Source organism: Bufo gargarizans, chromosome 2 (assembly GCF_014858855.1).
Source record: "Bufo gargarizans isolate SCDJY-AF-19 chromosome 2, ASM1485885v1, whole genome shotgun sequence".
In the NCBI taxonomy this organism is placed as follows: Eukaryota; Metazoa; Chordata; class Amphibia; order Anura; family Bufonidae; genus Bufo; species Bufo gargarizans.
In genome coordinates, this window is record NC_058081.1 from 702,157,451 (window position 1) to 702,229,539 (window position 72,089).

The 72,089-nt window shown below is 48.2% G+C and overlaps 1 protein-coding gene across 3 annotated transcripts; it reads right to left on the reverse strand.

Annotated features, from left to right (window-relative positions):
* Positions 1-7,704: 7,704 nt before the first annotated feature.
* ZBTB17 (zinc finger and BTB domain containing 17) lies at positions 7,705-24,682 on the reverse strand. 3 transcript variants are annotated; one of them, XM_044278592.1, is made up of 15 exons: positions 24,545-24,682; positions 22,914-23,120; positions 21,295-21,492; positions 21,098-21,211; positions 20,934-21,023; positions 20,277-20,674; positions 14,050-14,192; positions 13,675-13,975; positions 13,496-13,583; positions 13,293-13,409; positions 12,974-13,094; positions 12,765-12,895; positions 12,084-12,311; positions 11,303-11,392; positions 7,705-8,072 (listed from the first exon to the last, which is right to left on the reverse strand). In XM_044278592.1, the coding sequence occupies exons 1-15, from the start codon at positions 24,549-24,551 to the stop codon at positions 7,828-7,830; spliced, it is 2,478 nt and encodes an 825-aa protein (XP_044134527.1). In that variant the 5' UTR covers positions 24,552-24,682; the 3' UTR covers positions 7,705-7,827. The 3 variants fall into 3 exon arrangements, with proteins under 3 accessions (XP_044134527.1, XP_044134528.1, XP_044134526.1); XM_044278593.1 differs by having other exon boundaries at positions 21,301-21,492; positions 24,539-24,620; XM_044278591.1 differs by having other exon boundaries at positions 24,539-24,620.
* Positions 24,683-72,089: the final 47,407 nt, after the last annotated feature.

A 72,089-nucleotide genomic window follows, 5' to 3' on the forward strand; every position in this document is an offset into this window, starting at 1 on the left:
CCTAAAGAATTATTAGGAACACCTGTTCTATTTCTCATTAATGCGATTATCTAGTCAACCAATCACATGGCAGTTGCTTCAATGCATGTAGGGTTGTGGTCCTGGTCAAGACAATCTCCTGAACTCCAAACTGAATGTCAGAATGGGAAATAAAGGTGATTTAAGCAATTTTGAGCGTGGCATGGTTGTTGGTGCCAGACGGGCCGGTCTGAGTATTTCACAATCTGCTCAGTTACTGGGATTTTCACGCCCAACCATTTCTAGGGTTTACAAAGAATGGTGTGAAAAGGGAAAAACATCCAGTATGCGGCAGTCCTGTGGGCAAAAATGCCTTGTTGATGCTGGAGGTCAGAGGAGAATGGGCCGACTGATTCAAGCTGATAGAAGAGCAACGTTGACTGAAATAACCACTCGTTACAACCGAGGTATGCAGCAAAGCATTTGTGAAGCCACAACACGCACAACCTTGAGGTGGATGGGCTACAACAGCAGAAGACCCCACTGGGTACTACTCATGTCCACTACAAATAGGAAAAAGAGGCTACAATTTGCACAAGCTCACCAAAATTGGACTGTTGAAGACTGGAAAAATGTTGCCTGGTCTGATGAGTCTCGATTTCTGTTGAGACATTCAAATGGTAGAGTCCGAATTTGGCGTAAACAGAATGAGAACATTTATCCATCATGCCTTGTTACCACTGTGCAGGCTGGTGGTGGTGGTGTAATGGTGTGGGGGATGTTTTCTGGGCACACTTTAGGCCCCTTGGTGCCAATTGGCCATCGTTTAAATGCCACGGGCTACCTGAGCATTGTTTCTGACCATGTCCATCCCTTCATGACCACCATGTACCCATCCTCTGATGGCTACTTTCAGCAGGATAATGCACCATTTCACAAAGCTCGAATCATTTCAAATTGGTTTCTTGAACATGACAATGAGTTCACTGTACTAAAATGGCCCCCACAGTCACCAGATCTCAACCCAATAGAGCATCTTTGGGATGTGGTGGAACGGGAGCTTCGTGCCCTGGATGTGCATCCCTCAAATCTCCATCAACTGCAAGATGCTATCCTATCAATATGGGCCAACATTTCTAAAGAATGCTATCAACACCTTGTTGAATCAATGCCACGTAGAATTAAGGCAGTTCTGAAGGCAAAAGGGGGTCCAACACCGTATTAGTATGGTGTTCCTAATAATTCTTTAGGCAAGTGTATATTAAGAGGAAAAAAAATCTCTAAATTAAGATTTCTAACCACCATCTTTTCAGGTGTTTTCTTCAGAGTTTTAAAGAATCTCAGTCCAGCATTTCATAACCCGCAGCTTCTTGTGGTTGTCTATAGTGTTAGCTGCACTGATAAAACAACAGTAGAGGATTCTTCTCTCAGGTTCATCATTTTCAAGATCTTATTCATAGTTGTCATCACCTCCACGATGCATATTGCTGATCTAAAGGATTTGTCATACAGAGGACCTTATTTCAGAGATCTAAGATCCACAAAATCAGAAGGAATGTTTTAATATATCCAAAGGTCGGATATCTTAAAGTTTGAGGTCCTGTTTTTTCAACATCAAGGTCCCAATAAAGGTCAGAAAGCAATCAAATGTCACTAGCGCGGTGAATCAAGGGGTCTATTGAGAAATGCTACCAATTTCAGTCACTCTACCTGCTTCACTGCCATCTCCTGCACAGAATTGGAGCACATACCACTGGAACAAATCGGCAACGCTGCCGCATGGTCAACATTATCACTCTTGATGGGAAATTATAGGCTAGACATTCCTATTCCATAGGCCTCTATTTACCATAGAATATTGCTTGTAGTCTTTTGTCTCATGCTGACAGAGGTCCAACACATGCCATGGATCAGGTCCTTCATTGCAAGGATCCACAGGCCGCTCTAGCTGGGCTAAATGCGCCGGAAAGTCAAATCTCCAGCGCACTAGGAGACTAAGTATCGCAAGATCTCGTGATACTACCGATGGGAAGCGTTATGTCCGCAATCCCTGCGCTCCCATCCCTTGCCGATAGAGCCTGTACTACAGACGGGGAAGCGCTATGTCTAGGCAGAAGCAGAAAGGAGGGATCTCCGGAGTTTACAGGTACACCGCCCCCACAGTCTTCAGGGAGCGCGTAGCAGTGAACTCACCCGGCATGCTATTCTTTAGCAGACACTTGTAGGAATCCTCTCCTAGGACAGGAACACGACTGAGAAATGGAGAGTCCCCTCCTTCTTAAATATCTGTGGGTTTCCTGTCCTGGGAGGAGCATCTCCTGGTGTGGTCATGGGACGAAGGGGGGGGGGGGGAGAAAGGTCATCCTCTGCCAGAAGCAAGCATTGTGTGCATTGCGGCTCAGTGGAGACTGACTCGGGAACTGGACCACTGATGCATTTTTGGAGCCAAGCAGAGGGTGGAGGGGTTCGTATCAACCATGTTGGAATTTAGTGTTGCCCCTTTTGGGAACTGAACATAGGGCAAAATGTTTGCTTCAGGATTCTGGTATTTCAAGAAGCAGTCATTTACACAGTCTGGCAAAAAAAAGGGAACTCTGCGTAACCCATTACTCCAACTACAGGGAGTGCAGAATTATTAGGCAAATGAGTATTTTGACCACATCATCCTCTTTATGCATGTTGTCTTACTCCAAGCTGTATAGGCTCGAAAGCCTACTACCAATTAAGCATATTAGGTGATGTGCATCTCTGTAATGAGAAGGGGTGTGGTCCTTTCCTTTGGCAAAATGGGTCAAAAGAAGGACTTGACAGGCTCAGAAAAGTCAAACATAGTGAGATATCTTGCAGAGGGATGCAGCACTCTTAAAATTGCAAAGCTTCTGAAGCGTGATCATCGAACAATCAAGCGTTTCATTCAAAATAGTCAACAGGGTCGCAAGAAGCGTGTGGAAAAACCAAGGCGCAAAATAACTGCCCATGAACTGAGAAAAGTCAAGCGTGCAGCTGCCAAGATGCCACTTGCCACCAGTTTGGCCATATTTCAGAGCTGCAACATCACTGGAGTGCCCAAAAGCACAAGGTGTGCAATACTCAGAGACATGGCCAAGGTAAGAAAGGCTGAAAAGACGACCACCACTGAACAAGACACACAAGCTGAAACGTCAAGACTGGGCCAAGAAATATCTCAAGACTGATTTTTTTCTAAGGTTTTATGGACTGATGAAATGAGAGTGAGTCTTGATGGGCCAGATGGATGGGCCCGTGGCTGGATTGGTAAAGGGCAGAGAGCTCCAGTCCGACTCAGACGCCAGCAAGGTGGAGGTGGAGTACTGGTTTGGGCTGGTATCATCAAAGATGAGCTTGTGGGGCCTTTTCGGGTTGAGGATGGAGTCAAGCTCAACTCCCAGTCCTACTGCCAGTTTCTGGAAGACATCTTCTTCAAGCAGTGGTACAGGAAGAAGTCTGCATCCTTCAAGAAAAACATGATTTTCATGCAGGACAATGCTCCATCACACGCGTCCAAGTACTCCACAGCGTGGATGGCAAGAAAGGGTATAAAATAAGAAAATCTAATGACATGGCCTCCTTGTTCACCTGATCTGAACCCCATTGAGAACCTGTGGTCCATCATCAAATGTGAGATTTACAAGGAGGGAAAACAGTACACCTCTCTGAACAGTGTCTGGGAGGCTGTGGTTGCTGCTGCACGCAATGTTGATGGTGAACAGATCAAAACACTGACAGAATCCATGGATGGCAGGCTTTTGAGTGTCCTTGCAAAGAAAGGTGGCTATATTGGTCACTGATTTGTTTTTGAATGTCAGAAATGTATATTTGTGAATGTTGAGATGTTATATTGGTTTCACTGGTAAAAATAAATAATTGAAATGGGTATATATTTCTTTTTTTGTTAAGTTGCCTAATAATTATGCACAGTAATAGTCACCTGCACACACAGATATCCCCCTAAAATAGCTAAAACTAAAAACAAACTAAAAACTACTTCCAAAAATATTCAGCTTTGATATTAATGAGTTTTTTGGGTTCATTGAGAACATGGTTGTTGTTCAATAATAAAATTAATCCTCAAAAATACAACTTACCTAATAATTCTGCACTCCCTGTATGTATGGAGTTAATGTGGCTGTCTGTGTAGGGTACTCTGCAATAATACAATTATTATTTTATGCACTTATATAGCGTTACTATATTCTGCAGCACTATACCTACATTAGGATCACTCTGTCCCCAATGGGGCTCACAATCTAAGTTCCCTATCAGTATCTTTGGAGTGTGGGAGGAAACCTTCGCAAACTCTGACTTTTAGTGCTATACCACAAGGTGTTGGCCCATTCACACTCTTAGGCTTCTTTCACACAACCGTATGTCTCTTTCAGTATTTTGCGGGCAGTTTTTCTGGATCCGTTTTTTGTTTCTGTTGTGTTTCCGTATGGCATATACATATACAGTAATTACATAGAAAAAAGTGGGCTGGGCATACAATTTTATAGATGGTTCCGCAAATACGGAATGCATTCCGTATGTGTTCCGTTTTTTTTGCGGACCCATTGAATTGAATTGAATGGAGCCATGGAACATGATTTGCGAGCAATAATAGGACAGGTTCTATCCTTCAACAGAACGGAAATACAAAAACAGAATGCATACAAAGTACATTGTTGTTTTTTTTTTTGCGGAACCATTGAAATGAAATCGGCCTATAAACGGAAAAAAAAAAAAAAAAACGGTCATGAGAAAGAGGCCTTACACTAAGACCTTGCTGTACAGAGGAGGAGGTTGGTAAACCACTATTCGTGGAAAAAAAGCACCCTAGTAGGTCAACCTGAAGCCAAGACTACAAGTAGTGGCTGGGCCATGTGGTGCATGGGATGAAAAAGCTGCAGTGGGAGGCCCAGAAGGAGGAAGGAAGGAAAAAGGGGTCAGGTGCCACAGCAGAGAACCCATGAGGCCGTTGTACGGGGACCTTTGAGAGCAGAAAGAGAGGCCTGGTGAAGAACTAGCCAAGGTCGAGTGTAGGTAATGGTGACATACTACATTCACCCCATGTTTATCCTCTTCGCTTTGGTTCCCCTGAAGCTCCAGCAGCCTGCTGTGAGAGTATACTGGGAGGGAGAGCAGGTTCCAGAGTGGTTAGTCTGCTCCATTCCTCTTTGCCTTCTTGTAGGAATTGCGTCATTCTCGTTTTCCACTTAGAAAGGAAAAAGTTAAGAAGAAAAAAATACAAAATAATAAAAGTAAAGCCATGCAAAAACAGTAAAGTCTGCCTTCTAGAGAAAACAGCAGCACAGTGCATCTCCCTCCTTGGATGACTAATATAGTGGTGCAATAGGATGGTGCTCGCAGCATGAGATAATGGCCTCCAAGTCCCTACTCATAACAGCACAAAAACTGCAGTAGTTCAGCTCCTACAGCGAGGCTATTCTTTTTCAAGCAAATACAAACAGTGACTATATATACTGTACAGGTAGTGCCAACATGGTAAATACATATGCAATTTACCCAATGTCTTGTCCTCGTCAATTTTATACATAATACAATGCAGACTGTGGCCCATTTCCATAAATTCACATATATTTAGATTCAGGAGGAATGTTGGCAGGGCCATGTACTGCACCAGGGCAATGATTCCGGCATCCAAATCTGGTTAAAGTGCAAGCATCACCCAAAACGGCACCGATGGAGAGACCTTACCATGTCTTCATTACCAGTCAACTACTTCTTCACAAGCGCTGTGTGTCTAAGTGTCCTGGTCATTAGAAAACCAGTCTAGCACCTCCAACGCCAGAATACGGAATATACAGTACAGACCAAAAGTTTGGACAAACCTTCTCATTCAAAGAGTTTTCTTTATTTTCATGACTATGAAAATGGTAGATTCACACTGAAGGCATCAAAACTATGAATTAACACACGTGGAATTATATACATAACAAAAAAGTGTGAAACAACTGAAAATATGTCATATTCTAGGTTCTTCAAAGTAGCCACCTTTTGCTTTGATTACTGCTTTGCACACTCTTGGCATTCTCTTGATGAGCTTCAAGAGGTAGTCACCTGAAATGGTTTTCACTTCACAGGTGTGCCCTGTCAGGTTTAATAAGTGGGATTTCTTGCCTTATAAATGGGGTTGGGACCATCAGTTGCGTTGTGGAGAAGTCAGGTGGATACACAGCTGATAGTCCTACTGAATAGACTGTTAGAATTTGTATAATGGCAAGAAAAAAGCAGCTAAGTAAAGAAAAACAAGTGGCCATCATTACTTTATGAAATGAAGGTCAGTCAGTCCGAAAAATTGGGAAAACTTTGAAAGTGTCCCCAAGTGCAGTCACAAAAACCATCAAGCTACAAAGAAACTGGCTCACATGCGGACCGCCCCAGGAAAGGAAGACCAAGAGTCACCTCTGCTGCGGAGGATAAGTTCATCCGAGTCACCAGCCTCAGAAATCGCAGGTTAACAGCAGCTCAGATTAGAGACCAGGTCAATGCCACACAGAGTTCTAGCAGCAGACACATCTCTAGAACAACTATTAAGAGGAGACTGTGTGAATCAGGCCTTCATGGTAGAATATCTGCTAGGAAACCACTGCTAAGGACAGGCAACAAGCAGAAGAGACTTGTTTGGGCTAAAGAACACAAGGAATGGACATTAGACCAGTGGAAATCTGTGCTTTGGTCTGACGAGTCCAAATTTGAGATCTTTGGTTCCAACCACCGTGTCTTTGTACGACGCAGAAAAGGTGAACGGATGGACTCTACATGCCTGGTTCCCACCGTGAAGCATGGAGGAGATGGTGTGGGGGTGCTTTGCTGGTGACATTGTTGGGGATTTATTCAAAATTGAAGGCATACTGAACCAGCATGGCTACCACAGCATCTTGCAGCGGCATGCTATTCCATCCGGTTTGCGTTTAGTTGGACCATCATTTATTTTTCAACAGGACAATGACCCCAACCACACCTCCAGGCTGTGTAAGGGCTATTTGACCATGAAGGAGAGTGATGGGGTGCTGCGCCAGATGATCTGGCCTCCACAGTCACCGGACCTGAACCCAATCGAGATAATTTGGGGTGAGCTGGACCGCAGAGTGAAGGCAAAAGGGCCAACAAGTGCTAAGCATCTCTGGGAACTCCTTCAAGACTGTTGGAAGACCATTTCAGGTGACTACCTCTTGAAGCTCATCAAGAGAATGCCAAGAGTGTGCAAAGCAGTAATCAAAGCAAAAGATGGCTACTTTGAAGAACCTAGAATATGACATATTTTCAGTTGTTTCACGCTTTTGTGTTATGTATATAATTCCACATGTGTTAATTCATAGTTTTGATGCCTTCAGTGTGAATCTACAATTTTCATAGTCATGAAAATAAAGAAAGCTCTTTGAATGAGAAGGTGTGTCCAAACTTTTGGTCTGTACTGTACATGCACATTTATGTTTTTTTTTATTTTTAAATCTATATTAGGAAATAATGACCAGACCAATCGTCTGAAGCATAGTGCCCATATGTAATTAAAATGAGGATATCACTACCTATTTATACAGTCACTGTTTGCATTTGCTTGCTGTTTTGCTTCTCCTCCACCTTATAGCAGCAGCTTAAAACCACTTCTGTGTCCCCCAAACACATGTATCCATTCTGCGCAGTGAATGCGGCCGGACCTCCGTGAAATGGAGCTTCTCATCATTGAGATGGTTCTGCTGAATACATCGTTGCCGCTCTTCTAACACACACATTAAAAAATAATATTTATTGAATGCATATGACGGGCGCTGGTACAGGCCATAACTTAGAACAAAGAACAGCTTAAACGTCTGAATCCTGTGAAATGGAGTGTGAGCTCCCCAGTCGAGGTCAGTCTATAGGCTGAGGCTGCACATCTGTCCCATCGCGCTGGCGGAAGAGGAGCTCACTGGACTGGACCACCTGCTCCGCATGCCACGTGGTCTGTGCATTGTACTGCTGATAAATGTCAGTGTCTGATTGAAACATAACCAGTGCTTGGGCTGTGTGCATCCGGACGTGCTCCGCCAGGCTGTTGGCGTCAAGGAACTTGTCTCCGCAGGAATCGCAGGCGTACAGGATCTGGGTGTTTGGGTCTGTAAGAGGGGCACAAGTCTTAGGTAACAAAGCAACTCCCATGGGCAAAAAGCTTGACATTTGGATCACAAAGGCTATTGCTTCACTTGCTGGCACCTCTAAGGCCCATTTCAGACCTGCAAGTGTCACGCATCATAAAGCAACATAATGCTATGTGATACCGGCAGTGCTGAAAGTTCAGGACGGGTGATGTGCTGCGGACTCGCAACGTGACACTCGCTCATTTGAAAGGTGCCTAATGGAGCAAGCAATGGTAATTTTATTATGGACCCAAACACTTTATGCAAATTGAGGTTTTATAGTGTTTTTTTTGCTATTTGCAGCAAAAAACTGTGACAGAGCTGCTTTGTGCAACGTTCTGCAGCACCTACAGAAGGACCTTCGGATGGTCACACGATTACTAAGGCCATCTGCACACAAGTGCCGGTGAATGCACATATCACAGATCTCACCCTTCCATTGAAAAGGGTGAGATCGACAGCTAAGACCACAAACATAATTCACATGCTGCAGATTTGGAAATCCGCCACGCAGGTCAATTTCCACACGGAAAAAAATCTGCAAAGTAAATACATGAAATTTGTGTAATCTCATACACTTCGCTGGTACTGTAATACTATAATACAGGGATGCCCAGCCTGCGGCCCTCCAACTGTTGCAAAACTACAACTCCCATCATGCCCTTCTGTAGGCTGTCTGGGCATGCTGGGAGTTGTAGTTTTGCAACAGTTGGAGTTGTAGTTTTGAAACCGCTCGAGGGCCGCAGGTTGGGCATCCCTGCTATAATGCATGGGAATATGCATGGGAATATAATGCATGGGAATATGCGCTGAAAAAACAGCATGTTTTCAGCAAAAAGTGCAGGTTACCTTAAGGTTCTCAAGCTACAGGAGGCAGCAACAAGGTGGCAGAGCAGCAGCTGCTGAATTCGGCTACATTCACACGACCGTATGCGTTTTGCAGTCTGCAAAACACTGATCTGCCAAAAATACGGATGACGTCCTTTTGCCATCCGTATTGGATCCGTTTTTTTTTTTTTTTGCGGATCCATTGTAACAAGGTCTATCCTTGTCTGCAAAATGGACAAGAATAGGACATGCTCTATATTTTTGCGGGGCTACGGATCGGACATTTGGATGCGGACGATGTGCTGTCCGTATTTTTTGCAGACCCATTGAAATGAATGGGTCCTCATCCAATCCGCAAAAAAGACGGACGGACACGGAAAACAAAATACGTTTGTGTGAATGTAGCCTAACTGTATGGGGTCTGGTGTCTGTAATAAGAGGCTTTGCATTCTGAATGTATTTATGTAGTCTGTATTTAGAGAATTGGGGGGGGCTGTTTATTTAGGTATCTGGTTGGGGGTCTGTCCTTGGGAGTTAGGGCTCTGGTCTGAGTACTGTAGGAGTACATCCACACTGAGTATATGCTACAGAAGTGCGGGCAGAAAAGCTGCTGCATTTTACTGTAGATTCAAAGGGAATGTGTCTGTTCTATATAATCCTGCAATTTTCACAATGGCCACTAGGCCTAAAATATGTTTAGATTTCCTGTCTTTTGACAGCAGCTACATGGGCCACAGACACGATGGACAGGAGCTGACCCCACTGATTCAAATGGGAGAGTTTTCTAGGCATGCCCTGTGATCTGTGCAAAGGTCAGGAGGGAGCCGATAAGCTGCGATATCGCCTATTGCAGTGTTTCTTAACTCCAGCCCTCACGACCCCCCAGCGTGAAAGGTTTTCAGGATTTCCATAGAGTAGGTGATATAATTAGTGTCAATGCACTGGAATTCATTCTGTGGGATATTCTCAAATCTTGACCGGCAGGTGGGCTCTGAGGACTGGAGTTGAGAAGCACAGATTTGATTGTGAATGGAGGATTTTGTGTTATCTATATTGAAGTGTTACTTGTCAATGTAATTCTGCCTGTGGTGATAAAGATAATCGGTAATAAAAAGTTACCAAGAAGGTGGACCCATCAGTGATTAACAGCTCTCATTATACAGTCAGAGGGAAGGCTGTCAATCACTGATAGGACCGCCGCCTCGACTTCAAAGCCCAGAATGAGCAGTAATTTAAATGAATGAAATACTGAAAGTTAGGCTACATGCACACGACCGTATGTGTTTTGCGGTCCGCAAATTGCAGATCCGCAATAAAAAAAAAACACAGACGACATCCGTATGCCATCCATTTTTTTTTTTTTGCGGATCCATTGTAACAATGCCTAAAACGGACAAGAATAGGACATGTTCTATTTTTTTGCGGGGCTATGGAACGGACATACTGATGCGGACAGCACATTTTTTGCGGACCCATTGAAATGAATGGGTCTGCATCCTATCCGCAAATAAAAAAAAACGGAACGGACATAGAAACAAACAACGTTCGTGTGCATGTAGCCTTATACTGGATCTTTTCCCATAAAACTATTTATTAATCTGCTCAGCTCCTCCTGCATTTTCAAGGTGACTAGGCTTCAGCGAATCGACCTTCAGATCATAAATGTTCAAATACTTCCATTTTAATGCGGTTTCCGTACAGCATTAAAATGTATTGGCTCTTTGGAGCCAAACTTCGTCTTGCCTGTAGTCGCACAAGACTTTGGTGAATTACTACTGTGTTCATATCTGTGTATTTAAAAACAATTTAAAATATGAATCTGAAATGGGCTTTGGTACCGAGGTAACAGCCAGTAGCAAAGCCCACTTCGAATTCCTATTTTAAATACGCAGATATGAACACAGTAGTAATTCACCAGTCTTGTGCGACTACGGGCAAGATGAAGTTTGGCTCAACGGAGCCAAAACATTTTAATGCTGTACAGCATTAAAATCTAAGTATTTGCACATCTGTATCAAAATCCAAATGAAGCTCATGTGGATTCTGCACAGAAAGGCGATTATAGTCAGTATGGGACTGGGGAAGCGGGGACTACGTTTTGGGAACAGCCCAGGGCCTATGGTTCACTAAATCCGCCACAGGCAGCAGGTTACATCACATACATGGCATGCAATTGCGTTCCCTACAGAGAATGACCTGTCTGAACGTCTCAGCTGCAGTCGAATGGGACTGGACAACTGATAGACATGGACAAAATGTCCAATATCTACACTTTGGGGACGGTCAGCTGCAATTTACTGACTTCCTGATTTGTGGAGATTTTCGCCAGCACTGACTCCTGCCCCCACAGTACAGGCGGATCCCCTACTGGAGGTCATTACCTGCTTCCTGCACCTGTTTCACTGCCTTGGTGATCTCCGCTTTTAACGCTTCTGTCTCATCAGCCGTGACTGAAGCCGAAATGGGAACCACTGCAAGAAAACGAGTACAGCTCAGAATCAAATCCTGCCCCATTACAACTGAACCAAACTTAAGGACTGGGAAGTGGGCTGGTGGAGACAGAGGGGGCTGGCAGTGACGATGGGGGGGGGGGGGGGGGGGTTTGAAGTTGAGAGTAACCTTTGTATGGGTGGTTTTGGCATGATGTACTAGGCCGTATTACAGCCCTGGGCATGAACCATAAACTTACAGCCAAGGCTGTGGTCGCATCTTATCGTGTGTGGTCCGGAAAAACCTTTATAAAGGGCTCATTCACACAAACGTGTGCCGGACTCTCCCGTATTGCGGATCACAAACAGCGGGTCCACAATATATTGTCCCCGGCCGTTTGTGCACCAAATAACGGATGTGATCCGGAAGGTGCGGTTCGGAACAGAGCACTATGGAGTGCTTCTGTCGGATTCTCTCCGTGCCTCCACACCGCAAAAAAATAGAACATGTTCTATTTTTTTTGCGGTGCGGATCGATCACGGACCCATTCAAGCTGAATTGGTCTGCAACCATCTGCGGAAACCGCACAGATGTTAACCCATGCATGGAACGGCCGTGTGCATGAGCCCTAATGAATCAGGAAAGACTGATCACAATATGGTCGTCAAGAACACGCCCTGTTGCCCCCCCCTCTGCAGAGTCACTAATAATGAGTGATGGTGGATCACTCACCTGTCAGCTCTGTAACACCCGTACTGGCGATGTCCTCTGTGGCCAGTGTCACCATCTCCTCTGGCGCCACGGTCACAATGTTGACCTCTTCTTCGTCCACTTCCCCTTCTTCTCTGTCCACCAGTTTCATACCCGCTCGGCCTTTGTGAACAGTTTTCACATGGGATCGCAGGTTGTCGACGCGGTTGAACCCTCGGCCACACTTGTCGCACAGGTACGGCTTTTCGCCTGTACAATTAGACAAGACAATGGGGGCAGATGTTACTTTACACTGTCTAAGAATACGAATCCCAATCTTAATGTTAGATAAATTTGGAGTGTCGTAAATCCTGCGCCAGATTTACGCTAGAATTGTGTGTGCGCGCGCCAAAAAAACTGTTTAGTCTAAGTTTGCACCACCTGTAAGTTGGCATAGTTTTTCTCCAAAAATGCACCAAAATATTGGTGCATGGGGCCACATTTAGGACCCCCCCTTTTTAAAAAAAAAATGCAAAGCCATACCCTTTTTCTAGTGAAGCCATGCCCCCTTGTTGGGCAAGTCGTGAAAAGCTTAGAAACGTGTGTAAAACAGTTAGTAAATGTAAAGCAAAGAATGCGTGCCAGTTTTTCATGAGTAAATCTCCGCCAGCATTACCGCACATAGAGACAAGTCGTAACATGGCGTGCAGACAGAGCGCTCACCTGTGTGAATGATGATGTGCTTCGTCAGGTCTCCCACATTGACAAAAGCCTTATTGCAGACATTACACTTGTGCGGCCGGATGTTATCGTGGTGACGCATGTGATTGGCCAGCTGACTGGACTGAACAAACCTAACGGACAGAGGAGACCCGTCAGATCAGCAGATGATGTAGCTGGAATGGCAGCACCACATCCTCCCAGAGACTCACCTCTTTCCACAGCGCTCACATACATATGGCTTCTCCCCCGTGTGCTGGCGGACATGAGCGATCAGAGAGCTGGCCTGTGTGAACGCTTTCCCGCAGATCATACACAGACACGGCTTCTCCCCTGAACAAGAATCATCAGAAAGTCATGTTTGAGAGGCTCAGGACCCCTAGAAGAAAAGACGTAGACCCCTCGCCCCAATGGTATATACTGACAGCGGTGCAAGAAACCCCAATATATTGTTATTGTCATCATTGGGTGGATTATGTGCAGAGGGTGAGTACAGCATAGAGTATGATGACGGCTGTAGCGCAGTGTTACCGGTGTGGGTCCGAACATGTCGCTGCAACGCCCCGGGGTCAGCGAATTTCCTCTTGCAGTGGATGCAGATATAGGGTTTCTCCCCACTGTGGATGCGCAGGTGTCTCTTCAGGTTTCCTGCAGGACATACGCACAAGGAGAGGATCAGACCGCCATGGTGGACAGATGCGGGTAACCTATCCCTCTCCCACCCGCTTCCTCACCTGAGGTGGTAAACTGTTTCCCGCACTCTCTGCACTTCAGGGGTCCGTCAGCAATGTGGATCTTCAGGTGAGCTTTCAGATTTCCCAGCTGCAGGGAAAGCCACAGGGTCAACTCAACACAGTCCTTGCTCCCCACAACCCATACATAAGAATCATCTCCATGGCAGTGCTGCCCCCACCTGGTTGAATTTCTTGTCGCAGTGTGGACACTTGTGCTCCTTGTTGGTGTCGTGCGTCTCCAGGTGCCTCATCTTGGAGGTGGGGTCGGAGAACGGCCGGTTGCAGTACTCGCACTGATAGGGCTTCTCTCCGCTGTGCACCAGCTGGTGCCTCTTGAGGTTGCCAGATGTGGTGAAGAGCTTGCCGCACACCTTGCAGTAGTAGTTGGGCTCCCCGGTGTGACGCTTCTTGTGCAGGTTGAGCAGACTGACCAGTCGGTAACTCTTTCCACAGTCATTACAGCCGTGGGGCTTCAATGGGCTGAAGGGAATAAAAAGGGTTAGAGCTGGTCCTCCACTCCCCCGTCCACAGTAGGACATCCAGTGTCCCCTCACCTGTGAGTTTTCTCATGTGCCTTGCAGGCGGCGGGGTCAGAGAACGCTTTGTCGCACTCATGGCAGCGGTACGGTTTCTCGCCAGTGTGGATGCGGATGTGTCGAGTGTAGTTCCCTGTGTGGGTGAATTCCTTGCTGCAATACTGGAACAGAAGAAGCCGCCATGAGCGACAGGTAACGATAAAATCAGCAGGTTGTGATGTCACAGCATGCTCATTCTATAGGCCCTAGAGCAGGGATCAGCAACCTTCGGCACTCCAGCTGCTGTGAAACTACAACTCCTAGCATGCACACTTAAAGTGGCCGTTCTTGTAACCCACAGAAGTGAAATTCTGAATTAATCTTACCGGTAATTCGGTTTCCATGAGATCACCATGACGGCCACACAAGGAGATTGACCCCCTGACCTCTGAAAAAGGTTAAAACACCGCCACCCTCCACCATTGCTTCCAAAATTATGGTGGAGATCAAATCATAGCAACATTGAACCGGAAGGTATTAATTCATACCATCCTGAATCTAAGTAAACGAAAGACTGGAGGGGGGATTAATGGGCCGTCATGGTGATCTCATGGAAACCGAATTACCGGTAAGACTAATTCCGGATTTCCATATCATCACCATGACGGCCACACAAGGAGATATGAAGGACCTTACGTCCAAAAGACAATTCAGCCGTATTGGAAAAATCTAAACGGTAGTGCTTTATGAAAGTATTCATGCTGGATCTGAATCGAAAAAACAGCTGAGTGCCGATACTTAGACTCTCAGTGTAGAAGGTCCGAGGCCTAGATCAAGACCTTGTTGCAGAAATTCTAAAACCTTCTGTATTTTTTGCCCCTCCAGGTTTGGAGTAGGTTCCCCTAACCAGGAACAGAACCTCTTCCAAAGTTTTAGGCGGATGACATCACTCTTTTCCTACTGGACCTGAGGGTAGATATAACTCTGTCGTAAAGGCCCTGTCGCTTCAGAATTTCGACCTCAGGATCCAAGCTGTTAGTCTTAAAAATTCTGGGTGAGGATGTAGAATGGGACCTTGATGTAGAAGGTCCCTCCTGAGCGGAAGGGTCCAAGGGCTGGAGATTGAAAGTCTTTTGAGGGAGGAGAACCAACTTCTTTTCGGCTAGAAGGGGGTTATCAGGATGACTGTTGAGCTCTCTTGTTGGATTTTTTTAATCACCCTCGGAATTATCGGTATTGGAGGAAATGCATAACACAGATTCCAGTCCCAAGTTACGGCAAATGCGTCTATCACCAAAGGATTGCCCCTGGGATCCAGGGAACGGAACTGCATCACCTGCCTGTTGTTTTTGATGCAAACAAGTTTATGTCTGGAGTTCCCCATCTGTCGACTATCATTTTGAAGACTTTTAGATTCAGGGACCACTCTGTTTGGTCTATTCTGCGTCAGCTTAGGTAGTCCGCTTCCCGATTCCTTAGGGTGGGTCGCCGAAATAGATCTTAGGTTTTTTTCTGCCCAGTAAAAAATTTTGTTTGATAGGTTCAGAAGATTCTTTGATTTCGTTCCTCCCGGATGCGAGAGGTAAGCCACTGTCGTTGTATTGTCCAAAATAATTCTTCGGTGGTGATCCTGAAGAATCTTTCTCGCCATGTTTAGAGATTCTCACACCGCCCTCAGTTCCCTGACGTTTGAGGACTGGTTGCTCACCAATCTGGGCCAGGAGCCTTGGTAATAAAAGTCTCCAAGTTTTGCACCCCAGCCCGACAGGCTTGGGTCCGTCTTGATCTGGATAGGCTATAAGGTGCTTTTCTCCAGGCTACCCCTTTGTGAGAGGTTCCTGTCTATTTTACACCAGCAAAGGGAAGTCTTCACAGAACCTGGAATGGGAATCTTCAGATTCAGGAATCTTTGCTGCTTGTCCCAGATCTCCAGAATCCAGGATTGACGCAGGTTACTGAGGGAATGCATGCGGTTAACGTCCCCAACATACTTATGGCTTCTCTTATAGAGCATAACTTCCTTTTCTGAAAGAGTTTGACCTTCTCCTTTAGGGACTGGATTTTGTCTGGGGGTAGAAAGGTGGTCTGAGATCGAGAGTTCAGGATGACTCCCAGAAAACGTACCCTGGTCAATGGTTGTAAAAAAGACTTTTCCGGATTGATAATCCAGCCTAGTTCCTTCAGATTGGAAAGAAAAATGTCTAGATCTGTTAGAAACCGATCTACCAAGTCTCCCACTAATAAAAAAACGTCCAGGTATAGGACCATGACTAGCTCTTTTTGTCTCAGATACGCTACCGTATCGGCCACCAGCTTGATGAATACTGTGGGAGCTGAGGAAATCCCAAACGGAAGTGCTGAATGAACGACTCCTAGCTGGTCTTTTATGGCAAATCTTAGGAATTTTTGAGAATTGTGGTGAATCGGGATGTGGTAGTACGCACTTAAAGAGGACCTTTCACTTGTATACAAACTAAAAACTAACTCTATCTGTGGGCAGAGCGGCGCCCAGGGGTCCCCCTGCACTTACTAGTATGCCTGGGCGCCGCTCCGTTCGCCCGGTATAGGCTCCGGTGTCTCAGCTCCGTCTGTTGTACTGGACTGATTTTTTGTAGGAGGCGTGTCCCTTGCTGCAGTGCTGGCCAATCACAGCACACAGCTCATAGACTGGCTATGAGCTGTGCGCTGCGATTGGCCAGTGCTGCAGCAAGGGACACGCCTCCTACAAAAAATCAGTCCAGTACAACAGACGGAGCTGAGACACCGGAGCCTATACCGGGCGAACGGAGCGGCGCCCAGGCATACTAGTAAGTGCAGAGGGACCCCTGGGCGCCGCTCTGCCCACAGATAGAGTTAGTTTTTAGTTTGTATACAAGTGAAAGGTCCTCAAGTCCACTGTGCACATTAAGGCACTCTTCTTTATTAGGGGGATTAAGGACCCCAGGGATTCCATCTGGAACTTCCTTTAAGTTATATACTTGTTGAGAAATTTTAGATTTATAATTGTACGAAAGGAACCTTCTTTCTTTTGACTAAGAAAAGACTGGAATAAAATCCCTGGCCCTGGTCTGGAACTAGGACCTGAACTACCACTCCTAGACTTAAAAGGTCCTGGACCCCTTGCCAAATACTGTTTTGGGATCTTACAGACTTCATATCTGTCACTAGAAATATCCTCGGAGGGACTGAAGAAAATTCTATTTTGTAGCCCACTCTAACTACCTCCTGGGCCCAGGGATTTGAAGTTATCTTTTCCTAGGAGGAAAGAAAATTCTTCAGTCTCCCCCCTACTCTGCTTATCTCCAGGTTTGTTCTGGGGGTTAAGGAGAAACCCTTTACCCCTACCTCCCGTACGGTAACTCTAGCATCCTGATTTCCCCTTCCCCCTGTAAGACCAGGCCTGGCCTGAAAAGGAACGAAAGGGAATCTTCCTCCTGTATGGTCTATCCTCAGGAAAGCCCTTTTTCTTATTTGATGCCTTTTCCAGAATCCTGTCTAAATACTGGGCCAAAGACGTATTCGCCTGAAAAGGGGATGAAACTGTTTCATCTTTGATGTTTGGTCCCCGGACCACGATTTCATCTAAAGTGCTCGACGGGCCGCATTAGAAAGCCCCGCATCTTTGGGCGAAAATCTGACGGATTCAGACGAGGCTTCCGCCAAAAAAGCTGTTGCAGTGTTTAGGGAAAAATCAGAATCCTGCTTCGGCGCTTCAAAACCCAGTGTAGACAGTCTTCATCAGGTTGGCATTCATATGGTTTTGAATGCCAACCTGTTGAAGGGGACCATAGCTTCCCTGAAACGCCTTGTTTCAACTTTGTATGCATTTTAATGAAATAAAGATTTTATACTCAAGACTGTCTACACTGGGTTTTGAAGCGCCGAAGCAGGATTCAGATTTTTCCCTTAAAGCACCTTTCTGGAAGGACTGGACATCCCTCTGCAAAAGATCTTCGACCTGCGGCAGCACACCCGAAGACGAGCTCTTGTCTAATAAGTCTACAATAGGGTTGTGCCTATATTTAGCACAACCCTAAAAGGTGAGCCTCCATTGTACGTGGTCAATTTTGCATATACAATTTAGAACGTACTACCCTATTGTGTGACTTTTTCATCGAGCCCTAGGCACGTCCATACTCTAAAGGGTTGCAGACTTTAGAAGAGGGATGTAATTTAATATCTCCTCCCTAGAGGTCTTATTTCTAAGATGAGTGTCCAATTCAGTCAGCCAAAAAGGTACATGGATCTAGCAACCGAGGTAGCTGTGATGTTGGATTTAAGGCTACTTTCACACTGGCGTTTCTGGGTCCGTTTCAGGGCTCTCACAAGCGTCCCAAAATGGATCAGTTCAGCCCCAATGCATTCTGAATGGATAAGGATCCGTTCAGAATGCATTAATTTGGCTGCGTTTGGTCTCCGTTGCGTTTTTTAGACGACGGTCACTAAAACGCAGCTTGCAGCATTTTGGGGACCGTCTGACGATGCGGAGCCCAACAGATCTGTCCTGACTTACAATGCAAGTCAATGGGGATGGATCTGACACAATATGGTGCAATTAAAAACAGATCCGTTCCCCTTTGACTTTCAATGTAAGTCAAGACGGATCCGTTTTGACTTAGACTTTTTTAAAATGAATAATGCAAACGGATCCGTTATGAACGGATACAAGCGTTTGCATTATCGGTGCAGATACAAGACGGATCCGTGTGTGAAAGTAGCCTTAGGGTAAGCATAGCCGCCTCCCAGGATTTACTTAATAAGCCATCTGCTTTTCTTTCCATGGAGTCTTTTAGCTGGGATGCATCCTCAAAGGGCAATGTTTTTTTTGTTCGCCTTGGCTACCTGGGCGTCTATTTTGGGAACTCCAAAGATTTTTGACTCTTCCGGATCAAATAACAACCGGATTTTGAAATCTCTAGACACTCCTAGCCTCTTCTCCGGCTCTGACCATTCTTCAGGGACCATATCACGGGGATGTTTTCATTAATGTGAAATACTCGGGCTCTTTTAACCCTCAATCCCCCAAACATTTCCTCCTGAACGGAATGCGGTTTTTGAACCTCTTCAACCCCCATGGTGGCTCTTACTGCTTTTAACAGTTCAGACATTTTCATCTGCCGCTAGACAGAACTTTTTGCTTCCTTCTGAAATCTCTCCTTCTGAGAGGGGGGTCCTCCTCCTGCCATTGTCTAGAGGAAGAGGCATCGTCACCCCAGCATTCTGAATCAGATGAAGATGGTGGTATCATTTTTTGCCGTTTGGGGAGTAACGGTTCCGGCTCAGACCCCGACATCTTGTCTCCAGACCTCAGATCAGATCCGACACGTGGCTACTCCGTTCTGCCAGCCGGCATTTTCAAACTAGGACGCCACTGCCACGCACCACCCGCCTCTCGCGTCACTTCCTGGACGCACCGGAAGTGACGTGAATCCCAAGCGCATCACGCGTCGGACGCTCACTCCAGCTTCGACCCACCAGGGGCAAGGAGGAGGATGCAACCCTGGGAGCAGGCTCCCGATAAACCAGAGCGAGCCCTCCCGTCTCTCCCCTGCTCAGCATTGGTACTGGGCCGCCAGCGAGCAGGGGACCACACTCAGTTAGATAAGTGCCATGAAACATTTCCCCGCAGCGAGTTCCACACTCCATGTAAACGTAAAATAAAATAAAAATCTTCTTCCTTCATTTCCCTGACGAAAACAGGGAGATCTTTCTCTGCCCTGGCCTCTGTAGGGACAGGAAACACTGGTGTATGGCGGAGGCGTTTTAACCTTTCTCTGTTCCTGCCCCCCTACAGAGGTCAGGGGTCAATCTCCTTGTGTGGCAGTCATGGTGATGATATGGAGAAGAGGATTCTGGGAGTTGTAGTTTCATAACAGCAGGAGTACTGGAGGTTGCCGATCCCTGCCCTAGGGCATCACACAAACCCGCTGCAGAACCTCTTCAAGAGAAAGGAGATGCCTCATCGGTCACTTCAACATGTAGTAAATAGTTCTGTGCCCTGACATAAAGCTTATGCTTTATCTATAACAAGAGGTTCTGCAGCAGCTGAGATGGGTTTTATAAAGAACAACCCAAACCGTAAATCATAAGCATTATGGGAAGATTATGCAGCAATATATTCAGAATTAGTATAATAAACTGACATAGCAAAGCTGGATTTGTCATATAAATGCTGATTACTTACTACGATTTACTTGTCGTCCTAGTCAGTGACTTATCAGCTCTGCTATATCTGTACCCGCACTGCGCAGCGCTCACTCACTCACCTCACAAACATGAGTTGTTGAGCTGTACGGCCGGGACTCTGTGCGATCAGCATAATTTGTAGTTCCTGAGCGCAGTTGCCTCTGGGGTCCTGCGATATCTAGTGCAGGTTTCTCTGTATTCTCGTCAGTGCTGCCTCCGCTTTCCTCTTTGCCGTCGTCTTCGGTCTCATGCACGGGCCCCTGGATCTCCTCATCTAGGCTTTCGTTGACATCTTCTGGGAGCGGAGAGGTTGGATGCTCCTGTGAAGTGTCACTACCCGAGGCTGGGTTACTGTGCACCTCCTCATCTGTGGCCTGTGATTCGTCTACCGAGACGTCTTCTGCCTTCTCCTGAGCATTCGGGGACCAGTCCGATGTAGACAACAGATCCCTCAACTTCACCGCTCGGATGTCCGCACCTGTGGTCAGAAAAGAAAAAAAAAGAAGAATAGATCACAGCGGGTGTAGGGGTCACCCCAATCTACTGCTGGATGTGGTGGGTCATCCAGATCTACAGTGGAATAGAAAGTAGATCTGGATGGATGGGATTCTCACCAAACAGCTCCCTTTATCTCAGTTTCCTGGGGAGGAAGGGGGCCCTTTCAGGACTGTAGTAGGCTGTGCCCCAGGGTTTACACCTGTATAGTTCCGGAGGGGTTAACCTGGACAGCCACTCACCTCCCTGTGAACTCGTCAGCGCCTGCTCTTCCTCAGGCTGCGGCTCTGCTCCACTCCCCTCCTGCACTCCCAGTTTACCGACGTCACCACCTGCGGGAAAAGTAGAGATGAAAACTCTGCAGCATGGTGAGTGAGAGGAGTCATCGGGACGCCACTTATCTCACCCTCTTGACAGGCTCCATCCGCGGCTCCGACCAGCGGGTAGACAGCAGTTGCGGTATCGGACGTCTCCAGCTCATTCTCCCTAGCGACGGCCGGAGGGGAGTAATCGGTGGTATCTGCAGGATAGGAGGACAAAAATGATGTAGCCACAGGCCGGCCGGCAACGGCCCACCCACTCTAGCGGCTGCCATCTGCTGACCTCTACCTTGTCCGGATGTGACGGCCCCGAGGCTGTGTGGCACCTGCACGGAGGGTATACTGAGTGACTTCAGGGCTGTGCACGCGTTCACAATCTCTTGCATCTGCAGAAACCCGGCCACGGCCAAGACGTCCTCCACATTCTCCCGGGTCAGGTTCAGCCGCGCCGTGTACATGAACTCCAGCACCTGACCCAGACCTGAGAGAGGGGACAAGAACCTGAAATGGGGCAGATGGGCGGCTGACCCTACAACAGCCTACTCTGAAGGTAGGGGCTTAAAGGGGTTATCCAATCCTATAAACTGCCCCCCATATGCCGGGCAGACATGGACGAGCCTCCCTATCGTCTCCATCCCTGCCTGCCATTGGCTGCTCCTCCGGATGTTTTCATCCATGTACAAGAAGCAGCAGCGGTGGTGCGGGGGACCAGGAGCAGCGCGGGGACCTAGGTAAGTATATTCAGTGTTGGGGGCCCAGCATGTGGGGGGGCTTTTGAAAGGATTGGATAACCCCCTTTAAAGAGCCGGAATCCAGAAAACCAAGCTGCACTAGTTCTGCAACTTTCTAAAGACATTGTGTTCAAAGTGTGCTTCAGATCTCTGCTTGCTGTCAATCTGCAAATACTGAAAACCCATCCTGACGTAATCCTTCTCACAGCTGAGGGTTTGTTGCAGTGAGTCAAACAATCCTCTGTGAGATAAACATAAAGCAGCAGCACAAATTTCTCTCCTGTCCTGAATCCCCAACCCCATCTTTTATCTAAACTGGTACACTGTAACCCTTCGCTGTGTGCAGGTCAGGATTGCTTATCAGCAGAATTGACAATAAGCACAGATCTTAAAAATGGAAGAACTGAAAAACAGAAGGTTGAAATTAGATTTAACCGCCTCTAAGGTTGTGCGAACGCAGCCTGCCGCGCCGCTGTGATGTGCGCGCGCAGCCTGCCGCTGTGATGTGCGCGCGCAGCCTGCCGCTGTGATGTGCGCGCGCAGCCTGCCGCTGTGATGTGCGCGCGCAGCCTGCCGCGCCGCTGTGATGTGCGCGCGCTGCCTGCCGCGCCGCTGGGATGTGCGCGCGCTGCCTGCCGCGTCGCTGTGAGCGTGTTAGGCCTGTTTCGCACTGGCGTTAATGGTTCTAGCAAGCTGTGCCAACGTTAATAATTTGGGCAGCCAATAGCAGGTCGCGGGGGGGACGAGCGCCCTAGCAAGGCGGGTGACGCTACGGAAGCTCGCCCCCGTCACAGCCTGCTATTGGCTGCCCCCCCAAATGTTTTGATCCGAGCAATGGGGACATGCAGCGGCGGCAGTACAGGCATCAGAAGCAACACGGGTGACGGGGAGTGGGGTAAATATGACCAGTATAAGGGGCCTGGGCATTCTGGCGATCACTATAGGCGGTTGGATAACCCCTTTAACGCCAGTGTGAAACAGACTTATCTGCCGTGTAGCTGTGTTGTGTGCGTGTTACCTGCCGTGTAGCTGTGTTGTGTGCGTGTTACCTGCCGTGTAGCTGTGTTGTGTGCGTGTTACCTGCCGTGTAGCTGTGTTGTGTGCGTGTTACCTGCCGTGTAGCTGTGTTGTGTACGTGTTACCTGCCGTGTAGACGTTGTGTGCGTGTTACCTGCCGCATTGCTGATGTCCAGGTGAACCACGTCTTTCTGCTCCACGAAGAGCATGCGGAAGTACTGGCTGCACGCTGCTAGCACCGCCTTGTGGGCTTTGAAATCGATTCCGTCCACCACGAAGGTGCAGTCACACAGGAGGCCGAGCTGCCGCTGCTGGTTGAGCTGCTCCAGGACGAGCTGACTGTGCTGAGGGAAATCCATGGCTGAACGGAGCAGAGAGAAACATCATGTTGGGGAGGGGCACACAACGGAGTGTAAGCTCATATGTGCAAGACCCCCAGTTATCTGCCACAGGAGACACTCAAGACCCTGAAGTCACATGACATGAGGGGGAAGCGGGACACATTATATACACCTGTAGTCACATGACACAGGGGGAGGAGACATTATATACACACCTGAAGTCACATGACACAGGGGGGAGGAGACATTATACACACACCTGAAGTCACATGACACGGGGGGAGGAGACATTATACACACACCTGAAGTCACATGACACGGGGGGAGGAGACATTATACACACACCTGAAGTCACATGACACAGGGGGAGGAGACATTATACACACACCTGAAGTCACATGACACGGGGGGAGGAGACATTATACACACACCTGAAGTCACATGACACGGGGGGAGGAGACATTATACACACACCTGAAGTCACATGACACGGGGGGAGGAGACATTATACACACACCTGAAGTCACATGACACGGGGGGAGGAGACATTATACACACACCTGAAGTCACATGACACGGGGGGGAGGAGACATTATACACACACCTGAAGTCACATGACACGGGGGGGAGGAGACATTATACACACACCTGAAGTCACATGACACGGGGGGGAGGAGACATTATACACACACCTGAAGTCACATGACACGGGGGGAGGAGACATTATACACACACCTGAAGTCACATGACACGGGGGGAGGAGACATTATACACACACCTGAAGTCACATGACACGGGGGGAGGAGACATTATACACCCACCTGAAGTCACATGACACGGGGGGAGGAGACATTATACACCCACCTGAAGTCACATGACACGGGGGGAGGAGACATTATACACCCACCTGAAGTCACATGACACAGGGGGAGGAGACATTATACACCCACCTGAAGTCACATGACACAGGGGGAGGAGACATTATACACACACCTGAAGTCACATGACACGGGGGGAGGAGACATTATACACCCACCTGAAGTCACATGACACAGGGGGAGGAGACATTATACACACACCTGAAGTCACATGACACAGGGGGAGGAGACATTATATACACCTGAAGTCACATGACACAGGTGGGAACACGTCATATATGCCTGAAGTCATATGACACAGGGGGGAGGGGACGTCAGACATTTCAAAAGTCCCTGGTACAGGAGGAGGGTAACATTCTACAGATCTGACATAACGGAATGGGGGAGAGGACATTACATTATGTAGGCGCATGAGGCCCACTGTACACATGACGTCACAGGCCGAGGCTTTGCTCTCATACATGTCTTCCCCGCACACATGGCGCTTCACACTGACACGTCCCCTACAGTCAGACCTGAGGGCAGGACACAGCACAGAGAGCCACACACAGCAACCCTACCGGTACCTGCCATCCCGGAGCCGCGGGGAAATCACATCATACAGCGGGGACTACAGCCGGACAAAGGGCGCCGCCATCTTGGAGAAGGTCGGAAGTCACAAGCTTAAAGCGCGGCGCACTTCCGTATACGTCCTCATGCGTCATAACCGTGACGTTCATACAGACCGCCGCCATGTTTGTTCCTGGCAACTGTCCTTATCCCTGTAAGTAATGGATCAATCACCATGATTATTTATCTTGTCACTAGCTGAGCTACATTATAATATGTGATACTGTCTGCTAAACCTCTGTATCTAAGCCTGTCGTGTGCGATACTGTCTGCTGAACCTCTGTATCTAAGCCTGTCGCGTGCGATACTGTCTGGTGAACCTCTGTATCTAAGTCTGTCGCGTGCGATACTGTCTGGTGAACCTCTGTATCTAAGCCTGTCGCGTGCGATACTGTCTGGTGAACCTCTGTATCTAAGCCTGTCGTGTGCGATACTGTCTGGTGAACCTCTGTATCTAAGCCTGTCGTGTGCGATACTGTCTGCTGAACCTCTGTATCTAAGCCTGTCGTGTGTGATACTGTCTGCTGAACCTCTGTATCTAAGCCTGTCGTGTGATACTGTCTGCTGAACCTCTGTATCTAAGCCTGTCGTGTGTGATACTGTCTGCTGAACCTCTGTATCTAAGCCTGTCGTGTGCGATCCTTAGGGTTGCCACCGTTCCCAACAAAAAATACTGGCCAAGTTAAGCCACACCCTAAAGGGGGTGTGGTTGTGAGGGCGAGGGTGTTCAAAGCTATGTGCACCTTTTTGAAGTTGTTTATTATTATTATTTTTTATGATTGCATTTAACTTATTTTTGGCTCAAAATCATATTCTCAATTTGGCCTTTATTAAAACTATTGAGCTGTTTAGTCACAAAGGGTTAACTGTTTTTCTAACTGTGTGACTGGTACTTTCACTTTCACTTTGTTCCGGTGTTCTGTCAGAAAACCTTTAAATCGTCAGATTCCCAACCCCGGGGTTGTGCGCAGTACCAGGCCATAGGTAAGTTAAAATTACAGTGAGCGTTTACTCATGAACAGGCACACGGACACCGCGTGTGCTATCAGGGGTAAGGAGATCTGATGGTCTTTTGTCTTGTTAAATCTCCTTACCCTCACACCTCTCACGCGCGGATTGAAGCCAGCCAGCAATGAATCTGAAGCGCACTGTGTAGTGAGGGTAAGGAGGTTTAACAAGACAAAAGACGGTCAGATCTCCTTACCCCTGAGAGCGCGCGCGCGGTGTTCGTGCGGGCGTACATGAGTCAACGCTCACTGTAATTTTAACTTACCCATGCCGTGGTACTGCGCTTGCGTGGAGGCGCACACCCCCGAAAGTCACGTGGGGTAAGGGAATCTGATGAGTTAAGGTTTTCTGACAGAACACCAGTCATCTAATTACCCTTATTTTTAAACTACTGAGAGATCATAAACTTTTATTTAAGCCACATTCTTATCAGTAAGATGAGGATTGAGCTTTAATGAGTGTTTATAATGTCAGAGAGCAGAGAAAAGGAGTCCGTCTGCTCCTCAGATGACGGAAAGGACAAAAAATCCACAGGCAGCTGAGCATGTCAGATCTGTACAGAAAAGAGGATTCCATATCGTTAAGGGTACTTTCACACTAGCGTTTTTCTTTTCCGGCGCTGAGTTCCGTCCTAGGGGCTCAAATCCGGAAAAGAACTGATCAGTTTTATCCTAATGCATTCTGAATGGAGAGTCAGTCCTTCAGGATGCATCAGGATGTCTTCTGTTCAGTCTTTTTGACTGATCAGGCTTTTCAGAAAAACGTAGCATGCAGTATTTTTACCTCCGGCCAAAAAGCCTGAACACTTTGACTGAACGCCTGATCAGGCTTTTTTCCCATTGACTTGCATTAACGCCGGATCCGGCCCCGTGTGTTCAGTCAAAACGGATCCGGCTTTTGCATGTTAAACCCGAAAAATGTGAAAAAAAAGTTAAAGTCCATAAATGGCGGATCCGTTTTTTCCAATGCATTTTTCCATTGTGATCGAAAGCCTGATCAGGATTCAAATGTAATCAGTTTTCACACGTTTTTCCGGATCCGGCGGGCAGTTCCAGTGTCGGAATTGAACGCCGGATTAAAACAACGCTAGTGTGAAAGTAGCCTAATAAAGACCAATTGAAATTTATTTTTTTATCTCAAAATAAGTATAATACAATAATAATAAAAATTGCCCCCAATGTTGTACATAGCCTTTAAGTTGCTATGTCATAATGTGCCCCTCAGTATTAATAATGCCCCCATTAGTGCCCCCCAAAATTAATAATGCTCCCCATTAGTGCCCCCAGTAATATTAATGCCTCCATTAGTGCCCCCCATAATTACTAATGCCTCTATTAGTGCCCCCCAAAATTAATAATGCCCCTATTAGTGCTCTCCAGTAATAGTAATGCCCCAATTAGTGCCCCCCAGAATTAATAGTGCCCCCGATAATATTAATGCCCCCATTAGTGCCCCCCAAAATTAATATTGCCCCTATTAGTGCTCCCCAGTATTAATAATGCCCCCCATTAATAGTAATGCCCCCATTAGTGCTTCCCCCTTTTCTGCTTGTGCAAAAAATAAAACCTCACCTCATCCATTTGCTCACACTGCTGTGAACACTCGCTGATGACTGGATGCTCAGGTCAGGACTTGCGCTCCAGCGTGATGACGTGTCACAGTATTGACTGGAAGCAGCAGGACCTGAGAGACGTCATCACGCTGGAGCGCAGGTCCTGTCTTGAGCTTCCAGTCAGCAGCGAGTGTTCACAGCGGCGCCATCAAATGGAGGAGGCGAGTTATTTATTGATTTGTTTTTGCACAAGTGGGGGAGGGGCGGGAGGTAAAGGCTGTAGTAATGAGCGCTCCACAATGGAAAATGCCGGTAATTAATATTACCAGTAGAAAAAAAATACCGTCATCGGCAGGGGAACTAAATTACTGGCTTGGCCGGTGAGTTACCGGCCGGGTGGCAACTGTAGTGATCCTGTCTGCTGAACCTCTGTATCCAATCCTATAACTTGTGATACAGTCTGCCAACCTGCTGTATCTAATCCTGTTATGTGTGATACATTACAACCAATTAACATGACAACAAACCCTTTTGCAGTTACCCTGTTCTGCGGTTCTGCTGCCCCTTTCCACACCTTTTGTGAGATAGGATGTCCCTGGCATTCGTGACACTGAGACCCTCTGCAGAACAGGATGCATATACTTAAAGGCACAGACTTTCTTTTGACTTTCTCTGCAAAAGGCATATGCAAAATACAAGAAGTAATATGCCTAGGACTTTTCTGATTAAAGCAGATGGGAACTAAATAGAACTGCAGGATTGTAGGATTAGGATTGCTTAGCTAATAAAATATCAAAGGCAATAACTCAACGGCGTTGCAGGGGCTTAATTACATTAAAGTCCAGTCCTTACACATAGAAACAAAATTGCTCAGAGGGCTTAGTTATGTAAAAGTCCATTCCCTGACATAATGTGTGAACTTTCATATTGTGGCTCAGATACGTTGAGTCTCCATCAATGGGTTCAAAATGTAAAAGTTGCATATGTTTTTTTTCTTAAAGAGCTCAGGTACGTTTGAGTCCTCCTTTGGGTACTTTCTTTTTAATGCTGCAGAGCTTTAACACAAAGAGCGTGGCCAGTGGTATGGCAGGAGCTACAACCAGTTCTGGTGCAGGATGTGGTACTGGAACCCACGGCCGCTCTTCTCTCTGGGCAACCCAGGAATTCTTCCAGCTCTGCCCCACAGCATGTCAGCCCTGTTTGGCATTTGTCTCTCTGTCCCCTTAGACTTAGGTCCCGAAAAACCAAGAGACAATCTCCTAGCGTCCTAAAAGGGTCCAAATCAGGATAGTTAACTCTAACCTAGCCATACAGAACTACTGAATGTATAATACAGTAAATCGGAACATTACATTATTAAACCAATTAACATGACAATAAACTCTTTTGCAGTTATCCGTTCTGAGGAACTGCATTAAGAGTGGTGATTGTGGGATGAGAGGGGTAGTAGTACTCTCAGTTCCCAGAGGCAATCCCCACTCTAGCTCTCCCTAGGCTGTGCAGTGACTGGAAGGCACTCTATTTCTTTCCTTGGGACACTCACAGATATTGGGGCTCCTTCCTGTTGGTAGTTGGGGTCCTTGATGATTAATAGCTTGCAGGGGCGCGAGGCAGGAGAATAGATGCAGGTGCCGGCATATGGATGGTGGAAGTCAATAATCGGGCCTGTTGGTTGTAATGAAATTAATGAAAAAACTTTCTTTACTGAACCGATGATGGGAGTAGTAGTAGTAGTACAAAGAGCAGCAAAAGGCACAGTTTCAATGTATATATCAGTGTACTCCTTTCTCCCAATGACAGTGTATAGCAGCATCAATGATGGAAGTAGTAGTACTCCCTGACTTCACTCTCTCTAAATTACACTTTGCAGTCTGTTCAAAATAACCACAGGCATACAGTTAGGTTATTAAAGGGGTTGTCCATGATGCTGAGCCGCGTTGCCTCTCCTTTGCGGGGGTGGAACATGTCCGTCCTATCCCTCGTGGAGGGGACCGGCATCGTCTACTCCTGCAGAGGGAGGCAAGGTGGATTATTCAGACAGGCGCTATGGGCCCAGCAGGCATGAATGACAGAAATGACATGTCTGTCTTCCTGTAAGCAACAACTCGCTTTATGAATTGATACATACGTTCCTATGTCCTTGCCCCTCTATGCAAAGTCACGAGTTGGCTTTTATCTATATAATTTTCTTTATTTTTATCTCATATTTGTTATGTAATGTTTGATCCCTCTAGTTATGTAATGTATGGAATTCCATACTAACATTGTGCGCTCCCATTCCCAGAGCATAGTGATTTATAATATATGTCATCTCAGTATATGTCCTCTTTAAGTATCCGGACCTCTGCGTGCATCCCCTATTATATGGAGATGCATGCAGATTAATATATTCAATCATGTATTTGTGCTATTATTTTGTTTGTACTTACCATGTCACTGCTGTGCGCTTGTTTTTAGACGTCACTACTCCCAGGGGCGAACAGCTGTGGATGACGGCGCCGGCCGTGCCCTGTTTGCCTCTATATAAAACGCATTAGCGTCATGACGTATTCAGCGGCCTGAGGAAGCGCGACCCTACGCGCGAAACGGCCGTCGCCGCCCGCAACAGTGTATCCGCCTCTGGACCCACATGTATCCTCTTCCAAGGAAGTCACAATAAAGGCTACTGAGTTTTATCCTGGTGAGTGCCGCAACGCTATTTCTTTCTTCTCATTTAAAAGACTGATTCCTGCTTGATATTCATTTTTTGTTGCTGAGCACCACCTATTGGATTTTCAACGCCGCATGCTGTTCGCCTACACCGGTGATATTAGTGGAGGCAGTGCCGCCTTACTTTCTTCTCTCCTTCTTGCATAAATTGTCCAAACTATAAAACATGCCACCCAATGCCCGGGCCCCTCATATAGATGATACTTGCCCCGTTCCCCGACACCCACGTTGCTCTGGATTCCCATCATGTCCGCAATGCTAGGGAGGCTCGTCCCAGTCGCGGCCTTCTATTGGCTGCTCCCCCCATTGCCAGATGTTTTGATCCACGCGACGGAGAGATACAGCAATGGCCCTGCAGGGATCAGGGGTGATGCGGGTGCCGGGGAGCAGGGTACGTATAATCTATATGAGAGGCCCGGGCATTGAGGGGCATGTTTTATAGTTTGGACAACCCCTTTAATGGCTTCTGCACTTCCTGGGCTGAGGGGTGCAGATTTTAGACACCGATGGCCAGTCCGTCTTGTCAGGTATTTATTTCATATAAGATATGAATTCATAAAAATTATGATTTCATAATTTTATGAAATATGAAAAATGGAAAAATGAAAAATTTAATTGGCGGACATATAAACGCCAGTCTCCAAGTGTTGCAAGTGCTGAAGGCAATGAACCCTTTCCACGGCAGTAGTCTCTTATGCCATAAACCAGGGGTGCACAACCCATGGCCCAGCGGGGACCTGAGGATTAGGCTCCATTCACATGACCATAAACCTCTGTGCTCGTATTGCAGGCCGCAAACAGTGGATCTACAATACATTGGCATCGGCCGTGTGCGCTCCATGCGGCAGATGCCGACCCATTGACTTGAATAGGTCTGCAATCTGCAGTAAAAGACAGGACATGTCTTATCTTTTGCGGAGCAGAGGCATGGATCGGAAACACTCGGAAGGGCTTCCGTGGGCTTTTTGGTGTGTGCCTCCACACCGCAAAAGATGGGACATGTCCTTTTCTTTTGCCGTATTTTGCAGATTGCGGACCCATTCTAGTCAATGGGTCTGCACCTCAATACAGGATTTACATGACTGATGCCTGTGCATTGCTATTTGCAGTCCCCAGCACAGGCACGGAGCCCTTACGTTTGTGTGAATGGGCCCTAAAAGTGAGGAGGTTTATTACCGCTTCTGCCTTCTTATCAAATAGATGCATAGTGTTCAATAAGTGCTATGTAATGAATGCAGAAAGCGGCTATGCCGAGCAGAAGAGCTAGAACATGTCCTATTCTTGCCCCTTTTGCAGAAAATAATAGGCATTTCTACAGTGGGTCCTCTTGGAGGATATATTATATGGCTAAAAACATAACTTAAAATGATAAAAGATAATAAAATGCAAGTAAAAGAAAGAAAAAAAAACTTCTACGCCTTCATGTGAAACTATACATATGGTTTTATAGTACACAAAATAGTGAACTCCTTTTAATCATTTATTTTGCTTTCAGTTTGCATATATAAAGAATAAGGAGGTAGAGATAAAAAAAATATGACTTTTTAAAAATGTTCTGCAGTTTTCCCCAAATAAAACTAAAAAAGAAAAAAAAAAGTAAAAAAAAAAAAACACATCTATGTAACATATAAAAATGACTCAAATATGATTTGGTTTTCCAACAAATAAAGTGACAACCATTAACCCACCACGTGCGCTAAATCATGGTCATTAAGTGTCTGGTCAATAGAGTGTTAACTAATGAGAGATTTCCCCAATAGTAAGGGGAAGTACCGTGTTTTTCGCTTTATAAGATTCACCTTATAAGACACATCCCAGGTTTTAGAGGAGGAAAATAGGAAGAAGATATTTTTCAGCAGACCCCCGTATCAGGAACTCACATCAGACCCCCATGTCAAATTCCAATCAGACCTCCACCTCAGATCAGATTTCCATGCCAGACCCCCATCAGACCACACATCAGACATCCATGCCAGACCCCCCATCAGACCACAGATCCAACTTCCATACCAGACCCCCATCAGACCACAGATCAGACTTTCATGCCAGACCCCCATCAGACCACAGATCAGACTTCCATGCCAGACCCCCATCAGACCACAGATCAGATTTCTATGCTAGACCCCATCAGACCACAGATCAGATTTCCATGCCAGACCCCCATCAGACCACAGATCAGATTTCCATGCCAGACCCCCATCAGACCACAGATCAGATTTCCATGCCAGACCCCCATCAGACCACAGATCAGATTTCCATGCCAGACCCCCATCAGACCACAGATCAGATTTCCATGCCAGACCCCCATCAGACCACAGATCAGATTTCCATGCCAGACCCCCATCAGACCACAGATCAGATTTCCATGCCAGACCCCCATCAGACCACAGATCAGACTTCCATGCCAGACCCCCACCAGACCACAGATCAGATTTCCATGCCAGACCCCCATCAGACCACAGATCAGACTTTCATGCCAGACCCCCATCAGACCACAGATCAGACTTCCATACCAGACCCCCATCAGACCACAGATCAGATTTCCATGCCAGACCCCCATCAGACCACAGATCCAACTTCCATACCAGACTCCCATCAGACCACAGATCCAACTTCCATACCAGACCCCCATCAGACCACAGATCCAACTTCCATACCAGACCCCCATCAGACCACAGATCAGACTTTCATGCCGACCCCCCATCGGACCACAGATCAGATTTCCTGCCAGACCCCATCAGACCACAGATACAAATTCCATGGCCAGACCCCCCTCAGACTCAAGATCAGACTTCCATGCCAGACCCCATCAGACCACAGATCAGACCTTCCATGCCAGACCCCCATCGGACCACAGATCAGACTTCCATGCCAGACCCCCATCAGACCACAGATCAGATTCTCATGCTAGACCCCAATCAGACCACAGATCAGATTTCCTATGCCAGACCCCCATCAGACCACAGATACAAATTCCATGCCAGACCCCCCTCAGACCACAGATCAGACTTCCATGCCAGACCCCCCTCAGACCACAGATCAGACTTCCATGCCAGACCCTCATCAGACCACAGATCAGACTTCCATGCCAGACCCCCATCAGACCACAGATCAGACTTCCATGCCAGACCCCCATCAGACCACAGATCAGACATCCATGCCAGACCCCCATCAGACCACAGATCAGACTTCCATGCCAGACCCCCATCAGACCACAGATCAGACTTCCATGTCAGACCACAGATAAAACTTCCATGCCAGACCCCCATCGGACCACAGATACAACTTCCATGCCAGACCCCCATCAGACCACAGATCAGACTTCCATGCCAGACCCCCATTGGACCACAGATCAGACTTCTATGCTAGACCCCAATCAGACCACATATCAGAGATAAAATAAAGAACTTCACTTACATCTCCTACTCCACCGCTCCTCTCCAGGTTGTCACACTCCCTTGTCTTTTCTGGCCCACATTGCACTGTTCATGCAGCGTCAGGTCATAGTGCGTGCACTTCGTCCTGACTTTGTACTTGTTCAGGACCTGCAGTGCAGTACAGCGCAGCCCCAGAGAAGAAAAGTGAGGGTGAGTACCTCACAGCGCTTCACCTGCTCCCTGCACCTAATACATACTAGTGATATAATAACCCATAACCAGGGCTGAGGGGCAGGAGGTGGTAATAACCAGTGAGTGTCATCCTCTGCAGTGAAGGAAAGTGCTCATGTATGCATAGGAGGCATGGAAGGAAAAGTCGCCATTATTCCATGACTAATATAAAAAATTTAAATCAGACTTTAATTAAGCACATGCCAATCTCGTCCTAACAAATCTAGAACCAGCCCTGTACCTCACATGGATCCAGAGATCTTCCCATTCATTGCTCTGCTAGATTTATATCAAGCTGACAACCCGAGAGGCGTGTCCTTTCTGCGGCAGCTCAGGGGGCGTGTCCTTTCTGCGCAGCTCAGGGGGGCGTGTCCTTTCTGCCGCAGCTCAGGGGGGCGTGTCCTTTCTGCCGCAGCTCAGGGGGGCGTGTCCTTTCTGCCGCAGCTCAGGGGGGCGTGTCCTTTCTGCCGCAGCTCAGGGGGGCGTGTCCTTTCTGCCGCAGCTCAGGGGGGCGTGTCCTTTCTGCCGCAGCTCAGGGGGGCGTGTCCTTTCTGCCGCAGCTCAGGGGGGCGTGTCCTTTCTGCCGCAGCTCAGGGGGGCGTGTCCTTTCTGCCGCAGCTCAGGGGGGCGCGTCCTTTCTGCCGCAGCTCAGGGGGGCGCGTCCTTTCTGCCGCAGCTCAGGGGGGCGCGTCCTTTCTGCCGCAGCTCAGGGGGCGCGTCCTTTCTGCCGCAGCTCAGGGGGCGCGTCCTTTCTGCCGCAGCTCAGGGGGCGCGTCCTACCTGCCGCAGCTCAGGGGGCGTGTCCTACCTGCCGCAGCTCAAGCTATCTTGTTTCCTACTCTTTCCAGTACAATCAGGTTTATCATGATCTTTATCTATTATTTTTATTCTTATATTATCATGTACAGTTTGACTCTACCAGCTATATGAGCGTAAATGTAAATCAATTATGGAAATAATGTTTAATTATGATCATGGTTGCAGTATATAATTTACAATCATGATTGTGATATACCATCTGCTATGAGCTGTACTGTTATAATAAGTATAGTAAATCAATTCATTAAATAATGGCCAGCTATAATCATGAATAATTTAAAGTAATGAGGTTGATGATCGGGATCTTAGTAATTATATGTCAATGAATAAAATTAAGTAATCGTTGAGATGAGAACAAAATATACATAAATTTGTCGTTGTCAGTATCCTTGGATTCATTGCTAGAAGCAGAGGAAAGAAGCAAAGTCCTGTGACATGCGCAGTCCTGGCTGAGCAGCGTCGAAGATTTCTAAGTTGGCGTGCATGCGCGAAACCCCGTTAGAGACGAGGCGCCTGCGCTGATGCGAATATGAGCGGGTAAATATAGGACGTATTGGGGAGGGTTACCAATTACCGCTAACCTTATACAAAAGTTGTGCATGCAGGACTTTTGTCTCCGCTTCAAAAATATTCGTGTAAGTAGACGTTCTATAGTGAAATGACTGTCAGACTAAACTAACGTTGTTATAAACGTCATACTCGGTGCTGATTGATCCTCTATTTTGCAAAAATTCTGTTGCAGCTCTCTCCCTATCACAGATCAGGAGGCGTGGCTCAGCTCTCCCTATCACAGACCAGGAGGCGTGGCTCAGCTCTCCCTATCACAGCTCAGGAGATGTGGCTCAGCTCCTCCCTATCACAGCTCAGGAGGCAGTTGAAGGATGAAACTGAGCATGTGCGGCCTTCTCAGTGATCTGGACAGAGAAATAAGAAAACGGCAAACAGCAGGTGGCGCTTTTCAGATATATTTTATTGAGTAACTCAGTGGCTATGCAAAATTTTAATTATATGCAATTACAAAAGTATTCAGATCCAGGTGCTGGCTTGTAAACTATAGACAATTTGTCGTGGGACAAACCCTTTAAGTCCACTGCATGATTTTCGGGCCAATTACTGGGAACAAGTGTTCATAGGAGAGCTGATTCCGGATATCGGCCTGTATAGTCGTCGGCTGATTTCCATTTGTCATCAGAATAGAAGATTACAATTATCAGCAGCACATCTCCCGGTGTAATCAGCGGTGTGCTGCTGATAATCAGTAGAACTGAATGTGGGAGGAACAACTGCAGTAGTGATCATTCCTCCCCCATACACTTTGTATTGTCCTGTGTAATGGGCATTTTTTGCTGCCCCTTGAAATAGAGCAATGGGACAATGTGCACCCCTGCCCTCAACGAACGAATACCTTGCTGACATTATCTTGCACATCCTGAACGGTTCTTCTACAGTATAAAGTATGTTCCCAGTAGGGGCGCTCTGGTAGCGGTAGGGACGTTCTGGTGGGGCGCTCTGGTAGTAAGTAGTAGGGTTTCTCCTTTGGCAGCTGTATTCTCAGAGACAGAGGTTCTTGGACTTGGGCCTGGTCCTCAAATACTCTCACATACGTCCTTATCGTGATACTGTCTACAGTATCTAATGTGTGATACTGTTTGTATCTAATCCCATCATGTGTGATACTGTCTGCTGAGCTGCTGTATCTAATCCTATCATGTGTGATACTGTCCGCTGAGCTGCTGTATCTAATCCTATCATGTGTGATACTGTCCGCTGAGCTGCTGTATCTAATCCTATCATGTGTGATACTGTCTGCTGAGCCTCTGTATCTAATCTTATCATATGTGATACTGTCTGCTGAGCCTCTGTATCTAATCCCATCATGTGTGATACTGTCTGCTGAGCCGCTGTATCTAATCCCATCATGTGTGATACTGTCCGCTGAGCTGCTGTATCTAATCCTATCATGTGTGATACTGTCTGCTGAGCTGCTGTATCTAATCCTATCATGTGTGATACTGTCTGCTCAGCTGCTGTATCTAATCCTATCATGTGTGATACTGTCTGCTCAGCTGCTGTATCTAATCCTATCATGTGTGATACCGTCTGCTGAGACGCTGTATCTAATCCTATCATGTGTGATACTGTCTGCTGAGCTTCTGTATCTAAGCCTATCATGTGTGATACTGTCTGCTGAGCCTCTGTATCTAATCCCATCATGTGTGATACTGTCTGCTGAGCCGCTGTATCTAATCCCATCATGTGTGATACTGTCCGCTGAGCTGCTGTATCTAATCCCATCATGTGTGATACTGTCTGCTGAGCTGCTGTATCTAATCCTATCATGTGTGATACTGTCTGCTGAGCTGCTGTATCTAATCCTATCATGTGTGATACTGTCTGCTGAGCTGCTGTATCTAATCCTATCATGTGTGATACTGTCTGCTGAGACGCTGTATCTAATCCCATCATGTGTGATACCGTCTGCTGAGACGCTGTATCTAATCCCATCATGTGTGATACTGTCTGCTGAGCTGCTGTATCTAATCCTATAATGTGTGATACTGTCTGCTGAGCCTCTGTATCTAATCCTATCATGTGTGATACTGTCTGCTCAGCTGCTGTATCTAATCCTATCATGTGTGATACCGTCTGTGACGCTTTGCGATCCACAGCGATACTAGGAAATCACAAATGCGCCATATTTCTCAATCACAAAGACAAAAGAGCCTTCACTAAGAATCTTCTCTTTCACTAAAGGAGTAACTCACAGATCAGAGGTACAATTAGCACCTTCTTGCCAAAGAATCTTCCTGCCCCATGCCAGGTTTAAGTACCCATCAATCTGGTATTCTCTTGACAGAACCTCATAAACCTGGTCTCTCTGCAGCCATAGTGTCTCCAATACCAGCAGGGGTCTCACACCTTTAGCCTGGGCAGCGAGCTTCAGAAGAAAAGGACAGATCCTTATCACACAGCTGGCTGGTACAGGAGGGAAGATGACCTGAAAGTCACCTCCAATCCATAAACTTCATATTCTTCCCATATTTTCCTAATATTTCATGGGTTATGGAAATGGGAAAGGAACCATCTTTTCAGAGATGGTTTTGGTTCTCCTAACCCACCTTCTAGGAAACCCGCGGACAAATCAGAGATTCCCGCTCTGAGATATAAAGGTTCTCGGGCACCCTGTATTATCTTCTAGTCGTATTTGTTATCAGATGATGCGTAAAATTGTACTGATTATCAATATCTACTATATTTCTTGATTGGACTTACGGGATATGGAGAAATGGGCAAAGCAAAGATGCTGCCAGGTTTTCTCCCTATGGGGCAAAGGACTGCCCCTGTTCCAATTACCCAAGGCTGGACCTGAACGTGTCATAACCACTCCCCGCTTCAGAGTAGGTAAAAACAGTGACACACTCAGGTCCTGGGTCCTTCATCTACCATCTGACGTCGTCTAACATCTCGACCGCCCGCAGGGACACGGGCACCCCACCATCTTGGATTATTATTTCAAAGACTTTGCCTATTACTGGACACTACCACGGTAATTCTGAACTTACAGACATTCTATTCCCTTCCACCTCTTACCTATTTCTATCCAAACCAATCTGTTCACCTGGCCGGTATATTTATCTGTCAGCTTTAATATATATATTTTTGTGTGTAGTTTTAGAAAAAAAAAAACTAACGATTTCATCGTTCCAGTTTTGCCCTTGTTACTTGATGACCTGATCTATGCTAAGAGCTCTGTCCTCAGAAGACATACTACCAAATTGTGTTATTTTTATAAATTGTTAATGTACTAGCTAGGTTGCAAATAACCGTTTCGTCCCTTTAGGATTAGCTAGCCGGGGTCTCTTCGCCCCGATTCAATACGAAGAGTGGTGGCAGCAAATTCATTTGATTTCCAGCGTGAAATCAGTCATTTTATTTTTACCGATTGTACATACAATCGTGATTGCATCCTTTCTGGGCCCACCAACCAATCTTACACGTCTTCTGTGCTCACAGTGGATTCGCCTCCAGGAGTCTCTAGTTGACGAGACCTGTATGGCAACTGTGGCATAGTACGACGGGATTGGCGGGTGGTCGTCACATTGTTGGCAGCTAGTGGGATAGCAGAACCCAAAACCAGGCAGAAGTCAGCTTTTGGGAGATCAGAGCACAAAGAACTGACAAGTGCAGCTTTTTGCGCAATCATAACAATAGGACAGTGGTTACTTAGTATCCTGTCCTGCGGAACTTGAGTTCCGGGTGCAAAACGGTACACATTGATAGGAATAGATTGGTTTACATTTTCCACCTTTTCCTTGCTATATCCTATTCTTTTTCTCTTCTTTTCTGAATGTCTGATTCAGTTCCAAATTACCTAAGTTGGTCTGTCGCCGACTTACAAGCCGTGTGTGAGTCGCAAGGCATTGCCATTCTGAACAAAAATCGATCACAGCTGATCAAAGCTTTGACGGAGAGAGACGGCCAAGCGATGGAGGATTCCAATCCCGTGCGGGAGGCTTCGCTGCCCCTTCGTTCAACGTCACCCAGCATCGCCAGCTATGGGAGTGCTGATGTTGCTACTTTAGCTCCGGGTGATGTGGATACCCTGGATTACGCTATGTCCACAGCTCCTGCTAACCCTCAGCAAGGAACAAGCAGCTCTGGACTGAACTTCACTGCCTTGGGCCCTATGAGCCAGCAGTTGATGCCAGGCCTGACTGGCGCGGATTTACGTTTTTACCTGGAGATACAGCAACAGCAGCAAAGAGAGGAGCGGCAGTTCCAGCTTCAGAGAGAAGTGCTGCAGCACCAGCGTGCACTAGAACTGGCCCAAGTGAGACAGGCCGAGCGGTCTGCCTCTCCTAACACTCCTGCTGCAGGAGGCATTCCTCTACCCGGGGTCTCCAAAGCAAGGTTTCCAGTTATGGAGAAAAACGGGGACATTGATTTATATTTGCGCTCGTTTGAGAGAGCATGCCGCCAGTTCTGCATCCCTGAGGATCAGTGGGCTCTACACCTGACGCCTCAGCTGACTGGTAAAGCGCTGGATGCTTTTGCGGAACTACACACAGACCAAGATTGCGATTATCAGACTATCAAGGAGGCCATAATTGCTAAGTTCCAATTAACCCCTGAGGTTTACCAGAGAAAGTTCCGTGCCATCCAGAAAGGATCCACAGACTCTTACGCGGATGTCGCTAGCCGCTTAGGCACCACATTCCGCCAATGGACTAGAATTCTTAAGGAAAAGACTTATGCTACCCTTGAGGATTTGATGATCCATGACCAATTCCTTGCGATATGCCCTACAGATGTGAGACAGTTTGTGTTGGAGCGCAATCCCCAGTCTGTGAAAGAAGCTGCTGAGCTGGCAGACATGTTTGTCGCAACCCGGGTACCGGACATTCGCAAACCTGTGATGACGGACACCCGCAGGCCGGTGGTATCAGACATCCGCAAACCCCTGGTACCTGACAGCCGCAAAACTCCAGTACCCAACCAGGACAGAGCCATGTCCCAGAACTGGAGAGAAGGCAGGCCCACTGGCCCTGTGAACCGTGAGACAACCAGGCCCTGGTGTGAGCTGTGTCGCAGGCCCGGTCACACCAAGCAAACCTGTTACGCAGGGAAGCCGGCCCAACCTCCTAGCACCGCGACGACGCCAGGCCCTAAGGGGGCCAACGTTTCCACACCTACCTCATCTGCTGTATTGCTGGTCGGAGGACCCGAGGTGCACCGCGGATCCCAGAATCACCAGCCTGTCACTGTGAACGGCCAGACTGTCATCGGGTTCCGTGATACCGGTGCAGATGTAACCTTGGTCCGTTCACATCTTGTTACGGAGAAGGATATCCTTCCAGGAAAGTACCTCGCTCTGACCGGAGTTGGGGGCACTCGCACTCATGTGGCCCAAGTCACCATTGATTGGGGAATGGGACGACAAAAGCGGGTTGTTGGGGTCCTGGATGATATTCCCGTTGCCACAGTGCTTGGCACTGATTTGGGCACCCTTGTTTCCCATTACGAATACCCTGCAAGCGCGCAGGAGGCCTAAGCAGGACTCCCTGACCAAAACCAGGTACTGTACAGCCCTTTGGGGAAACAGGGAGACGGGGACACTTTGCCTGCTATTCCTACTGTCCCTAACGCACCTAGGGAGGTATCAGATTTAAATGTACAAGCAACCGAATGTCATTTGCCTACTTCTGCACCTGTCATTGTTGATCCAAATGCGTGTGTTAGTGTTAGCAATGGTGATATACATGATGCTGTACCTGTTCTGGCCATTACACGTTCCATGGCCAGCCGCCTGAACTCAGAACCGACCGAAGGGACCCCCTCGGGCGATTCTGACCCTCAGGTGGATAACAATGCGAGAAAGACCTTTTCATGTGATGATGATGATGATTGTGTCACTGCGCTGGTAGACGCTTCCAGTGTCGCCAGTAACCTGGGCTCAGATGGGGCTGCGGGGACAGAACCAGCCGTCCCTCCACCCACCTCTGACCCCAGCATTGAAGGTAACTCTCCACAGCTGACCTCATACGTCACTGGTCAGCTGGAGGAGACCGGTGGCGCTGCATTCGTGCAGGCCTTAAAGGGTGACCCTAGTCTGGGGGCACTTAGGGCCCGAGCCGGCCAGCCTCCAGGTGAGGGCACTCCATATAAAATCTATTGGGAGAACGACCGACTGTACTGTGAAGCTGTACAGCCTACAAAAGGTGGCGCAGGTGAGAACACGAGACAGCTGGTACTCCCTAGGGAATTTCGGGCACAGGTGCTCAAAGCAGCCCACGACATTCCACTTGCAGGACATTTGGGTATCAGAAAGACCCACAAACGTGTTCAGAACCATTTTTACTGGCCCACGATGGGAACGGACATAGCTAAGTACTGCCGATCGTGTACCACTTGCCAGAGGGTTAAGAAGGCTGGAGGACCCCGCAAAGCTCCTTTGCAGCCACTGCCCGTGATCACAGAGCCCTTCCAGAGAGTGGCAGTGGATATAATTGGTCCCCTTCCCATTCCTAGCAGTTCTGGCAAGCGCTACATCTTAACGGTCGTGGACTATGCCACCCGTTACCCAGAGGCGGTAGCACTGTCTTCCCTTAGGTCGGCCACGGTGGCAGACGCCTTGATCGGGATTTTCTCGCGTGTAGGTTTCCCTGCCGAGATGATCTCTGATCAGGGCTCCTGCTTCATGTCGGAGCTAATGGAAGCCCTCTGTGAGAGGATGCAAATCAAGCACACCACTTCCAGTGCGTATCACCCGCAAACCAACGGCCTTTGCGAACGTTTCAACGGAACGTTAAAGCAAATGCTGGCCACGTTCGTGGAATCGCAGGGGAAGGACTGGGAGCGGCACCTGCCTCATTTGCTGTTCGCTTACAGAGAAGTGCCACAGGAGTCCACTGGGTTCTCACCCTTTGAACTCCTATATGGACGAGACGTCCGAGGGCCCTTAAAACTGATTCGGGAGACCTGGGAGGGAAAAGGTGACCCCTCAGCAGTCTCCGTGGTTGAATATGTCCTAAAATTTCGGGACAAAATAGAGTCCCTCATGACCATAGTGACGGAAAATCTTGCAAAGGCACAGGCCAAACAGAAGGCTTGGTATGATCAGCATGCCAGAGAGCGGTCATACCCAGCAGGTCAGAAGGTATACGCCCTACTCCCTGTCAGGCAGAACAAATTGCAGGCTGCCTGGGACGGGCCATACACCATTCTGAAACAGGTGAACCCAGTCACTTACCTAGTGAGTCTCGGGGGTAAGCGACAGAAACTGTTCCACGTGAACATGTTAAAAGCACACGAGGAAAGGGAGCAGTATGTATTAGCAGTGTGTAGCCAGCTAGAACCCGAAGAGCCAGATCCACTGATAGACTTGCTAGCAGAGCTACGAGACGTGGCAGAGGATTGGAACATCAACCCCCACCTCTCGTACCCACAGAAGCTTCAGCTCACCACTCTCCTGAGTGCGCACAGCGCCATATTCTCAGGCATCCCTGGCCAAACCAACCTAGCAGCTCACCGAGTTGACACAGGGACCCACAAGCCCTTACGGCAGGGCCCCTATCGCACCTCACCCGAAGTGCAGGCTGAAATCAAACGAGAGATTGATGAGATGCTACAGTTAATGGTCATCCAGAAATCCTCTAGTCCATGGGCCGCCCCGGTTGTTTTAGTCCCCAAAAAGGACAAGACAACCCGGTTCTGTGTTGACTATCGGAGACTGAATGACATCACCATAACCGATGCGTATCCCATGCCTCGAATTGATGAATTGCTGGATCAGCTGGCGTCCGCCAGCTATCTAACAATCATGGACTTGAGCCGTGGATACTGGCAGATTCCGCTTGCGCCAGAGGCGAGAGCGAAATCCGCATTCATCACCCCTTTTGGCCTCTATGAGTTTACTCGTATGCCCTTTGGGATGAAGAATGCGCCCGCCACCTTTCAGCGGGCCATGAATGAACTGTTGGAAGGAATGCAAGGTTATGCCCTAGCCTATCTGGACGATATAGCCATATATAGTCCAACCTGGGAAGATCACCTTGATCATCTGTCACAGGTATTGGGAAGACTGTCCGCTGCCAATCTGACTGTTAAGCCCAACAAATGTCAGATTGCCATGACAGAGGTTCAGTACTTAGGACACAGAGTAGGCAGCCAGACCCTGAAACCTCAGATAGGGAAGGTCGATGCCATTGTAGCATGGCCACGGCCTAACACCAAAAAACAAATACAGGCATTTCTGGGAACGGCAGGGTACTATAGGAAGTTTGTTCCATCCTATAGTACTCTGGCTAAACCGCTGACCGATGCAACGGGCAAAAAACAACCCAACACGGTCACATGGAACTCGGAACTAGAACAGGCATTTCGGGCCCTGAAGGAAGCGCTAGCTAGCGCTCCTGTCCTTCAAGCTCCCGACTTCTCCCGTCAGTTCCTAGTACAAACTGACGCCTCAGACCACGGTCTGGGAGCCGTCCTTAGTCAGGTGGACGCAACCGGGCATGAGCACCCTGTCCTCTACCTGAGCCGAAAACTACTCCCGCGGGAAACCGCATACTGCACCACTGAGAAAGAGTGCCTAGCGATCGTATGGGCCCTACAGAAACTTCAATCGTACCTATACGGACGATCCTTCATGGTCATCACAGATCACAACCCTCTCAGCTGGCTGAAACGTACTTCTGGTACCAACGGAAAACTTCTCCGCTGGAGCTTAGCGCTCCAACAGTACGATTTCACGATTCAGCACAAACCGGGAAGTCGCCATCAGAATGCTGACGGACTTTCCCGCTGTAACTAGCTCAAATAGGGAGTTGGGATTGCTTCAGTCCCAGTCTTGCTGACCACTCCTTCCCCAATCTTCCAAAGGGGGGAGGTGTGACGCTTTGCGATCCACAGCGATACTAGGAAATCACAAATGCGCCATATTTCTCAATCACAAAGACAAAAGAGCCTTCACTAAGAATCTTCTCTTTCACTAAAGGAGTAACTCACAGATCAGAGGTACAATTAGCACCTTCTTGCCAAAGAATCTTCCTGCCCCATGCCAGGTTTAAGTACCCATCAATCTGGTATTCTCTTGACAGAACCTCATAAACCTGGTCTCTCTGCAGCCATAGTGTCTCCAATACCAGCAGGGGTCTCACACCTTTAGCCTGGGCAGCGAGCTTCAGAAGAAAAGGACAGATCCTTATCACACAGCTGGCTGGTACAGGAGGGAAGATGACCTGAAAGTCACCTCCAATCCATAAACTTCATATTCTTCCCATATTTTCCTAATATTTCATGGGTTATGGAAATGGGAAAGGAACCATCTTTTCAGAGATGGTTTTGGTTCTCCTAACCCACCTTCTAGGAAACCCGCGGACAAATCAGAGATTCCCGCTCTGAGATATAAAGGTTCTCGGGCACCCTGTATTATCTTCTAGTCGTATTTGTTATCAGATGATGCGTAAAATTGTACTGATTATCAATATCTACTATATTTCTTGATTGGACTTACGGGATATGGAGAAATGGGCAAAGCAAAGATGCTGCCAGGTTTTCTCCCTATGGGGCAAAGGACTGCCCCTGTTCCAATTACCCAAGGCTGGACCTGAACGTGTCATAACCCCTCCCCGCTTCAGAGTAGGTAAAAACAGTGACACACTCAGGTCCTGGGTCCTTCATCTACCATCTGACGTCGTCTAACATCTCGACCGCCCGCAGGGACACGGGCACCCCACCATCTTGGATTATTATTTCAAAGACTTTGCCTATTACTGGACCCTACCGCGGTAATTCTGAACTTACAGACATTCTATTACCTTCCACCTCTTACCTATTTCCATCCAAACCAATCTGTTCACCTGGCCGGTATATTTATCTGTCAGCTTTAATATATATATTTTTGTGTGTAGTTTTAGAAAAAAAAAAACTAACGATTTCATCGTTCCAGTTTTGCCCTTGTTACTTGATGACCTGATCTATGCTAAGAGCTCTGTCCTCAGAAGACATACTACCAAATTGTGTTATTTTTATAAATTGTTAATGTACTAGCTAGGTTGCAAATAACCGTTTCGTCCCTTTAGGATTAGCTAGCCGGGGTCTCTTCGCCCCGATTCAATACGAAGAGTGGTGGCAGCAAATTAATTTGATTTCCAGCGTGAAATCAGTCATTTTATTTTTACCGATTGTACATACAATCGTGATTGCATCCTTTCTGGGCCCACCAACCAATCTTACACGTCTTCTGTGCTCACAGTGGATTCGCCTCCAGGAGTCTCTAGTTGACGAGACCTGTATGGCAACTGTGGCATAGTACGACGGGATTGGCGGGTGGTCCACCATAAAAATGTCACGAACTATGGATCCGACCGCTCCGGATCCCACAGCTCTGACGTAGTGGTCTGTGACGGAGTCTGCGCACGCACAGAGACCTCACGTGACCGGGGTATTACCACTCGGCTAACACCCCCCCCACTATACTTCGGTAACTGCCACCACGTGGATTCCCGGTCCACGAGCCGACTATCCGGGTCATTCACTATCACACAGATCAGTGGATGAACCGGATATCACTTACTGACCAACCGCAGTCAATCACCCCCCAGCTACAATTCCTAAATGCAATTTAACTAACTACCTGGTAACGTCTCCTCAAAGGCAAGGTACGTTGTTCAGCAGCTTAGAATATGGAAGACTTGGCTACTTAGATTTTATAATCTTTAATAAGCGGTAAAAAGCAGTGCAGACAAGTCTAATGAAAATGACTATAAATCTACAGAATAATAATAACAATATAAATAATCACGACAGTTCAAATGAAAGGGAAAAAGATGAAAGAATACTTAGTTTCTCTGGAGGGTTTCAGATGGTCGTTCATATGTCCTTTTTGAATCCTTGCAAACCCCTTTTCAGTATGTATCAGGGGAGACCCTCAAAGTTCTTCTGATACAGGGATATGCTGTCAATGTCCAATTAAGTGTCTGGTGATGTTCCATGGGTCTCTCTCCTCTGTCCTTGTGCATGGATTTTTATGAACTCTGCCATGGGTAGGAGACTTACTCCTGTCAGCCAATGGCAGCAGAGTGACTGTGAATCCTAGGGATTGCCCCCAAGTGTTTTATGACCCCATCAAAGTTCAGTTCCTACAATGAGGATTATACTTAAGCCCATATCTCCTTGATACATCGGCATATTGTTATACAGAATACATATTTGCGATCCTTATTTATTTACCTACAGAATGAGACCACACACGGTAATGCTGGGACCTGTAGTTCTTCTACCACCCATAGGTCAGCTAAGGAATCACATCCTCTAGTCATATTTGATACCCAACTAACCACAATACTCTGTAGAGCCTGGATCTGGTGTCAGAATGGGCATAAGTTGATTCATAAATGAAATATGAAAGTGGACTGGTTTTATGCCCAGAGCTAATTAAGGGCTATTAGCTCTCCTCAAACCAGACCTGGAAATTAATGACGTCACGCTCCAGCCAGGCTTGACAGCGAGCTGATCTTGGACAGGATGAGCTGGGCCTGGTATAGCCTTTATGACCTTTTATTGCTGGCCTCAAAGAGTAGTGGTAATAAAAGTGTCCATCTATATCATAGGCGACCCAGGCTTCATGAAGATGAGAGTTCACAGCTTTTTACATAGGCCAGAAGCATATAAGGCTGAGTTCACACGAGCGTGACAGATTTGGTCCGGATGCGTTCAGGGTGCGTTCAGTTAAACTCGCACCATTTTGCAAGCAAGTTCATTCAGTTTTGGCTGCAATTGCGTTTAGTTGTTCAGTTTTTTCCGCGCGGGTACAATGCGTTTTGATGCATTTTTCACGCGCGTGATAAAAAACTGAATGTTTACAAACAACATCTCCTAGCAACCATCAGTGAAAAACGCATTGCATCCGCACTTGCTTGCAGATGCAATGCGTTATTAACGCAGCCCCATTCACTTCTATGGAGCCAGGGCTGCGTTAAAAACGCAGAATATAGAACATGCTGCGAATTTAAAGCATTGCAGAAGTGATGCATGAAAAAAAATGCTCATGTGCACAGCCCCATTGAAATGAATGGGTCAGGATTCAGTGCAGGTGCAATGCGTTCACCTACTGCATTGCACCCGCGCGGAAATCTCGCCCGTGTGAACTCAGCCTAAGATGGCTACCCAAAGGAATTATGTATGTATGCCGGCACACCTCCCTCTTTTAAAAGGTTGCCTGGGGAAATGGCCACAAGCCTATCCCACAGCAACCCAGCCATCTCCGGTCGATTCTCCCTGCCGCGACAACCCGTCGGCATTTCCATGTAAACTACCTTTTCTGTGCTGCACGGTGAAGTTGTACTGCTGCAAAATCAGGCTCCATCTCAGCAGTTTCGCATTGTCTCCTGCGAGACGTGCCAACCAGCTGAGGGGATTGTGATCAGTGATCACTGTGAAATTGCGTCCATACAGGTAGTGTTGTAGCTTTTGCAGGGACCACACAATAGCTAAACACTCCTTCTCTATTGTGGAGTAGCTGGTCTCCCTGGCCAGTAACTTACGGCTCAGGTATAGTACAGGATGCTCCTCCCCGGCCTGGTTCACCTGACTCAGGACTGCACCCAGACCAAAGGCGGAAGCATCCGTGTGGACCACAAACTTCCGAGTGAAATCTGGGGCCTGAAGCACAGGAGCACTGGCTAGTGCATCCTTCAGGGCCTGGAAGCCTTGCTCGCATTCCGGCGTCCATGACACCGTCCTGGGCAGCTTCTTCTTGGTCAAGTCTGTCAGAGGCTTGGCCAGGGCGCTATAGTTCGGGATGAACTTCCTATAGTACCCGGCCGTTCCCAAGAAAGACATGACCTGCTTCTTGGTGAGAGGTGTTGGCCATCTCGTAATGGCTTTCACCTTCTCTATTTCAGGCCTCAGTGTGCCTCCTCCTACTCTGTGGCCTAAGTAAGTGACCTCATTCATGCCCAGCTGGCACTTGCTAGGCTTAACAGTTAGTCCAGCCGCAGCAAGTTTGTCCAGTACTTGCGACAGGTGCACCAGATGCTCCTTCCACGTGGGGCTATACACGGCAATGTCGTCTAAATAGGCGACAGCACATTCTTCTAGTCCTTCCAGTAAGTCATTCACAAGCCTTTGAAAGGTGGCTGGCGCATTCTTCATCCCAAACGGCATTACAGTAAATTCGTATAAGCCGAAAGGGGTGATGAAGGCCGACTTCTCCTGAGCCTCCGAGGTCAGGGGAATCTGCCAATACCCCCTGCTCAGGTCCATGATTGTCAGGTAGCTGGCTCCTGCCAACTTATCTAACAGTTCATCAATCCTGGGCATGGGGTAAGCATCCGAGGTTGTGATGGCATTCAGTTTCCGATAGTCCACACAGAACCTGGTTGTCTGATCTTTCTTCGGGACCAGAACCACCGGTGAGGCCCAAGCGCTGTGGGATTTCCGAATGACCCCGAGCTGCTTCATCTCCTCGATCTCTCTCCTGAGGTCTGCCTGGACCTCCAGTGAGACACGGTAGGCGGACTGCTTTGTGGGAGCATGTGTACCTGTGTCCACATGATGGACTGCAAGGTGAGTTCTCCCGGGTTTCCCTGTAAAAGTGTCACGGTGAGCCGTCAACACTTCTAAGAGCTGAGATCTCTGCTGGGACGAGAGTTGAGGGTTGAGGGTTAAGTCCACCTCCAACTCTCGAGTGTCAGCTAGCAGATCTAGTAGGGGGTCGGCCTCCTCCCTTTCGGGCAGGCTGCAAACCGGCATAACATGTGGCGTTCTCTCGTGATGCTCCTTGAGCATGTTGACATGAAACGTCTTCTGTCTCCTACCTCCCTCTCCAAGGCCCACCACATAATTTACCTTACTCAGACATTTGACAATGGGGTACGGCCCTTCCCATGCAGCTTGCAGTTTGTTTTGCCGCATTGGCAGCAGGACATAGACCTTCTGCCCCTCCTGGTAGATTCTCTCTCGGGCAGTGCGGTTATACCACTGCTTCTGTTTGCTTTGGGCCTGCACCATATTCTCCTGTACCAGACCTACCAGCGACTCCATTTTGTCTCGGAACCTGAGGACATAGTCTACTACTGAGACTTCAGTTCCGGCAACCCTGCCTTCCCAAGACTCTCTGATTAGGTCTAGGGGACCTCTTACTCGTCGACCATACAGGAGTTCGAAGGGCGAAAACCCGGTTGACTCCTGGGGAACCTCTCTGTAGGCAAATAGCAGGTGAGGTAGATATCGTTCCCAGTCCTTCCCTTGCGCCTCCACAAACGTCTTCAGCATCTGCTTCAACGTCCCGTTGAAGCGCTCACAGAGGCCGTTTGTTTGTGGGTGGTAAGGGCTGGCTACGATATGGTTCACCTGTATTTTCCTACAGAGCCCCTGCATTAGTTCAGACATGAACTGAGGTCCTTGGTCGCTGAGAAGCTCAGCTGGGAACCCCACTCTCGTGAAGATCCCCAGCAGGGCGTCTGCAACCTTGTCCGCCCTAATGGAGGATAACGCCACTGCTTCCGGGTAGCGCGTCGCGTAATCCACCAGGGTTAATATGAACCGTTTACCCGAACTGCTGGGGATGGCCAGGGGACCAATGATGTCCACGGCCACCCTCCTGAAGGGTTCATCAATTATTGGTAAGGGATTCAATGGAGCTCGGTGACGGTCTCCTGCTTTGCCAACTCGCTGACAGGTGTCGCAGGACCTGCAGTACTTGGCGACATCTGCCCCGAGGCCAGGCCAGAAAAAATTCTGCATCACCCGGGACTTTGTTTTGGTTATTCCCAGGTGACCAGCTAAGGGGATCTCATGAGCCACTTGCAGTAATTGTTCCCTGAACTGCACAGGTACAATGAGCTGCCTCTTGAGTGGCCCCACCCTACTGTCACTGTGGGAGATGTCCTCCTTATACAGTTTCCCATTGTCCCAACACACTCGGTATTTGTCTCCCTCAGTGGGAGGGCTGGCAGCTAACCCTCTTAGCTGCTCCAAGGTAAGGTCATCTCGCAGGGCCTGCTCAAAGGCGGCACTACAAGTCCCAGCCAGCTGTCCTGTGGCGAACAGGGACAGTGGCTGAGGCTCTGACGCGGTTAAGTCCACGGGGTCCGAACCGGTGGAAGGGGACACTTCCACTTGCTCTTCCCCAATGGAGCGTTCCGCTGCGGCTTTTGCAGCCCTGCGAGTGACGGGCAACACAGGCACAATAATGTCATCACATTTAACATTTGCACAACTTGAATCAGTTAAACACATGTTTGCTACCTGTGTACATACACCCGCCATCCCCTCTACATCTCCTGTCATAGGAGAACTGCTCCCACACACCCCACCTCCCACCTCCCGCGGTCCATCCCCAAGGTTATCTGATGTTACGCAAACATCCTTGCACAGTACCTCGGGATGTCCAGGGACCTCCATAGGGACGGGTGAGTCCTGTGTGCTTCCAGGGGGCACGTAGCACGAGACCAATCGTCCTAGGTCAGTGCCTAATAAAACATTTGTGGGGATCTCCGCAGAGACTCCCACCTCCCTTACTCCACTCCCAGCCCCCCAATCAAGGAAAACACGAGCTAGGGGAACATTAGGGCTCACCCCCCCAACTCCCGTGATGGTGAGGCTTTTGCCGGGAATAAGGTCTGCGTCATCCACTAGTTCAGGCCGAACTAGTGTGACTTCGGCTCCTGTATCGCGGAAGCCTGTGGTGCATCGGTTGCCCACAGTAACCGACTGTAGGTTGTCTGCGGTGTGTCTTGCAGCTCCATTCACTAACAGCACAGATGATGGGTTGCGGGCAAGCTTGCCAGGGGGTGCTGTCTTCTTCTCCGGGCACGAGTGGCTGAGGTGTCCTGGCTTGCTGCACGCATAGCACTTGCGCGCGTCTGTCGGTGCTGGCTTGACTCCTTCAGGTCTTTGTGCAGGCCTGTGAAAGGGTCGCTGGACAGGAACCGACAAAGCTGGCCGGGAGGAAGAAGCAGATGAAGAGGTTCCTCCCAGACGGGACAGAGTGTCTTTGAATGCCCGAGTGCTGGGCATGGCGATGTATTCATCGGCTAGCTCAGCCGCCTCTCGCGCACTCTTCGGCTTGTGCTCACATACATATTTTTGCACATCTGTGGGGCAATTGGAGACAAACTGTTCTCGGACCATCAGATCCGCCAGGGACTGCTTGGTGTCCTCTGTGAGGGGATCAGACCACTGTTGGAAGGTGGTCTGCAACTTGCCCAGATGGTCCATAAAAGTATCTCCGGGCCCTCTCCGCAGGGACCGGAACCGTAAACGGTAAGTCTCTGGAGTCAGCTGGTACTTGACCAGAATAGCCTTTTTGATGACCGCGTAACTGGTACGCTCTGCTAATGGTAGTCCGACCAGGGCCTCCATAGCTTTGCCCTTCAGTGCGGACATTAGATGTCCCGCCCACTGTGGCTCTGGCAGGGGCGTAGCGTGGGGGGGGCCAGGGGGGCCGTTGCCCCGGGCGCCAAACTGCAGGGGGGCGCTCCGGCGCCGGCTGAAAGATTTTATAATGTAAGTTTTAAGTTTTTTTTCAGGTTGCGTTGCGCCGTTGTGGCATGCGGCGCAACGGCCGGCCAGAGAGCTCAGCTGTTTAGTGCGCGCCCGCCCGGCCCTGCCGCCCTGATGCAGATCATGATTCATTCATGATTTGTGCGGTCGCGGCGGGCGCACTACTTACACTAGCAGCTAGAGTCATTACATACATGATTGGCAGCTGGCACCGCCTCCTTCTCCTCGCCGCCTCCTTCTCCTCGCCGCCTCCTTCTCCTAGTGCTAGTGGGTGATGTCATTAGGCTGGCCGCTGGCCTGGCTCCCTCCGGCTCCGCCCACTTTCCAGGCGGGAAACACAGTGCGGAGCGCGGGAGCCAGAGCCAGCAGAAGATTGCCAGGAGGCAGGAGCAGGAGGCGGCGCCGCGGCAGTCAGAGTCACTCACAGCAGCAGTGTGACTAGCAGCAGTGGGCACTGTGTCACACACAGTCACTCCAGACTCCAGTCAAGAAGACAAAGAACTGTTGAGTCTGATGAGTGAGCCCTGAGCCGCCCTAGAAGAGTCCAGAGTGACAGAGTGGAGTCCAGTCCAGACTGAGACTACTACAGAGCAGAGGTAGAAAGGGAGTTAGTGGCACTAGTAGTGACGTGTAGTGATTAAGTTGGGTGGCCATGTAAGGCTACTTTCACACTAGCGTTCGTCGGTCCGCTCGTGAGCTCCGTTTGAAGGGGCTCACGAGCGGACCCGAACGCAGCCGTCCAGCCCTGATGCAGTCTGAATGGAGCGGATCCGCTCAGACTGCATCAGTCTGGCGGCGTTCAGCCTCCGCTCCGCACGGACAGGCGGACAGCTGAACGCTGCTTGCAGCGTTCGGGTGTCCGCCTGGCCGTGCGGAGGCGTGCGGATCCGTCCAGACTTACAATGTAAGTCAATGGGGACGGATCCGTTTGAAGATGCCACAATATGGCTCAATCTTCAAGCGGATCCGTCCCCCATTGACTTTACATTGAAAGTCTGAACGGATCCGCGCAGGCTACTTGCGCACTTGCGAAATTTTTCTAAGTTATTAATGCAGACGGATCCGTACTGAACGGAGCCTCCGTCTGCATTAATATGATCGGATCCGTTCAGAACGGATCCCATCAAGCGCTAGTGTGAAAGTAGCCTTAGCCAGACTGAGCAGCATGCAATAATAATGGTAATAAATCAATGAGTGAAGTGCCAGATCTCTGCCAGGCCAAATAGGTGGTGTGGCAGTCTGGCATTCATGGTTCTGATGTGGCAGCTTCTAGGTATACATTGGGGCCATAATATATAATAATTATATAAGGGGGCCATCATTAATTATACATAGGGGCCATTATATATTATAATTATACAGAGGCTATTAATAATGGGCCCTCTGTATAATTCTAATATATAATGGCCCCCCTGTATAATTATTACCGTAAATATTATGGCCCCACTGTATAACTATAATTTATAGTTATACTGTGGGGCCATAATATATAATAATTATACAAGGGGCCGTTATATATTATACAGAGGGGCCATTATATATAATAATTATACAGGGGGGCCATTATATATTATAATTATACAGGGGGGCCATTATACAGTATATTAGAATTATACAGAGGGCCCATTATCAATAGCCTCTCTGTATAATTATAATATATAATGGCCCCTATGTATAATATATAATGGCCCCTTGTATAATTATTATATATAATGGCCCCTCTGTATAATATATAATAGCACCTTTGTATAATTATCATTTATTATGGCCCCTCTGTATATCTATAATATATAATGGCCCCCTGTAGAATATATTATGGCCCCCTTGTATAATTATTATATATTATGGTCCCTCTGTATAACTATAATATATAATGCCCCCCTTGTATATTATATATAGTGACCCCTCTGTAATATTAGGATATATAATGGCCCCCTCTGTATTATTATTATATATAAAATGGCCCCTCTGTATAATTATTATATATAATGACCCCTCTGTAATATTAGGATATATAATGGCCTCCTCTGTATTATTATTATATATAAAATGGCCCCTCTGTATAATTACTATATATAATGACCCCCCCTGTATTATTATAATATATAATGGCCCCCTCCGTATTATTAGGATATATAATGGCCCATTATATATCCTAATATTACAGAGGGGCCATTATATATTATACAGAGGGGGCCATTATATATAAAAATAACTAATAATAATAAAACTCTGCAGAGATGAGACGCGGCTGAAAGAAGGTGTCATGGCGGTCTTATCTCCGAATGAAGACGCTGAGGAAAGTCTACATCACAGGAGACGTCACTGGATGGATGAGGTATGTGGTGCTGTATTCTCCTGTATATTTTGTAGTGATGTATGTAATGTCCAAACACATATTTGTTTCACGGTAGGGTTGGGGGGGTGGATTGAGAATTTGGCCCACCCTGCCGCATCCTGGCCCCAGACTTCAGGTCACACTGTGTGTGTGTTCTGAATTCTGGGGCCTTATACCCATCTACTACATCATCTGTACTTAGAGAGTTACCACCATGTTATCTGTGGTGTTACATAGGTCTACTACATTATCTGTAAAAGGGGCGTGTCCACAGGTTGGGAGGGGGGGCGCAATAAATGGCTCGCCCCGGGTGCTGGCAACCCACGCTACGCCACTGGGCTCTGGTACCTGGTACTGCTGGCATGAGGTTTCAAAAGCATGCAGGAAAAGATCAATGTCACAGTTCTCAGACTCCATCACAGGCAGTTTTGGCTTGACCATCAGGGATGGGCCTGTGGATGTGGCATGCCGGTCGGACCCCTGAAGCTGTACTCGGGCCAGGTCCAGTTCATGCCTGCGGACAGCTTCCCGTTCTCGTTCTGCAGCCTCGCGCTCAGCCTTGCGCTCTGCAGCCTCGAGCTCAGCCTTGCGCTCTGCAGCCTCGAGCTCAGCCTTGCGCTCTGCAGCCTCGAGCTCAGCCTTGCGCTCTGCACGACGTGCCTCCAGCAGCCGAAAATATAAGTCCGGGTTACTGAGCATTAGTTGGTCCAGACCATTTTGGGATGACATAGAGACAGAGTTATGTCCAGCTAGAGGACTGCAAGCCCCAGCAGGCTGTCCTCCTCCCAGTTCATCATCCTCATTCTGGAAGGGGTCACCTGGCTCAGGGGCCCCAGAGTCTCCTCCATTCTCTGAATCCTGCAGGGATGACTCTTGACTCCTCCGTGCACATAACTCCTGGATAAGGACAGTCTTATTTTTCCCATATACTTGGATGCCTTTGTGCTCACACAGAGCTGTGATATCAGCCACGCTCAGGACGTCATAATTCACGGATTCGGACATTATTGCCAAATAAAAGATAGGACAGAAAACAAGAGAGAGGGGAGGGTACTGTCGTGAATTATTATTCTATCAAAACTAATGCACTGTGCTTCGTCTTCCAGAATTTTTCAATCCTTTAGTACAGAGTTATGGACATAGAGTTATGGACATAACTTCATGCACTAATATTCTAAGCATACAGAATCCCACTGCTGCCACCATAAAAATGTCACGAACTATGGATCCGACCGCCCTGGATCCCACAGCTCTGACGTAGTGGTCTGTGACGGAGTCTGCGCACACACAGAGACCTCACGTGACCGGGGTATTACCACTCGGCTAACACCCCCCACTACACTTCGGTAACTGCCACCACGTGGGTTCCCGGTCCACGAGCTGACTATCCGGGTCATTCACTATCACACAGATCAGTGGATGAACCGGATATCACTTACTGACCAACCGCAGTCAATCACCCCCAACTACAATTCCTAAATGCAATTTAACTAACTACCTGGTAACGTCTCTTCAAAGGCAAGGTACGTTGTTCAGCAGCTTAGAATATGGAAGACTTGGCTACTTAGATTTTATAATCTTTAATAAGCGGTAAAAAGCAGTGCATACAAATCTAATGAAAATGACTATAAATCTACAGAATAATAATAACAATATAAATAATCACGACAGTTCAAATGAAAGGGAAAAAGATGAAAGAATACTTAGTTTCTCTGGAGGGTTTCAGATGGTCGTTCATATGTCCTTTTTGAATCCTTGCAAACCCCTTTTCAGTATGTATCAGGGGAGACCCTCAAAGTTCTTCTGATACAGGGATATGCTGTCAATGTCCAATTAAGTGTCTGGTGATGTTCCATGGGTCTCTCTCCTCTGTCCTTGTGCATGGATTTTTATGAACTCTGCCATGGGCAGGAGACTTACTCCTGTCAGCCAATGGCAGCAGAGTGACTGTGAATCCTAGGGATTGCCCCCAAGTGTTTTATGACCCCATCAAAGTTCAGTTCCTACAATGAGGATTATACTTAAGCCCGTATCTCCTTGATACATCGGCATATTGTTATACAGAATACATATTTGCGATCCTTATTTATTTACCTACAGAATGAGACCACACACGGTAATGCTGGGACCTGTAGTTCTTCTACCACCCATAGGTCAGCTAAGGAATCACATCCTCTAGTCATATTTGATACCCAATTAACCACAATACTCTGTAGAGCCTGGATCTGGTGTCAGAAAGGGCATAAGTTGATTCATAAATGAAATATGAAAGTGGACTGGTTTTATGCCCAGAGCTAATTAAGGGCTATTAGCTCTCCTCAAACCAGACCTGGAAATTAATGACGTCACGCTCCAGCCAGGCTTGACAGCGAGCTGATCTTGGACAGGATGAGCTGGGCCTGGTGTAGCTTTTATGACCTTTTATTGCTGGCCTCAAAGAGTAGTGGTAATAAAAGTGTCCATCTATATCATAGGCGACCCAGGCTTCATGAAGATGAGAGTTCACAGTTTTTTACATAGGCCAGAAGCATATAAGATGGCTACCCAGAGGAATTATGTATGTATGCCGGCACACCTCCCTCTTTTAAAAGGTTGCCTGGGGAAATGGCCACAAGCCTATTCCACAGCAACCCAGCCATCTCCGGTCGATTCTCCCTGCCGCGACAACCCGTCGGCATTTCCATGTAAACTACCTTTTCTGTGCTGCACGGTGAAGTTGTACTGCTGCAAAATCAGGCTCCATCTCAGCAGTTTCGCATTGTCTCCTGCGAGACGTGCCAACCAGCTGAGGGGATTGTGGTCAGTGATCACTGTGAAATTGCGTCCATACAGGTAGTGTTGTAGCTTTTGCAGGGACCACACAATAGCTAAACACTCCTTCTCTATTGTGGAGTAGCTGGTCTCCCTGGCCAGTAACTTACGGCTCAGGTATAGTACAGGATGCTCCTCCCCGGCCTGGTTCACCTGACTCAGGACTGCACCCAGACCAAAGGCGGAAGCATCCGTGTGGACCACAAACTTCCGAGTGAAATCTGGGGCCTGAAGCACAGGAGCACTGGCTAGTGCATCCTTCAGGGTCTGGAAGCCTTGCTCGCATTCCGGCGTCCATGACACCGTCCTGGGCAGCTTCTTCTTGGTCAAGTCTGTCAGAGGCTTGGCCAGGGCGCTATAGTTCGGGATGAACTTCCTATAGTACCCGGCCGTTCCCAAGAAAGACATGACCTGCTTCTTGGTGAGAGGTGTTGGCCATCTCGTAATGGCTTTCACCTTCTCTATTTCAGGCCTCAGTGTGCCTCCTCCTACTCTGTGGCCTAAGTAAGTGACCTCATTCATGCCCAGCTGGCACTTGCTAGGCTTAACAGTTAGTCCAGCCGCAGCAAGTTTGTCCAGTACTTGCGACAGGTGCACCAGATGCTCCTTCCACGTGGGGCTATACACGGCAATGTCGTCTAAATAGGCGACAGCACATTCTTCTAGTCCTTCCAGTAAGTCATTCACAAGCCTTTGAAAGGTGGCTGGCGCATTCTTCATCCCAAACGGCATTACAGTAAATTCGTATAAGCCGAAAGGGGTGATGAAGGCCGACTTCTCCTGAGCCTCCGAGGTCAGGGGAATCTGCCAATACCCCCTGCTCAGGTCCATGATTGTCAGGTAGCTGGCTCCTGCCAACTTATCTAACAGTTCATCAATCCTGGGCATGGGGTAAGCATCCGAGGTTGTGATGGCATTCAGTTTCCGATAGTCCACACAGAACCTGGTTGTCTGATCTTTCTTCGGGACCAGAACCACCGGTGAGGCCCAAGCGCTGTGGGATTTCCGAATGACCCCGAGCTGCTTCATCTCCTCGATCTCTCTCCTGAGGCAGAAGTCAGCTTTTGGGAGATCAGAGCACAAAGAACTGACAAGTGCAGCTTTTTGTGCAATCATAACAATAGGACAGTGGTTACTTAGTATCCTGTCCTGCGGAACTTGTGTTCCGGGTGCAAAACGGTGCACATTGATAGGAATAGATTGGTTTACATTTTCCCACCTTTTCTTTGCTATTTTACTCTTCTTTTCTGAATGTCTGATTCAGTTCCAAATTACCAAAGTTGGTCTGTCGCCGACTTACAAGCCGTGTGTGAGTCGCAAGGCATCGCCATTCTGAACAAAAATCGATCACAGCTGATCAAAGCTCTGACGGAGAGAGACAGCCAAGCGATGGAGGATTCCAATCCCGTGCGGGAGGCTTCGCTGCCCCTTCGTTCAACGTCACCCAGCACCGCCAGCTATGGGAGTGCTGATGTTGCTACTTCAGCTCCGGGTGATGCAGGTACCCTGGATTACGCTATGTCCACAGCCCCTGCTAACCCTCAGCAAGGAACAAGCAGCTCTGGACTGAACTTCACTGCCTTGGGCCCTATGAGCCAGCAGTTGTTACCGGGCCTGACTGGCGCGGATTTACGTTTATACCTGGAGATGCAGCTTGAAAGAGAAGAGCGACAGCAGCAGTTCCAGCTTCAGAGAGAAGCGCTGCAGCACCAGCGTGCACTAGAACTGGCCCAAGTGAGACAGGCCGAGCGGTCTTCCTCTCCTAACACTCCTGCTGCAGGAGGCATTCCTCTACCCGTGGTCCCCAAAGCAAGGTTTCCAGTTATGGAGAAAAACGGGGACATTGATTTATATTTACGCTCGTTTGAGAGAGCGTGCCGCCAGTTCTGCATCCCTGAGGATCAGTGGGCTCTACACCTGACGCCTCAGCTGACTGGTAAAGCGCTGGATGCTTTTGCGGAACTACCCACAGACCAAGATTGCGATTATCAGACTATCAAGGATGCCATAATTGCTAAGTTCCAGTTAACCCCTGAGGTTTACCGGAGAAAGTTCCGTGCCATCCTGAAAGGATCCACAGACTCTTACGCGGATGTGGCTAGCCGCTTATGCACCACATTCCGCCAATGGACTAGAATTCTTAAAGAAAAGACTTATGCTACCCTTGAGGATTTGATGATCCATGACCAACTCCTTGCGATATGCCCTACAGATGTGAGACAGTTTGTGCTGGAGCGCAAGCCCCAGTCTGTGAAAGAAGCTGCTGAGCTGGCAGACATGTTTGTCGCAACCCGGGTACCGGACCTTCGCAAACCTGTGATGACGGACATCCGCAGGCCGGTGGTATCAGACATCCGCAAACCCCTGGTACCTGACAGCCGCAAAACTCCAGTACCCAACCAGGACAGAGCCATGTCCCAGAACTGGAGAGAAGGCAGGCCCACTGGCCCTGTGAACCGTGAGACAACCAGGCCCTGGTGTGAGCTGTGTCGCAGGCCCGGTCACACCAAGCAAACCTGTTACGCAGGGAAGCCGGCCCAACCTCCTAGCATCGCGACGACGCCAAGCCCTAAGGGGGCCAACGCTTCCTCACCTACCTCATCTGCTGTATTGCTGGTCGGAGGACCCGAGGTGCACCGCGGATCCCAGAATCACCAGCCTGTCACTGTGAACGGCCAGACTGTCATCGGATTCCGTGATACCGGTGCAGATGTAACCTTGGTCCGTTCACATCTTGTTACGGAGAAGGATATCCTTCCAGGAAAGTACCTCGCTCTGACCGGAGTTGGGGGCACTCGCACTCATGTGGCCCAAGCCCAAGTCACCATTGATTGGGGAATGGGACGGCAAAAGCGAGTTGTTGGGGTCCTGGATGATATTCCCGTTGCCACAGTGCTTGGCACTGATTTGGGCCCCCTTGTTTCCCATTACGAATACCCTGCAAGCGCGCAGGAGGCCCAAGCAGGACTCCCTGACCAAAACCAGGTACTGTACAGCCCTTTGGGGAAACAGGGAGACGGGGACACCTTGCCTGCTATTTCTACTGTCCCTAACGCACCTAGGGAGGTATCAGATTTAAATGTACAAGCAACCGAATGTCATTTGCCTACTTCTGCACCTGTCATTGTTGATCCGAATGCGTGTGTTAGTGTTAGCAATGGTGATATAAATGATGCTGTACCTGTTCTGGCCATTACACGTTCTATGGCCAGCCGCCTGAACTCAGAACCGACCGAAGGGACCCCCTCGGGCGATTCTGACCCTCAGGTGGATAACAATGCGAGAAAGACCTTTTCATGTGATGATGATGATGATTGTGTCACTGCGCTGGTAGACGCTTCCAGTGTCGCCAGTAACCTGGGCTCAGATGGGGCTGCGGGGACAGAACCAGCCGTCCCTCCACCCACCTCTGACCCCAGCATTGAAGGTAACTCTCCACAGCTGACCTCATACGTCACTGGTCAGCTGGAGGAGACCGGTGGCGCTGCATTCGTGCAGGCCTTAAAGGGTGACCCTAGTCTGGAGGCACTTAGGGCCCGAGCTGGCCAGCCTCCAGGTGAGGGCACTCCATATAAAATCTATTGGGAGAACGACCGACTGTACTGTGAAGCTGTACAGCCTACAAAAGGTGGCGCAGGTGAGAACACGAGACAGCTGGTACTCCCTAGGGAATTTCGGGCACAGGTGCTCAAAGCAGCCCACGACATTCCACTTGCAGGACATTTGGGTATCAGAAAGACCCACAAACGTGTTCAGAACCATTTTTACTGGCCCACGATGGGAACGGACATAGCTAAGTACTGCCGATCGTGTACCACTTGCCAGAGGGTTAAGAAGGCTGGAGGACCCCGCAAAGCTCCTTTGCAGCCACTGCCCGTGATCACAGAGCCCTTCCAGAGAGTGGCAGTGGATATAATTGGTCCCCTTCCCATTCCTAGCAGTTCTGGCAAGCGCTACATCTTAACGGTCGTGGACTATGCCACCCGTTACCCAGAGGCGGTAGCACTGTCTTCCCTTAGGTCGGCCACGGTGGCAGACGCCTTGATCGGGATTTTCTCGCGTGTAGGTTTCCCTGCCGAGATGATCTCTGATCAGGGCTCCTGCTTCATGTCGGAGCTAATGGAAGCCCTCTGTGAGAGGATGCAAATCAAGCACACCACTTCCAGTGCGTATCACCCGCAAACCAACGGCCTTTGCGAACGTTTCAACGGAACGTTAAAGCAAATGCTGGCCACGTTCGTGGAATCGCAGGGGAAGGACTGGGAGCGGCACCTGCCTCATTTGCTGTTCGCTTACAGAGAAGTGCCACAGGAGTCCACTGGGTTCTCACCCTTTGAACTCCTATATGGACGAGACGTCCGAGGGCCCTTAAAACTGATTCGGGAGACCTGGGAGGGAAAAGGTGACCCCTCAGCAGTCTCCGTGGTTGAATATGTCCTAAAATTTCGGGACAAAATAGAGTCCCTCATGACCATAGTGACGGAAAATCTTGCAAAGGCACAGGCCAAACAGAAGGCTTGGTATGATCAGCATGCCAGAGAGCGGTCATACCCAGCAGGTCAGAAGGTATACGCCCTACTCCCTGTCAGGCAGAACAAATTGCAGGCTGCCTGGGACGGGCCATACACCATTCTGAAACAGGTGAACCCAGTCACTTACCTAGTGAGTCTCGGGGGTAAGCGACAGAAACTGTTCCACGTGAACATGTTAAAAGCACACGAGGAAAGGGAGCAGTATGTATTAGCAGTGTGTAGCCAGCTAGAACCCGAAGAGCCAGATCCACTGATAGACTTGCTAGCAGAGCTACGAGACGTGGCAGAGGATTGGAACATCAACCCCCACCTCTCGTACCCACAGAAGCTTCAGCTCACCACTCTCCTGAGTGCGCACAGCGCCATATTCTCAGGCATCCCTGGCCAAACCAACCTAGCAGCTCACCGAGTTGACACAGGGACCCACAAGCCCTTACGGCAGGGCCCCTATCGCACCTCACCCGAAGTGCAGGCTGAAATCAAACGAGAGATTGATGAGATGCTACAGTTAATGGTCATCCAGAAATCCTCTAGTCCATGGGCCGCCCCGGTTGTTTTAGTCCCCAAAAAGGACAAGACAACCCGGTTCTGTGTTGACTATCGGAGACTGAATGACATCACCATAACCGATGCGTATCCCATGCCTCGAATTGATGAATTGCTGGATCAGCTGGCGTCCGCCAGCTATCTAACAATCATGGACTTGAGCCGTGGATACTGGCAGATTCCGCTTGCGCCAGAGGCGAGAGCGAAATCCGCATTCATCACCCCTTTTGGCCTCTATGAGTTTACTCGTATGCCCTTTGGGATGAAGAATGCGCCCGCCACCTTTCAGCGGGCCATGAATGAACTGTTGGAAGGAATGCAAGGTTATGCCCTAGCCTATCTGGACGATATAGCCATATATAGTCCAACCTGGGAAGATCACCTTGATCATCTGTCACAGGTATTGGGAAGACTGTCCGCTGCCAATCTGACTGTTAAGCCCAACAAATGTCAGATTGCCATGACAGAGGTTCAGTACTTAGGACACAGAGTAGGCAGCCAGACCCTGAAACCTCAGATAGGGAAGGTCGATGCCATTGTAGCATGGCCACGGCCTAACACCAAAAAACAAATACAGGCATTTCTGGGAACGGCAGGGTACTATAGGAAGTTTGTTCCATCCTATAGTACTCTGGCTAAACCGCTGACCGATGCAACGGGCAAAAAACAACCCAACACGGTCACATGGAACTCGGAACTAGAACAGGCATTTCGGGCCCTGAAGGAAGCGCTAGCTAGCGCTCCTGTCCTTCAAGCTCCCGACTTCTCCCGTCAGTTCCTAGTACAAACTGACGCCTCAGACCACGGTCTGGGAGCCGTCCTTAGTCAGGTGGACGCAACCGGGCATGAGCACCCTGTCCTCTACCTGAGCCGAAAACTACTCCCGCGGGAAACCGCATACTGCACCACTGAGAAAGAGTGCCTAGCGATCGTATGGGCCCTACAGAAACTTCAATCGTACCTATACGGACGATCCTTCATGGTCATCACAGATCACAACCCTCTCAGCTGGCTGAAACGTACTTCTGGTACCAACGGAAAACTTCTCCGCTGGAGCTTAGCGCTCCAACAGTACGATTTCACGATTCAGCACAAACCGGGAAGTCGCCATCAGAATGCTGACGGACTTTCCCGCTGTAACTAGCTCAAATAGGGAGTTGGGATTGCTTCAGTCCCAGTCTTGCTGACCACTCCTTCCCCAATCTTCCAAAGGGGGGAGGTGTGACGCTTTGCGATCCACAGCGATACTAGGAAATCACAAATGCGCCATATTTCTCAATCACAAAGACAAAAGAGCCTTCACTAAGAATCTTCTCTTTCACTAAAGGAGTAACTCACAGATCAGAGGTACAATTAGCACCTTCTTGCCAAAGAATCTTCCTGCCCCATGCCAGGTTTAAGTACCCATCAATCTGGTATTCTCTTGACAGAACCTCATAAACCTGGTCTCTCTGCAGCCATAGTGTCTCCAATACCAGCAGGGGTCTCACACCTTTAGCCTGGGCAGCGAGCTTCAGAAGAAAAGGACAGATCCTTATCACACAGCTGGCTGGTACAGGAGGGAAGATGACCTGAAAGTCACCTCCAATCCATAAACTTCATATTCTTCCCATATTTTCCTAATATTTCATGGGTTATGGAAATGGGAAAGGAACCATCTTTTCAGAGATGGTTTTGGTTCTCCTAACCCACCTTCTAGGAAACCCGCGGACAAATCAGAGATTCCCGCTCTGAGATATAAAGGTTCTCGGGCACCCTGTATTATCTTCTAGTCGTATTTGTTATCAGATGATGCGTAAAATTGTACTGATTATCAATATCTACTATATTTCTTGATTGGACTTACGGGATATGGAGAAATGGGCAAAGCAAAGATGCTGCCAGGTTTTCTCCCTATGGGGCAAAGGACTGCCCCTGTTCCAATTACCCAAGGCTGGACCTGAACGTGTCATAACCCCTCCCCGCTTCAGAGGAGGTAAAAACAGTGACACACTCAGGTCCTGGGTCCTTCATCTACCATCTGACGTCGTCTAACATCTCGACCGCCCGCAGGGACACGGGCACCCCACCATCTTGGATTATTATTTCAAAGACTTTGCCTATTACTGGACCCTACCGCGGTAATTCTGAACTTACAGACATTCTATTACCTTCCACCTCTTACCTATTTCTATCCAAACCAATCTGTTCAACTGGCCGGTAGATTTATCTGCCAGCTTTAATATATATATTTTTGTGTGTAGTTTTAGAATAAAAACTAACTATTTCATCGTTCCAGTTTTGCCCTTGTTACTTGATGACCTGATCTATGCTAGGAGCTCTGTCCTCAGAGGACATCCTACCAAATTGTGTTATTTTTATAAATTGTTAATGTACTAGCTAGGTTTCAAATAACCGTTTCGTCCCTTTAGGATTAGCTAGCCGGGGTCTCTTCGCCCCGATTCAATACTGAAGAGTGGTGAAGAGACCCCGGCTAGCTAATCCTAAAGGGACGAAACGGTTATTTGAAACCTAGCTAGTACATTAACAATTTATAAAAATAACACAATTTGGTAGGATGTCCTCTGAGGACAGAGCTCCTAGCATAGATCAGGTCATCAAGTAACAAGGGCAAAACTGGAACGATGAAATCGTTAGTTTTTATTCTAAAACTACACACAAAAATATATATATTAAAGCTGGCAGATAAATCTACCGGCCAGTTGAACAGATTGGTTTGGATAGAAATAGGTAAGAGGTGGAAGGTAATAGAATGTCTGTAAGTTCAGAATTACCGCGGTAGGGTCCAGTAATAGGCAAAGTCTTTGAAATAATAATCCAAGATGGTGGGGTGCCCGTGTCCCTGCGGGCGGTCGAGATGTTAGACGACGTCAGATGGTAGATGAAGGACCCAGGACCTGAGTGTGTCACTGTTTTTACCTCCTCTGAAGCGGGGAGGGGTTATGACACGTTCAGGTCCAGCCTTGGGTAATTGGAACAGGGGCAGTCCTTTGCCCCATAGGGAGAAAACCTGGCAGCATCTTTGCTTTGCCCATTTCTCCATATCCCGTAAGTCCAATCAAGAAATATAGTAGATATTGATAATCAGTACAATTTTACGCATCATCTGATAACAAATACGACTAGAAGATAATACAGGGTGCCCGAGAACCTTTATATCTCAGAGCGGGAATCTCTGATTTGTCCGCGGGTTTCCTAGAAGGTGGGTTAGGAGAACCAAAACCATCTCTGAAAAGATGGTTCCTTTCCCATTTCCATAACCCATGAAATATTAGGAAAATATGGGAAGAATATGAAGTTTATGGATTGGAGGTGACTTTCAGGTCATCTTCCCTCCTGTACCAGCCAGCTGTGTGATAAGGATCTGTCCTTTTCTTCTGAAGCTCGCTGCCCAGGCTAAAGGTGTGAGACCCCTGCTGGTATTGGAGACACTATGGCTGCAGAGAGACCAGGTTTATGAGGTTCTGTCAAGAGAATACCAGATTGATGGGTACTTAAACCTGGCATGGGGCAGGAAGATTCTTTGGCAAGAAGGTGCTAATTGTACCTCTGATCTGTGAGTTACTCCTTTAGTGAAAGAGAAGATTCTTAGTGAAGGCTCTTTTGTCTTTGTGATTGAGAAATATGGCGCATTTGTGATTTCCTAGTATCGCTGTGGATCACAAAGCGTCACGTCTGCTGAGACGCTGTATCTAATCCTATCATGTGTGATACTGTCTGCTGAGCTTCTGTATCTAAGCCTATCATGTGTGATACTGTCTGCTGAGCTGCTGTATCTAATCCTATCATGTGTGATACTGTCTGCTGAGCCGCTGTATCTAATCCTATCATGTGTGATACTGTCTGCTGAGCCGCTGTATCTAATCCTATCATGTGTGATACTGTCTGCTGAGACGCTGTATCTAATCCCATCATGTGTGATACTGTCTGCTGAGCTGTGTATCTAATCCCATCATATATGATACTGTCTGCTGAGCCGCTGTATCTAATCCCATCCTGCGTGATACTGCCTGCTGAGCCCCGGGTGCACTGTGGTTGTCGCCGGTTCAGGTTCGCCCTTGTTTTGCAGTGACCTCTGACCCCCGCCCTCCATGGATCAGAATGTGGTCAGGCAGCCTCTGCAGGGACGTGGCTTTCACCTGGAGATCACCTGCACCGAGGCCAGAGACCTTAACCCTTGTCATGCTGCAGGAGCACTGAAGTTTGTGTGGAGTATTAATCTGTGGGGGGAGGGGTACATTCCGCTGCCCCCCACCCCCACCCATATAACACAGGTACGGGGACGTCACTGATGGGCTCATCTCCTCATTTAGCCTTCCTGAAGAAGGAAGCTGCACCTTATCACTTACAGGGAGGATCTGCTCATTATGAACAGAATTCCACAAGTACAGTGGAGACTGACACACAGAGCAGGAGGAGAAATGTAACAGGACCTCCCTATTGTGTCCTGCAATGAGTGTGGCTGTATTATAGGTCCATAGGGTGTATACAGCCCCATACAGCAGACCTGTGTTCACACACAGCAGATTTCTAGTGGTGCAGGGGCGGCTGCTCCCAGGAGCTGACACTCTAATGTGACTCAGCAGCTGTCCTCGGGGAGGGGCGGGGAGGTCAGTCGTTGTCACATTCTGCCTCTGTTGTCACTGCAAACAGCAATGTTTCATTTTTAGATAGAGAGAGGAGCTGCCGCCTGCTGCCGTGACAACAGGCCTGTACCATCCAGGGAGACCCCCCTCACCCCCGCCTGCTGATTGGAGCAGTCCTCAGGACCTGGAGGATAAAAGCTGCGATCACCCAGGACAATACAGACAATGTGCCTGAAATACAACCTGCAGGAGACCGCCGGTAAGATGGGGGCGCAGTGCTGGGGCCCTGTGTGTCCGTCACTATGGGGGAGGGGGGTGCAGGTGTCTGGTATAGCCCTGTATATCTGTTATTATGGGGGAGGGGTGGTGGATGCAGGTGTATATTATTGCCCTGTATATCTGTTATTATGGGGGTGGTGGATGGTGTGTATTATAGTCCTGTATATCTGTTATTATGGGGGAGGGGCGGTGGATGCAGGTGTCTGGTATAGCCCTGTATCTCTGTTATTATGGGGGAGGGGCGGTGGATAGAATAGCCCTATATATCTGTTATTATGGGGGAGGGGCGGTGGATGCAGGTGTATATTATAGCCCTTTATATATGTTATTATGGGGGAGGGGTGGTGGATGCAGGTGTATATTATAGCACTGTATATCTGTTATTATGGGGTGGTGGATGCAGGTGTATATTATAGTCCTATATATCTGTTATCATGGGGGAGGGGTGGTGGATGCAGGTGTATATTATAGCCCTATATATCTGTTATTACGGGGGAGGGGCGGTGGATACAGGTGTATATAATAGCCCTGTACATCTGTTATTATAGGGGTGGTGGATGCAGGTGTATATAATAGCCCTGTATATCTGTTATTATAGGGGCGGTGGATGCAGGTGTATATTATTGTCCTGTATATCTTTTATTACAGGGGAGGGGCGGTGGATGCAGGTGTATATTATAGCCCTATATATCTGTTATTATAGGGGAGGGGTGGTGGATGCAGGTGTATATTATAGTCCTGTATATCTGTTATTATAGGGGAGGGGTGGTGGATGCAGGTGTATATTATAGCCCTGTAGATCTTTTATTGTAGGGGCGGTGGATGCAGGTGTATATTATAGTCCTGTATATATGTTATTATGGGGGAGGGGTGGTGGATGCAGGTGTATATTATAGTCCTGTATATCTGTTATTATAGGGGAGGGGTGGTGGATGCAGGTGTATATTATAGCCCTGTAGATCTTTTATTGTAGGGGCGGTGGATGCAGGTGTATATTATAGTCCTGTATATATGTTATTATGGGGGAGGGGTGGTGGATGCAGGTGTATATTATAGTCCTATATATCTCATTACGGGGCAAGGCTGGGTGTATATTCCATCCCTATCTCTGTAGGGACAGGAAGTGAGACGAGTTTAAAGGGTCCCCTTCCCCCCCCCCCCCACACACACATTCACCAGTGTTTTCCAAGTGACTACACCGGATAGGTGCCACTTAGATTTATTTATTCTTTGTCACATCTTACAATGGTAACTTCACACTGCAACATCTAATAACATGGGTGGGTAATAGGAGGGCTGTCATGTTGGACTCCTGGAAAAACAATTAGCGTAAGCCTAATTACTGATTTCCAGGACGTCCCCCATGACAGCAATTAACCTATTAGGGAGGGACCACAGCTTGAAGGACCTTCCGGCCAAAGGTCAATTTATGACTGGTCGGTAAGTCAAACCTCTAGTGTCTACAAAATGTGCCATAGCTAGACCAAGTGGCTGCTTGGCAAATTTGGTCTACCATAGCGCATGCCCTTTCTGCCCGGGAGGTAGATATCGCCCTGGTAGAATGAGCCCTAATGGAGACCGGACAGGGTTTGTTCTGAAGACGATGGGCCTCTTGAATAGTCTGCTTGATCCATGTGGTTAATGTGCTTTTGGTGACTTTTTTTTCCCCTCTACTGCCTTCTCCAAACTGGACAAAAAGGTTAGAGTCCTTTCTTTCTGTCTCTGTTTCCTGTAGATATTTAAGAACAGTTCTCCGTACGTCTTGCCAGTGAAACCGTGCCTCTCGTGGATTTCTAGGGAAGGCGCAGTAAGAGGGCAGGATTGTTTCTTGTTCCCTATGGAAAGATATTACCACTTTAGGTAGAAAGGCTGGATCTAGTTTTAACATTAATCCATCATCCAAAATTCTCAAGTAAGGTTCTCTTATAGATAGGCTGTCTCAAGGTGAGCCTCAATCTTCTTTATAGCTTTTAAGAATCTCTTAATCCACGATGTTCGGCTAAAGGGTATTCGAAAAAGGCGGACAAGGCTGAAATATGTACTTTCAGAGTGCTAGGTCTTAGCCCTTTGATCAAATCCTTTCTGTAAAAAATCTAAGATGTGTGCTACTGAAGGGGATGAGCAGCCTGGGTGGACTACTGATAACCAGGAACCAACTTTTTTCCAAATCTTGCTGTAAATTGCCAATGTTGCCGTTATACGGCTCTTTTGTAGGGTTGAAATAACAGTGTCAGATAAACCCTGCCTTTTTAGCATCTGCCTTTCAGGATCCATGCTTTCAAATTCAATTTCTTCAGATATGGATGAAGTAGAGGTCCCTGGGAAAGAAGGTTCAGTATCAACAGTAGTGATACTGGCTCCTCTAGGGCCATCTTTTTAGGAGCGGATGCCAACTTCTCTTTGGCCATGCTGGTCCTATAAATATGATTTTTCCCTGGGCTCTCGTCGATCTTTCGCAGAACCGCCGGGATGGGAGGAATTGGTGGAAAGCCATATGCTAGCTTCATGTTCCATTTTTGAGACATTGCATCCACCCTTAAAGGGCTTTCCTTGGGGTTTAGAGAAAATAAGTTGTCTGTCTGAGTATTCTTCCTGGAAGAGAATAGATCCACCTGAGGAGATCCCCATTTGTGGTACAGCTCCCAAAAAACCTGTACATCCAATCTCCTGGTAAAAATGTTCTACCCCTCTCAGGTGTAAGGCCAATTTTAATAGTACATTGTTTTGAGCCCAGATGATTCGCAATCCTTTGAAACTGAGTGTTTTGTGAGGTAACATACTGTGGTCATATTGTCTGACAAGATTTTTAGATGTTTACCCCTCAGGCTCTAGCTTGCTACTTTTAATGTTTTCCGAACTGCTGTTAGTTCTATTGCATTCGAGGATCTTTGTTTTTTCTATCAAGGACCATTCTCCTTAAAAAAACTCTAGAATATCCTGAAATTCAGGATGTCCCCCATGACAGCACATGGGAGGATGTCCATCCTCTTCTCTGTAGGGACAGGAAGTGAGACAAGTTTCAAAGGTCCCACCACCATTCACCAGTGTCTTCCTGTCCCTACAGGGATAGGGAGTAAGCTCCGATGGAGGGGGACGAAGATACAAAGATAAGAGGAATAAAATTTATATGGGCTCGAGCTGTTTTGGGGGATGTTCGGTCTCCCCTCACAGCTTGGCAACGGGGAGCCCAACTAGCTACCCTTCCGGGGGTTCTCTAGCACGCCTTATCATACCTTAAGGGCTGCGGTAGATAAGGGCCTCAGGCCGCTTACCCTCCGGGGGCTCTAGGCTCGGCGGACGCCTTCTCCTTCTTCACCCAGGAGGCGGTTGCGGCACACGTAATAGCCACGTCTGACGTCCCTTCCAGCGTTAAAGCTTTCTTGCGGATGCCTCAGCCGTGTGTATTCGGTTCGCGGCCAAAAATGGTACATTAGAAAATACTTCCAGGAGGGCTCTATGGCTAAAAGAACTGGTCTGGCAACATTGCTTCAAAAAAGAAGTTATGTTCAATTCCATTTTCGGATTCCTATGTGTTTGGGCCAGTATTAGACACGATCAGTGGCGTACCGCCCATAGAGGCAGACCACGCCACTGCTACGGGGCCCGCGGCACTGGGGGGCCCGTAGCGCAGATAAGGCCCCGCCCACTCATGACCTGCAGCCGGCTATGCGGCTGCTTTTCTCCCCAGGGCCCCCCCCATGTTTAGCTGAATCGCCTCCCAGAGGCGCGGCTAAGGCCCTAGACACCCGCCCCCCTCCTCAGCGCCGCGCTCTGCAAACACCCGATCTTCCTCTCGTCGGCGTCCCAAATCCCGCGCAGGCGCAGTGCCGGCGATTGCCTGCGCCTGCGCTCTGATAATACGGCTGAGGGCAACAGCTTCAACATCGTCACTGGGCATGCGCCGAGCCCAGTGACGATGTTGAAGCTGTTGCCCTCAGCCGTATTATCAGAGCGCAGGCGCAGGCAATCGCCGGCACTGCGCCTGCGCGGGATTTGGGACGCCGACGAGAGGAGGATCGGGTGTTTGCAGAGCGCAGCGCTGAGGAGGGGGGCGGGTGTTGAGGACTTAGCCGCGCCTCTGGGAGGCGATTCAGCTAAACATGGAGGTGTTAGAGTTTTCATATTTCGGCGGGCACGGCCCTTCAGAGGGGCACCGTTCCTGGGCACCGTGGAGAAAGAAAAACGCCCCTCTGGGCTCCAGTCCTTACAGCGTCATTTGCATGTCCTAAGAATCGATTTTTAGAAGAAAGGACAAGACTGACATGGAAAAGAAGAACACAGATGGAAAAAAGGTACTTTATTAAACATGGATCCATGAGTACCTTTTTTCCATCTGTCTTGTTCTTTTGATTGTGAGTCTTGTCATTTCTTCAAAAAATCGATTCTTATGATATGTAAATGACGGTGTAAGGAGCCCAGAGGGGCGTTATTCTTTCTCCACGGTGCCCAGGAACGCCCCTCTGAAGTGCCGTGCCCGGCTAAATTTGAAAACTAATAACGCCTCCAAGTTCATCTAAATCGCCTCCCAAATCCGATCCTCCTCTCGCTGGCATCCCAAATCTCGCGCAGGCGCAGTGCCGGCGATTGCCTGCGCTATGATAAGATGACTGACGGCACTGCGCCTGCGCGGGATTTGGGATGCCGGCGAGAGGAGGATCGGGGTGTTTGCCGCAGAGCGCGGCACTGAGGAGGGGGGTGTTGAGCACTTAGCCGTGCCTCTGGGAGGCGATTTAGATGAACTTGGAGGCGTTATTAGTTTTCAAACTTAGCCGGGCACGGCACTTCAGAGGGGCGTTCCTGGGCACCGTGGAGAAAGAATAACGCCCCTCTGGGCTCCTTACAGCTTCATTTACATATCATAAGAATCGATTTTTTGAAGAAATGACAAGACTCACAATCAAAAGAACAAGACAGATGGAAAACAGGTACTCTGTTAAACATGGATTCATGAAAAAAAAAATTGGGGGTAAATTGCTAGTGACAGATTCCCTTTAAGGCTACTTTCACACTTGCGTTCAGAGCGGATCCGTCTGGTGTCTGCACAGACGGATCCGCACCTATAATGCAAACGCTTAGATCCGTTCAGAACATTTTTTTTTTTTGTTCATGATAGTGCAAACGGATCCGTTTTGACTTTACATTGAAAGTCAATGGGGTACGGATCCGTTTGAAAATTGAGCCATACTGTGTCAACTTCAAACGGATCCGTCCCCATTGACTTACATTGTAAGTCTGGACGGATCCGTTTGCCTCCGCACGGCCAGGCGGACACCCGAACGCTGCAAGCAGCGTTCAAGTGTCCGCCTGCTGAGCGGAGGACAGACGGAGCCATACTGATGCATTCTGAGCGGATCCGCATCCACTCAGAATGCATTAGGGCTGGACGGATCCGTTCGGTGCCGCTTGTGAGAGCCTTCAAACGGAACTCACAAGCGGAGACCCGAACGCAAGTGTGAAAGTAGCCTAACATGGCACCCCAAATAAGGAGACCTGCAGGCTGCAGCAGATATCCCATGTGACAGGTCACCCCCAGGAAACCCCTAACTAAATTTATTTAATGGGGGTGTGGCATGGGAGGAGCAAAGTCAGGAAGTGGGAGGGGCCATGGTGGGTAGTGGGCGGGGTTAAGGGGCCCAATTCAGATTTTTGCTATGGGGCCCAGTGATTCCTATGTACGCCTCTGGACACGATCCTAGAAAAAGCG

Bases quoted from the DNA above. Each gene is read 5' to 3' on its own strand.
- ZBTB17 (XM_044278591.1), bottom strand. The intron at 21,024-21,097 runs GTGAGATAAGTG...CTTTTCCCGCAG, and splicing joins GGATGGAGCCTGTCAAGAGG to GTGGTGACGTCGGTAAACTG. The intron at 13,095-13,292 runs GTAACACTGCGC...ATTCTTGTTCAG, and splicing joins ACATGTTCGGACCCACACCG to GGGAGAAGCCGTGTCTGTGT.